General features: G+C 47.1%; 1 protein-coding gene across 1 annotated transcript; it reads right to left on the bottom strand.

The window, feature by feature from the left end:
- Positions 1–14,584: 14,584 nt before the first annotated feature.
- Positions 14,585–40,577, bottom strand: LOC120844101 (piggyBac transposable element-derived protein 4-like). Its single transcript, XM_040215727.1, has 6 exons — positions 40,490–40,577; positions 36,982–37,071; positions 36,836–36,892; positions 36,710–36,739; positions 36,187–36,261; positions 14,585–15,406 (listed from the first exon to the last, which is right to left on the bottom strand). Exons 1-6 carry the CDS (start codon positions 40,535–40,537, stop codon positions 14,585–14,587), a joined length of 1,122 nt encoding a protein of 373 aa, XP_040071661.1. The 5' UTR covers positions 40,538–40,577.
- Positions 40,578–72,089: the final 31,512 nt, after the last annotated feature.

The following is a 72,089-nucleotide window of genomic DNA, read 5'->3' as shown; positions in this document are numbered from 1 at the left end:
CTTGGAGGGTGGTGGGTCTGCGACGGTTCTGCCGGGACCGAAGCAACCGAAGCGATAAACGCAGAAGAGAGAAAATCTGAGGAGCAGAAAGGAATGGTCACAAAACTTCGGTACCACGTGCTCGGATTCACTCGGAACATTGGCTCGGAGCTGTCTCCAAAACAAACCCGCCGGGCCATTGTGGCCAGTCCAGCCTAAGGACCAGTCGGATGTTCTAACGAAAAGCTACTTTTTAGGTGAACATTGCAATAAAACAAACATTACAATTATTACTTAGTATTTTAACGCAATGTGTGACATTTAATAATCTAAAAATGTGCCTCATGACTGTTTAGACACGGAAATACATAGTGTTCTTTTGCCCTGCGGTTTACCCGGGCTATCCCCAATGCAGTAAACATTGACCGTAAAGACTCCGTTTATTTTCGTTCATTTACCATGCAATTCTGAATGTCCTTTACCCCAGGTACCTTTAGCAAAGGGACCTAAGTTATAGGTCCTTTAGGTGACCCGTGTGAACAGGGTATTACTATAGCAAAGTCCGTTGCTTGTATGCACACTATGAACAGCGCTGGTCGGCATACAGTGTGAACGTTTGTTTCGTTAAAGCACGTTTCTAACGCCGCAATGTTCTCCTCATTAATAAAAAAAAAGTTCACAAAATCTTGAAAAAAATTAACAAGATGCAACGAGCGAGTGAGAGAGCGCGCGGGCGAAAGGAGCGACGAAGAGCGATGCTAGGGAAGCAAGAAAGCCGGCGATCGTGTTGGCAAATACTTTGCCGTCGGGCCAAGTCGGGCGCCTTGTCAATCGCAAGCTCTTGCGCAACTTTCTTGTTTGGTGTATACTTGCGTGCACGGACATGCATGGTGTGCTATCAGCGCGGGTTAAGGCGGTGTTGTTGTGTGGCGTGGATGGGACCACGAACACGCAGAGCCGTGTATACAGAGACTTTCGTCAATGGGAGACGCGGGTAGAGCCAGGGCGTGCACGAGACGCAGAAAGTAGGCTTGGCATGCTCCCTTGGCCAACCAGAAGCCTAAAAGAAATCCCCTAGCGGTGGTAGCGAAAAACTGTTTTGGTCAAAGGTGTATGTTGGTAAATCGTTTTAATAAGAATGTAAGAAAGTGTAGTAACCCGTTATGGTTGAAAATAGGGTGCACATGTTGCTTTGATCATGATCATGCAGAAAGATGTAAGCAACGAATGCATCGCTCGAACTCTCTTTTGCTCGGACAAAGTGTGACCGCTCGGACGGCAGATTCCTGGCCCTCGGTGCTTGGTGTATGGATTATGTCGATTGTTCCGCTAGTCGCACTCTTCCACCATGATTTTGGATGACCGTGATTGAAACATCACGTGCACCATATTTTCAGTCACCGAGAGTTACTCCGACGCACTTATCAAGTTTGTTTCTCGCGACCACCGCCAGGGTATTATTTCCGGCTTCTGGTTGGCCACATTCGAATTTGTGAAGATGCCCTGGAACACGCCCAGCCTGCTTTTGGCTAATGACGCGTCTTCATTTGTCTTCTATACTTCCCAATTAATGGCCAAACTACATATACGGCTCTGCAAACACGGAGCTCGGAATGGAATGCTCTACAAACGTTTATTTGCGCCGTTTGTCTTTGTGCCAACTGTAGTAATCTTCGCTGCCACAAAGTTGTACCTTGAAAAGAAAACCCCATGAAAAGAGCGCAGGCCCACGCGGGCCTGCGGGAAGCAAAAACAATCTTACATGACGAGAGACGGCGGTAGCTGAGGGTCATGGCCGGCGCGTTAACGCTGGCAAGAAAGACACTCCGACACCGTTGGAAGTTCCAGCCACACTCATTTATTTAACAGTTCGCAAGCATGGAGCTGCACACCCTGGGGGTGAGGGTGTACGTGATGGTGAGTGGCGCCATCTGGGTACTGTATATTACTTATATGAAAAATTTTAAATACTACATCTTTCTTTCTTTAAAAAATCAATTCCTATATCTTGCCCTCTCTTAAACAAATTGACATATACTCTCTCTCACCCAAAAAACAATTGAGGGAAGGAACACCAAGAACACTTAACTGCATATCAGTTGGGAAAGTATTCTGCGAAAAATACATTAAAAACAACTTGTGATAGTGCTAACTAACTGATCACCACATACTGACTAAAATGATCACGTTAACAAGCTTTAGGCCAAAACATGGAAGAAAAAATATGCCTCGGGCAAACTGACTGTAGAAAATGTTGCGAAAAGAACATTTGCCAAAAAGACATTGGGAAGACTACTGCTCCGAGGCAATGTGGTAACCAACACTATGAAATAATAATAAAAAAAATTTGCTGGTTCACACACACGTTGAGCCCAGTTCAAAAGAGCTCATGGAATAGTCCTTCAGAAGATCAGGCAGCCGCCGAGACCGACACAGCTGACACTCTTTGCAGGGGAGTAGAGTCTGCACCCTGGGTCCCAGAAGCTCTGGCCTAAGCTTGGGCTTGGGCTTGGGCTTGGGCTTGGGCTTGGGCTTGGGCTTGGGCTTGGGCTGTGTTGTGATGGGTAGTGTCGACAACACTCGCACAGATAACGGCACAGGCACTGCACCAGGCACACTGTCAAATTTGGTGCTGGGCTGCAGGAACTCTTCGGTTGCCAGAGCATCTTGCTGCTCCGGCACAGCCCGAGCAGCACACATAGATAGTCCGCACAGCCAGAAATTTCAAGTTTTAAACATGTATAGTCCGTGGACTATAGCCCGAAAATAACATACTCTGTGTGGTCTCACGTGCTTGGCCTTTGCACTTGTTGCCTAGCTTTACACTTTGCTGATGCATTGAGTTCAGTGTTTTTTCTCGTGCAAACCAGTTTAGCCTGACTTTAGCAAACAGAGGAAACAAATCTTCATACACATTGTGGTTACACGCAGCAAGAGACTTTTGGACCTCCTGATGGAAAAGTTCACAGAGTATGCCCTCTGCCCTCCTTTGAAATGAGGTTGTTGATGTTCGCCTTAAAAACGGGCTCGCAAGCCTCAACGAATGATGTGAAAGAAGGGGAGAGAACCGACAGGTTTCCAAAGTCCGAGTCAGCAGCGCCTTTTACACTGAAATACAGTACCACCCTGTTTCTGTTAGAAAAACATGCATTTTCTTTCTTCAGCTCACATCTTTGAGATGTCCCGACACAAGAATGAACCTTCGAAAATCTTGTCGCAAGCCACCCAAGAAAATCAACCATGTTGTTCTCTACCATGGTCGAAGAGTGGTTTAAGGGCAAATCATCTGCCGCGCTAAGAAAAACTAAGCTTCCCAAGGGTAGAGGAACAGAGGATGCCGATAGGCGTACCGGAAGTGTAGCAAGTTGGGACATCATGTCCTCAGCACAGTTTGATTTTCAGTCAGCTTGAACAAGTTGCTGACCAAAAGATGCCTGAATGCAGTCTGAAACTGACGAGAAGTAGTTTGCGCTTGCGCCAGGTTTTGAACGTATAATAGCACATCCTGGGTCAAGTGGCAGGTTAAAAGGTAGGTAAAACCATAATTAACTGTGCGGTGGTCGCAGAGCATCATCGGAGACCTCATTGTCAAGCAAAAGACACGAGTCCAATTTGGCTACCTTCTGCATCTGAGTATTGCAGGTTTTTAAAATCTTCAGTGCATTTTTTAAAAAAACTCTTCATGGAGAGAGGCAAGGGCGTCTTGGCAAATTTGTGCGAGGTATTTAGGTTGTGAAAGAGATGTCGATTCTTTCAATGAATCTCGTGTGAATAGCAGCAGCTGGCGATTCCAGGAACGTTGCAAAGACATAATTGCATCAGCACAGTGGTTGCTAAACACTTGGGCCACTAGTTTCACCGACATCTTTGAATAGAATGTCAAATCAAAGTGCTTCTTGTTCAGCTTGGTCATAGAACGGATCTCAAGTTTCCGGTCCTTTTTTAAAAGCTTCCTTTGTGTACTAGATTTTCATTATGGGATTACAAACTTTGAAGTCACGCTTAAATAACATGTTTCTGAGGCACTTCAGCAGGTGCGGAGCATTAAAAAAAAAATAGAGGTTTGCCATTGATATCTAGGTAAGGCTTTTTGGCGGTTACAAGCCTTGAAAGAAGAGATGTTCTGGCTCCCCTGATCACATACCACAGCTACTGACTCCAGGCCAGCATCCACAAGGAAACTGTAGCACTGGAAACGAAGATCCTGTTGGACATTTTTAGGCGTGCCTTTATGAGCAAAACAAAAGTAGCCAAGTGGCTGCTTCCATGGTGTTCGGATTCCTTTTGCCGTAAACACGAGAGTCTTATGTACCGTCTGCATGTTTCTTCTCCTTCGTCCGTGTTTGTTTGCGCTTTCGATTTACATTATGATCAACGAATACCAACTAGCCCAACTCTCGACATTAATTCAGTTCTTATTTGACAGGTTCTCACCTTGCACACTATTACTAAGCTCTTCAAGTCTTCGCACCTGTCAGATGAGGGGTTGTATGAGAGCTCATTTTTAATGTGCATCTCATCAAAGACTATGCTGGAGGCCTGATCGGCTTGTGAAAAGGAAGTTGCTCGCCTCTTTACCAGCTCAAAACCTTTGGGGGTAAAATTCAACTCTTAATGGAACACGCCGAAGCCACAGCTTCACTGAGTGGACTGATGGCAACCTAAGCAGTCGCCTACAGTACAAGCCAAGGCCTTGTTTTGGCTGCACCATTGTTGACCAAAGCAGCTCACATCCGTCTTCCTAAGCTGGGCCTCAACAAGTGCAGCAATGGCTGGAGACTCATGAATGCAGACACAAATTAGTGAAACAGTAGTGGTTAAATTCCTCTCTGATTTGCTTATATTTTAACATCAGAAAAGGAAAATAACCTTCCAATGACAGCTTCCTTTCGGAAGGCTGGTTGTGAACGTGGATATTGTAGGTCTGTGGGCCCATCTTAAAGTCGCTTACGTCACCTGTGGTTAAAAATGTAGTGAATGGGTTCTGAAATGAAACTCAATCAATGCCCCCTACCAGGCTTCACCACATTTGTCTAAGCACACCTTATTCTTTAGCAAAATGCTCAAGTGATGAAGAACGTGAACCAACACAGTGGTGCTGGCATTGGCTGCCTCTTTACGATAGGTACAGCAAAAGAGCACCGTTCACCACTGTAGAAACTGTAGATCTTGTGCTTGAAACATCACCCTGTGTCGTCTTTGAGGTTATATAAAAATGTTATGAGTACACAAAAGCAAATTTTCGGCCCCATGTGCTATTTCCCTGGTGAGTGGGCCTTGGCATGGTATTCTCAAGGCAGATGGGAAGGTCTAGTGGTCTGGTTACCTTCAGGGGCAAGCACAGTCGACAATGCATTGACGTAGGTATCCAGGCTGCAGGAAAGCTGACTCATTGAAATGTAACGAGCAAACAACCATGTTTCGTAACTACGATGGATTCTTTCCCTTTAGGCCCCAGTTGTTGCAAAACTGAACCCATGCTTCACGCCTGCGGATGAAGCGCAACATGCGTGGTTGTAATATGCTTAATAGTTGCCTTTGATTTGCCTACACTACTTGTGCTGGTATGAACTATTTGCAATTGCAGTCTATTTGGGAACGCATAGAAAAGTACATTGCCATATGCTGGGTATACAGCTTCACAAGTGCAACTAAATCACGCATTCTCACGAGTCACTTCTGCTAACACCCTCAGCTCTTCCCTAACGCTCCCCTACGTAATTGAGGGAACTATGGATAGACCCAATTCGCACCGCCCACCTTTTGCAGGTGCAATCTATTTGCACCGGACATCTGTTGTTGATTGCTTCTGAATGTCGCACAGTGTAAAAAGCAGGCCAGCTATGTGCTGGCATGTCCTGCTCAACCTGCAGAATTTATATTTACACTTGAGATTCAATTAAATATTGAATAAAAAAATGTCCTACTTCAGAATTTTCTATCAATACGTCGTCTAGTTCGATAATTAAATCTTGGGCTTTTTTTTAGTTACATACTGAGTACCCCCAAAAGGACAAGGACGGCAGTCTTTTTTCTTTTTAGATCACCTATGGCGTCACATATAAAATGTGATCAAAGGACTGGCACACACAGATCTCGATTCAAATGTGCCGAAAGGCAAGCAACTAATGGAGCTTACGCCTTACAAATATTGACACATCTTGTAATCCTTAAGACAGATTATTAGATTACCACGGGTTTTGCCAAAGAATTAAACTCGCCCTGCTACGCAGTCGCAGTACGCTGGAGCGATATCGGCGCTCTTGTAAAGCGGTATCAGTTGCTTGTAACCCTTGTGCGACGAACTGCCCGAGGGTCTCCCCGTCCCGGCTGCTCCGGTTGTTGAAGCGGAACCGCTCCATAAGTGTGGACAGCACTGGGCTGAAGTGCGAGCGCCACGTGGCGAGCAGCTCACCCAGCGTTTTGACGTGCGGCGTGGCCGGCTTGAGGTGGTCGAGCAGGAGACTGAAGACGCGGGTCCCGCATCTGGCCAAGAAGATGTCCTGCTGTTTCGCCTCAGGTGTTGACGACCGGTACCGATGCAGCATCTTGAGAAGCGTACAGACAAATAAAGTCGGCAGTGTCGAAGACAGTTGCTTTACTCAATCCTCCGGGATCGTCATCAGCCATTTGTAGAGAATGACGGCTGGAAAACAGCAAAAAAAACTTTCCTTTTGCATTGGTGGGTGGAGAATGCTTGAAGTTGTACCTTTGTTTCTCGTGCCGATAAGCCCAAGCTTGTGCCACATGGCCTGGTTCAATGCACCCGTATCGCAAGTGACTGCCAGTACCTTCACTCCCACTTCATAGGACAACTTCACGAGGTCGAGAACGAAGTCTTTGGGAAGGGTGCCACCAAGTGACCTTCCTGTTAAGTGGTAGCGATCGCTTGATTCCAACGGAATATTAGACCTCCCAGCATAAATACTGGGGCACAATTAGCGTCTTAATTCTTTTTTTGTTGAGTCACCTACCCAAGGAAGCAGTCTTGAGACTGGTCATGCTCAGTGCCTTGTGCAATTTCCATCTCGTCTAAGAACAACACGCAGTCTCGTTCTGCCTCTTCCATGGCGTCGGCTTTTCTCCTTAGAATGTCAAGCACCTCTCCGAGGATTCCAGGCAAAAAGTGAAAGCTTTGCAATCTCCTCATCAGAGTTCTGGTGCTGGGCAGTGGATAGCCCAGTGTTCGGAGGAGTTCATAGCCCATTGTTCCACATGCAAACTTAATTTGTAGGACTTGTTTCTGGGCAGTGGATAGCCCAGTGTTCGGAGGAGTTCATAGCCCATTGTTCCACATGCAAACTTAATTTGTAGGACTTGTTTTACTGTCTGCAGAGACTATGTCATTCCCCTCCTGGTGTGCTTCAAATTATCTTCTTCTGGTCATCAGCCAGGAACGTCGTATCCCTGAGTGGCCAAAGTTGTTCTTGCACAATCTGCAGTTCATTCTTCAGAGTCTGAATTTTTTTCTTTGCATTTTCATGATGACATTGAAGATTGTTATACTTGTCACATCAGCTACAACTTTCTTTAGCTCAAGACAGCATAGGCTTTCTGTTTGTGTTGGCATGCTTGCTTGCTGCAGCTCATTGTCAGTTGGAGATAAAAGATTGCCTGCATCTTCTACCTCCACCTCTGTGCAAGAATGCACGGGGACAAAGTCGTCTTGCAGAGAAGTTGAGAAAGTGGCCATCAATGTGCCAAGTTGATGCCCTGTGCCATCCGATGCAGTGAAGGCGTCGTCACAGGTTTTATCATCAGGTATTACTTCCTCAGTTAAGGGGTGGATGGGTGCATCATTTGTGATCCCCGCAAATCCACTGGTGGAAACTTCGTTGATGGCTCTAGTTGGGCTCAATTTATGCAAGCAGAGCTTGTTGATCGGTGTCCTTTCAGCGGGGCCACCTTGTTTTTAGCTGTGCTGCTGCAGACAAAGAGGATGAGTTCATTGCCTCTTCGAGTTGTTCCTGTAGATTTTCTTTTGGGCTTGAACTTGCTGAATCACACTTATCTTCTGGGTCATTGTCAGGTGGACGTGTAGTTTTGGTAGCATTTTGTAGCACCAGGGAACGTGCAGTCATGCTCGGAGATGAATGAGCTTGTAGTGGAGTGGAGGGATCTTGAGGAAGTGGCTGCCGACATGTCCAGTCGACTTGCAGCGACATTTCATCTGGTCAATGTATCGGTAGGCTTATCAAGATTTGTGTCTTCATTCAAGGGATGGATGGGTGAGTCGGCAGTAGTCCCTGGCAATCCGTTAGAACTAGTTGCAGGCAGACTGAGTAAGCCCAGTGCTGCACTTTCAGGTGGCTGCACCGCTTTCTTAGGCTTGACCTTGATGGCACATACTTTTTTAGTAAAGCTGGAAAGAATTAGTGAAGGAACATATTAATTAAATTTGAGCACAAGTTACCTTACAAAAAAAGAATGTGTGAAAAGTCTAGCCAAGGCGCACTTAACAGCATTGCTTGGTCATTATTTGGGGGAGATTATCTGGTCACCCTGATGCCTTCTTCATCTGTTTTTAGGCAGGTTAGAACATATTAAAATTGTACAAAAATATGAAACCTCCTTGTTTTCTAAATTCTCATATTTGCTTTCAAGAGGTTTTACAAAATACTGCATACACAATTGGCTTTCTTTCAGGGACATCATTAGTGTTTTGTGTGTGCCATGACAACATTCACAACTGTGACACAGAAGGTGATGATACGTTTTGCCGTCCTCTCCCTGTATGCTGGAGTTTTGCTTGTTTCACTAGGTTGAAACTCTCACTTTGCTTACCTTAAGAGGAAAGCAATGTTGGCATCGCAGTCTTCTTGAGGCGTCGCCATCCATCTGCTCGCTTTTCCTCATAACAGGATTTTTCGCAGCGTTCCTGAAATGTCCACGAAGGTCACAGACGCAACATGATAATAAAAAGTCTTATATCCAGCATGACTATTCAGTTCTGACCCCACATCTGCGTTTGTAAGGAACTTATTCAAAAGAAGGTTAGCGTTAGCACAATTTTGCCACAAGGCTTCATTCATCATTTACTGACATCAACAAATTAAACATATTTGTAAATTGGGTAGTCTACCAATTGGATTTAGTTTGTCTTTTCTGCTATGCGCACACCGGCAGTCATATGAGGTATTCAGCAGCACCTGCTGCATAGCCCTGAACCACATTTTTTCATGGACAGATCACTTTGTAGACATCCGATGTTTCATCAACAGATCATTGCACGGATGTTTATTTCGTCAACAGCTTGCGCCACCTCTGGCACCCCGCATCTCGTTCGTTTTCCTTCGATGTGATTCCCTAGCTTGCCAAACCTTTGGCGGTTTTGATGAGGCTTGTTGCAAGCTCGAGCTTGAGGTCATGAACCATTTTTCGTGAACAGAACGGAGCAAAGCGGGGTGTGATCATGTTGTCTGTTTGGGACATAGCTTGCCCTGCCGCTGTTGGTTTATTCGCTAAAAGAGGTAAATTCAGTCTAATTTTTCTTTTCCGGTATTAGGCATATGAAAAAAAAATTGAAAAGAAATGATGAAGCTGACCATTAAATTTAATCTACCTGGCAAAAGAAAAAGTTTCTCGACGAAATGTTGCAAGGCCGAAAACGTTTCCATGAAACGTCAACAGTGTCAATGAAAGCGTGCATGCACGACAAGTTGTCAACAAAACGTTTTTTACTTAGTAACTTAGACAAAATGATATGGACCTGTTATTGCCATACTGAAAAAAACAAAAACAATGTGCATATAAGCAGGCACACTCATCCTATCAAAATCCAAATGTGAAAGTAGCGATTGCCAGAAATCGTTTTAAAAAAATACCTGGCTGTGGGCCTACTGTAAAAGTAGTGCTTGATGCTTAACTGATAACAGTCAGTGGGTAAAACAGTTAACCAAAAATGTTATATCTTTTTTTTTTGCAAGCAAAAGCAAACAGTTTTTGGGTAAATCTAGTCTGATGGAAAGAAAAAAAATAGTGTTGAGAAAGCCGAGCCAGCAAGGAGGCTTTACAAAATACAGTGAATGCAAGTATGTTCCCAGAAGCCTAGAAATCAATCACATGCCTTATAATTCAATTCAGGTACAACAAGGCGCAGATCTGAACAAGGAACTCCGTCGAGAGGGCCTCTGGGGTTTGGAAGAGACGTTTTCCGCGTTTGGAGGTGCGGCTTTAGCACAAGGCACGCCACTCATGTAGCATCATCACCGCGTGTGCAGCTTTTCATAATCTGGGGCATGCAAGGAATGAGTTCCTATCTGCTCCTCCACCCTCGCCGCCAAGCCCAGGGCGTGGAATGGCCGAAGGCGGTGACAGTTGCACCTGCCACCTATTCTCCCGGAGGACTCTCTTTTGGGTGTGCTTACCTGACAACATCATTCGGCTGAGCTTCACATGAGCTGCAAGTAGGCTCAAGAGGCCCATCATGCAGGCCATGCAGCTGAGAAGTCACTTCCAAGTGTGTGATACTTCAGTTTGACTCTCAAAGTGAACCATCAGTGAAGAGGGATAGCAGTTTGAACATGACTATTTCTCCAGCCTTCTGGCTCAGCTCCCACAGTAGTATCTTTTCTTTGATACTGAAGAGCTTCGTCTTCATTTCGTGAACTGCATTTCTCTTTTTCAACTGGTCCTCACGCAACTTCATTTCCATTTCATGAAGTGCGGCCCTCTTGCCGAGTGCGTCACGGTGGTCCTTCTCAAGAAAGTTGCAGTGCAGGGCATGTTCCTGCTGGACGAAGGCCATCCACACATCTGTTTCGTCTGCAAGGCTCCTTTCCAGGAGCGCCATGCGTCCTCCAACCTGGCGGGCCACACTGCCAACAGCTGCTGCCCACAGCTGCACCACTGTTGCACGCTGCAGCAGCCGCAGGTATAGAAGCTGGTGACTCTGCAGCACATGTCTGGCTACTCAGGCTTGCACAAGCTGCTGAGGCTGCTGTGGGTCTATCCGTGATACTGGCAGCAGCTTTTGACGGTGGTGTACTGACATCTGAGGCAGGCCCAGCTGGTGAACCTGCAAGCTGCAATGGCAAGGACATGTAAAAGTTATGAAGTGAGCAATGGGATATACCTAAAGAGTCGAAAGTGTTCCAAATGTTCCAAACCTCAATGAGGTTTGATTTCGCAAAGTAAAAAGCTTTCCAGGTTCCTGAAAGTTTGAGATTGTATTTTTGTTTTGCCTGCAGTTGCAATTTAAAATGTTTTTGCATTTTTTTTATTGCTGATCTTATGTGCAACAATATTTTCATCCATTTTGAACCTAAGGCATGAACTATGCCACTAGATCACTGAATGGCTTAGCCATTTCCACCTTTTGGAGTGCTTGCTATTATATTCCTTGACAGAAATCATGCTGTGATATTTTAATACCTTGTATTGTTTGTTTCTTTGTCAGGGGAGTATGGTCATTGTTAATCTGCAGCAGTTGCCATCTACTGTTTTGAAGCTGTGTGGAACCCAGCCCTGCGATGATGCATGTTACCTTGTAAAGAAATAATGTATATGCACTACACTACACTGACTGAAATCTTTCCTAATTTTTTAAAAGGAGAACACACATGTGCACTCGTCTCTATTTCTAAATGCCTATACGAAAGGTGTTATAAAATGTGTGGCCATTTATATTTTGCTGTGGATAACAGTCACCTAGAGTTCAGCAGATAGGTCACTCTTGCAACACATTCTTCTTGGAGCTGAATGCACTTGCACCACTGGTGTGGTAGCCTTCCTATGCCTGCCAAAACCACTTTCTGAAAGTTGATTACACCCATGCTTGGCTATCTGCATGAGCTTATCATTGACAGGAATTGGCATGTTCCCAGGGCCTGAGCAGTTTGGTTAGTGGGGCACAGGTCGAGGGGTTGCTGCAGATGTGGCAGCCAATGATGTAGCTCACCCGCACTGCACCCCAGTGTGGGTGAGCTTTTCCAGCAGAAGTTGAATGTTCAGGATGTCAAAACGCTGCTAAGGTCGAGTTGTATTAAGTCCGAAGTGCCTTCGTTGTTCATGTCGTCACTGATGAAATGTGTAATGGTTGAGAAGGCAGTTTCACAGCTATGGCCCTTACGAAAGCCATGTTGACTGTCCGGAAGGTGGTTTGATTCTTTGAGATAGTTTAAAAGTTGGGCGTTAACTACCCTCTTAAATGTCCGGCAGCAATTGAGGTGATTGAAATTGGACGGTAGTGCCTTGACTCATCCACTGGTCTCTCCTTTTCCTTGTGGAGTGAAGTGACCAGCACTTCTTGCCACCCTTCTGGAACGACCCCACTGTCTAGTAGACCATGAAGCAGCTTTGATGTGGTTGGTAGAACAGGTGAGCAAATCAACTTGAACCAAATGGGAACAATGCCATCTGCCCCAGGACTGCAAGAGTTATTGATTTTGGCGAGTGCCTTCTGCAATGTTTTGTCCGAAAACAGTACCCTGGAAAGTTCTGGTCGAACGTCATGTGCATACACAGGCAGGGGTTGTGGTGCAGATAGTTCAAGTCGACATACATTTGGCACTGTGATTCCCAAGGAACTCAGAGGCGGACTGTTGTTAATAGAAGCAAAGTTGTCAGCAAAGAGGTTGGATATCTCTTGTGGGGAGTTAGCTGCACGACCACTGATAAACTCGGTTGCTGTGACGTAAGACGCAGGTGACAAATGAAGGTCCAGAAGACCTTTGGATTGGCCTTGGCTCTTTCTGCAGTGTCGCAAACATGCTGCTAGTGGGAGACGTAGATAGCCGCCTTCAGTGACCACTGGTGCTCCTTTGCCAATCGTAGGGTGGCTGGGCAATGAGATCGGCGTGCCTTTCGAAACTATATCTGCTTGGTTCGTGCTGCCTTGATGTCGGGCATGATCCATGGCAGGTGTTTTCGTTTCGATGAGTGTGTGGAGCAGGGCACAGATTCCTTGTGGATAGAAAACATGAAGTCGCACCAGAGATTGTAATTCAATGACCAGTCTGAACCGGTGGTGGTCATGCACCATGGTGTCAGGTGGGCCAGCTGAGCCATGTGTCCAAAGTCGAGCTGCCGGAACCCCCACAGCTTACAAGCATAATGCCCAGTACAGGGCTGGGAGACTGCATAGCATAGCTCCACGGCCAGATGATCGCTGCCGTGGAGGCGTTCGGAAGTGTCCTCAGACTCTGTGCATGTTGTGTGGGATGTGAAGACAAGGTCAAGCAAACTCTATGCGCCCTCGCGGGATGTATACGACGGCTGCTGACTTGGACCAGGCCCGCAGCAGTCCTGGTCTTGAGAATATAGTCCGTGTTGTCACGGGGGACAGGAACATTGTGGGAGCACCAGTCCACGTGGGAGTTGAAGTCGCCAAAGATGAGGGTGTTCACGTAGGGGTTTGAAGCAGCAGCCTCAGGGACCTGTCGAGGAGTTGGTAGGCCTTTTCTCTTGAAGAGGGCGTGCAATGAATGCAACTCACAAGGATGATTCCGCGGGGGAGGAAGAACCCAACAGAGAGTGCCTCAAGGTCCTTGTGCTTGAGGTCGCACAGGTGATTAACGCGGAAACTGTGTATTTATGTTATCCTTTTTTTAATCAATTAGAATCTACAAGTTACGACGTTTTTATACTTTTTATCTTATGTCCGAGCTAGGATCATAGATGAAGCTATACACGCGTGAAGATCACCTGAAGAAATGAACGAGGTGTGCATTGCAAAAGAGGAACGCACTGTACAGAAGGTACAGAGCTCTGGGCTCGCGCGTCTAGCATTGCCTTTGCTCGTGCGAAAACCAAGTAATGACCAAAGGTGATAACAAATTTTTAACCATCAGGCTACTCAGCAAATGAAGTGTTTACAGCAGAGTGTTATTTTAATTGTCGATTTGAGTGATCGATTTGTGGCTGGCATCGTTCATGCAAGCATCTTTAATTACGTATGCGCAAGTCAGTCGTGAAGTTGAAAAACTGTTTTTTAAGAATTTTATATTTCAAGTGTAAGATCCATCTGCGCAGGACATTAGTGAACTTACAATATCATGACTTTTTGAAAGCACTAGGAGAAGCAGAACTGAACTTAAATAATGAGATACGCGTGCAAGCTCGTGTGATGTGACGGGCGGTTTTAAAGTAATTTCTTAAACTTTTCTTGGAAATATACCTTGTTTGTAACTTAACCCTTTGCTGCCTGACCCTACTTAACATTTGCCCAGAGTAGTAAAACTTTCAATAAATAATAGGAATGGCTCTATTTGAAGAAACCCATAAGCAAAAAAAATATTTATTGAACAGAACAGTTTTTGTGAGTTGGGACATGTGTGTCCCGTCAGTACTACTGGCCTATAAGAAACACGAGGTTGTTAGGAAATCTCGTGAAAAGCTGCAAAGCAATTCCTTTCTTTAGATATGCAGAGAAACACTCTGCAACAGGTGCATTTGCTGAAAGGCCGTGATTCTTGCTTGCGCTGTGCACAGACCTCGCACCTTCCATGTTTTTCTCCAAAAACAGGCCAATGTGAGCCGAGACTACTCCTTCGCACATCTGCACACACTGAGTAGGAGGATTTGCGCCGCTTGAGACACTGTCCACCGGCTTTGCTATCTGAATGTCTTTTTCGACTAGACGACTGTCCCATGGTGAGGAGTCCCATCACAACGGAGCGCAGTCCAGGTAGGGGATCTTTTCGTTGAACTCACAGTAGGCGACATAGCTGTTTACAAGACATATGTCCAGGAAACCAAAAAACAAACGGTGCCACCCTTTCTTCGATTTTCTGTCGGTTCCAAATATACTCCGTAGCATGTCCGCCTTGTCAATACCTCCCATGAACATGTTGTAGTCCGAGAGCGCAGTCGGGCACGAGACCGTTATTTTTGTGCCGTCTCGCTCCATTCTTTCTACAGTTCCCACTTCACAGCCATGGTAGTTCGAAATAATGTAGACTACCTTGTTATCTTTCCATTTGAAGAGAGTTATTCCTTCCTCGGTCGTTTTGAAGTCATACTTTCCCCGTGTCAAGCTCTTGTCAAAGCGAAGTTCTGGAAGCTGCCTTCGGTTGCTCTGTATTGTGGCACAGGCACATGTTTTTTCCATTTTCAACTTCGCCATCAGTGGCACGGAGGAGAAGTAGTTGTCGAAAAAAAGCGTGTAGCCCTTTCCTAGGATCGATGAAGAAAGGTCAAGAACCACACGTCCCCCCAACCCAAATTCAGACTGAAGTTCAGATGTTTCTACTTGCTTTCCTTGATACACCTGGAAGGTCTGGATGAAGCCCGACATGTCTCCCAAGCACCAAATCTTGTAGCCGCGTTTGATCGGTTTCATGAGGTTATACTGCTTCATTGATGACCTTCCTTTGAAGAGTATGATGGATTCGTCGACGCAGTCCTCTCGTCTCGGACCATAGGCTAGTTGAAACTGCCTATTCAGCCCATCTATCAGTGGCCTCAACTTGTAGAGCTTGTCGTTGCACTGACTGGATAACAGTGAATTATCATTTAGGTGCAAGTTCGAAAGTATCCTGGAGAACCTCTCTCTCGACATAGTTCTTAAAACCATTGGCACCCCAAGGTCTGGGGAACCTGACCAGTAGTCCCTCCAAGAGGGAAGTTGATGATATACCATCAAGAAATTGATGCCCAGGAAGCCAAGCAGCTCTGTAGTTGACAGCTGGAGGTCAATGCCCTTTTGCGTGGCATAGAGGTTGCTTTGAAAAGATATTTCCTCTTGCAGTGGCACGTGAAGCAGAGCTAGAAAAAATTCCACTGGTGTTGAGCAACCACAGAACACGTCTTTGGAAGCCCCTTCCTGTTCCTTGAACTCCGGTCTCTTAGTCACGTGCTGCCTTCGACGCCACTCGTAGCGTTTCTGACGAAAGGAAAACGCAGAGACAGCGGCTACTTCTTCTGGACTTACACACAAGTCTTCAGAGGCTGGGTTGTTAATGACTCCGCCTGTGCTGTGCGATTCTGCTTGGTTGTAGTCCGTCCCTGGCTCTGAGGCGTCGACCAGACCTACTTGGTCAAGCAACTCTTGCAGATCACGTGGGCAGTTAGTCTTTCCTAGTTCCCTATCCAGGTCATCAAAATCAGACTCGATATCCGTATCAGCTGAATAATCGCAAGGTAGGTCTTCAGATAGGAGCTTGTCGATTTCATCGCGGCTAAGTGAACTTCCACCTGCTGCCATGCTGAAAAAATAACGAGTAGTAGTATTTAGTAATAGCAATATTTATTCAAATATCCGTCAAACGTTGAACAAAGTAACATTAGCCTAATTTGAAGCCTAAACTAAGCAAACAAAACAAGCTTTTTCAGGGCGTGAAAAACGCTGCAGCGCGTTTCATTTTTGTCTTGTAGTACTGACGGGACATGAATGTCCCAGAGAACAAACATTTGCCTAATTGAAAAAATTTAGCCGGGCGGCGCTCTATATTTATACGTGCTGCCTCAGAAGCTATTAGTGAATGCACATATGGTCGCGCACTAATGTAGAATAAAAATGACTTACGTTTTGGATGACTTTCGTTTCAAGAATCAAAGAGCCCGCGCAAACACGCCTTCAGCCATCTTGAAAATTGTGTTCGCGCGATCGCGGCGCCAAAACGGTACGATTTGGAAATGCAGCCAATGCCACCAGTGTCCCGACAGGTTTTGGCCGGGATATGGAGCATGCAGGAGATAATAAAAAATCACAAACTTTTGGGACATATCTGTCTCGTCGGGCGGGAAAGGGTTAAACAGGGGTTATTGCCACATTTTCCAGAAACATTTAAAAATCGTAGCGCAACCTCAATAATTTCATTTTAGATTGCGATTGTGCGATAGTAAAATGTTTAATTTTGATCACACTGCAGCTCCTTGGCAGTTGGATTATATTACCATCAATCCCTTTTGGTCTTTGGGGGACGCACAGAAAATGCAATTCTTTGGACGAGCCTAACACCTAATAAAACAGGTAAGATTGGAATGAATTGCATTGGGACTTGATTGGAAATGACTAAATAGTCTTTAAGATTAGCGATAACCAATTTGTTTAAAATATAAATAGGGTAGCTTTTGCATGAAAATAGTTGCATGCATTCTTCGTGCCTGCTGTCGTCTATGGACATTGTAAGGAATCGAGCAGCTGTGGTCAAGAAACAATGCAAGGTTTCAAATGCAGCTGCTTGTAGGTACCACTTTGATGCCCTGCTTTTTGCCACTCTGTAGACAACTTGCTTTGTTTATTCAAAAATAAAACGGTGCACGGAGAAACTTTGCCCAAAAAATGGTGCTGAACTTCGAGACTGGCATGGTGCAATATCGGCATGGACGCCATCTGCTGAAACAACAGGTGAACCTATCTAGCCAATTTATCGACAGGTTGTCACCAGTGAGTGTGACGACGACAGCAGTGACTCTTACAGGTAACGTATTTACCGAGTGTGAAGCCATTCCGTTCCAAATCGAACACATTAACTAAAAGCGGTTGCAAGATGGCATCAATTCCATGGTCCATGACGAGTTTGTACTGTGCGATAAGTGTTACGTGGGTAGTGCGGAGTTGCAACTTGTATCGGGCATGAATATTCAGCACGCTGAAGTACACAACCAGCAGCCTGTGAACACCCTGGCTGGCAGAAAATTAAAGGATAAAATAGCTTTCAAAATGCGGGCTTTAAGATGGGCTGCTTTCTGTCGGCCACCCCCGCATTGAGACATGGAACGTGACTGGCACTCTCGCTATCGGCGTGCACGGAAAGAATAGCGCCGCGTGTTGCCATTTTGCCGCTCCGGCCGTCGGTCACTTGTGCTACTCTTTTTCCGTTGCAGCTGTACCTTATAGATGTATTTAACGTTATAAAATTTCAAGGCATAGCTTTGTTCCTGTGAAAAGCTAGGCTTAGTCTTGTTTCATGTAATCCTATGCATACAACAGTATTCGCCGGTGGCCAGCTTGATCGGCTATGGCGGCAACATCTTTGAAATTGTGACGAATGTTGTCCTAACTTATTCCAGGATCAGAAATATGCCTTGAAATTCCACAAGCTTAAATGCACCTGTGAATACACCTCTGATAAGGTCAAATGAGTGATCCATTGCGTCCTGCACTTTCTCCTGGTCCCAGAAAGCTTTCTTGGTCGAGTAATCATTGATGCTTTACTCGTCTTCATCAACTTTGAAATATGGTTTGGAGACGTGCACCATTTTGGCACAAGTTTAATTACAGAGGCTCTTTCACACTAATGAAAATACTTAACTAGTTATAATTTCTGTATCCACGTTTTACAGCAAATGAGGCTATGAAAGATGCCCTTCTCATATGCGTCTTTATTGTTTTTGTACTAGTAGCTACCCATCTGCCTAATCATCCAAGTTGAAGAACTTGTTCTCAAATATTCTAAACCTTACATTTAAGTGAAACTTGGGCGCCATTTCACAATCGCTGCACTTGCCATTCTTTCTGTGCGTTCCTCCCTCTGGTCCACGGCTTCAAGGGACCTCATTTCCTTTTGGATACGAGCTTCTTCTTGGGCCTTGTCTACTTCAACATTCCCAGGTGGCAACCTTCTTACATTCTTTCTCTTGTACCGTAGACTTGCCTGCCAGGTTTTCTGCGTAATAAGTAATTAAAAGAAAAAGATATAATGAATACATGCAATCCACGGTGCAGCCTCTAATATATTTGACGAATGGCGTTACTTTTAAAGTGATACTGAATCAAAATATCTCTTGTCATTTTGCAACAGTGCCAATGTATGTTTTATAAACAACCAATATTTAAGGACGAAGGGACAAAAAAAAAAAGAAGAAATAAAACAAAAAAAAGCTAAGTTTCATCTTTACACCGCACACACATTTTCATTTTAAAAGCTTTCTCCGTGATGTCACAGACCTCGGATGCTATTACACTGCCTAAATGTGGCATCTGCAACCGAAAAACTGCAGGTTGAATTTCATAAATATATTCCAGGGTTAATAATACTGCATGCAAGCAGCACCACTGTGCAAGTGCCTACTGAGCCCTAAAACTGAGCATAAAAACTGAGATAACGCAGGTAAGCGACCTCGGTCCGAGCTGATCGCACCCAAAAAAACATTTGTTGACAACAATCACTTGTTTTTATATCCTTTAGGAGTGACGTCACAGAGAGCCGTGTGCACTCATCTACTTGATAAGATGTTTGCACTAGGACACTCCTCCATACTTACATTTTTATAAATTTCGGGAGTCTTTGTGTTGAAACCGGTCCGGGGGACGTCGTTCATGCACACCACGTTGCAACACGATGTGAGGCTTGTCTTGAGTCCGGCTGCTGGGTGCCTCATCGTCAAGCATAGGGAACGCGTCGGACGTCGGGTGGATTGGTGATGACTGTGCTGATTCATCGTCTGGGGTAGGGGACGCGTTTGCATTTGCCGAGCAGTGCGCTGGTCTAGATTGTGGGATGGTCACGGGTGGTGGTAACCGAAGGGTTCCGCGGCGGTCTCTAATCGGGAGACGCCAAGCCTACTCCCACACCCCGCAGCTTTCTCTCGAGAACACCGCTACGGGCGAGTCCGAACGTCAGTCGCACAACTGATCACTTCTCTAAAAAGGAGGAGCACGTGCCACAATAGGACTGGGTCCAACAATGTTTATTGGAACACCAAAAGACACACTGTCCCCAAAACCCCCGCGCCGAGAAGGTCAGATGAAAGGCTCACCCTGTCGACACCGTCCCGAGAGCGCAGTCCAGAGCAGGCCAAGGAAGTCCTTTCCCCGCAGGGGGCACCTGTGAAAACAGGTGTTTGGAGAGTGGCGTCTCCACGGACCCCGAGCCATGCGGGTTCGCCCGCCCACGTCTGGCTGTGCGTGGCTTTCCCGTGTCCGGGGAAAAGGGCATCCTGGTGGTTGAGTCGAACCCGGGGTAGGTTTGGACCCTTCGGGGCCCCCCGGGTGAGGCAATACACCGCTTCGGCCCCCGCTTCCCGTAGACGGGTGTCCTGGCTTGGCCCGACCAGGATGATTCAGTCAGTCGCCACTTCTACTATCCCCTCCCTTCTTTTACCTTTGTCTTCTCCTTCTTTTCACTCTTCTCATTTTCTCTTCTTTCCTTTTTTCATTTCCTTTGGCGGCAAGGGCTAACCTTGGGTGGCGACAGACTCCTCGTCCAAAACCACACTTGGTTATAGTACCTGGGCAGTGCTAATAGTCTAACGGTTCCAGCAAAGCCCTTTTTGTTATGGTCCGTTAACTATTCCCTTGTTGGGCTCCGTGGTGGGCGGCACACCACAGGTTCTGAACACTTTCCGCCTCTTATGGCTCCCTCTCTCTCTAAACCCGGTTCCAGGCAGGCATCCAAACGGCCCTGTCCGGAACAAGTCATCGCCAAAGCACCAGAATCAGAACACTTTGTTAAGTTTTTTGTAGTTCACTCTGAAGACAATCAACGCCCTGCCGCCAAGCTGTCTCCGTTCATTGTTGCCAAGGTTCTTGAGCATTTGATCGGACACTCCTACCAAGCAAAAAAGTTGCATTCTGGGGACCTCCTGGTTGAGGTCACCACACAAGAGCAAAGTGTGGCCATTCAGAAGATGAAGAGCATCGTGGAGACCTCAGTCACGGTAACACCGCACAGGACTTTGAACACTGTGCGTGGTGTCATCTCCGAAGAGGACCTGCTAGATGTAAGTGAGGATGAGATCCTTGAAGGCCTACGAAACTCGGGTGTCATTGCAGTAAAGCGGATTATACTTCGCCGCGAGGGTCAGGAGATTCCCTCAAAACATCTTATTCTTTCTTTTGAACGGCACTGTTTCCCAGCAACAGTAAAGGCAGGCTATCTGAATTGCCGTGTCCGTCCTTATGTTCCGAACCCCCGAAGGTGTTTCAGGTGCCAAAGGTTGGGGCATGGGTCCAGGAGCTGCCGTGGAAGAGAGATCTGCGCCAAGTGTGGCAGCAACGAACATGTCGCAGACGTCTGTGAAAGCGCTGTGTGCTGCTCCAACTGCAAAGGCACCCATGCAGCGTACTCCCGTGCCTGTCCCCTGTGGAAGCAGGAAAAGGAGATACTGAGTTTAAAGGCTAAAGAGAACATTTCATACCTTGAGGCCAAGAAACGCTGGTCATTCCTTGCACAAGGCTCGTATGCCGACGTGGCGCGCCGGGGTCCTGCGCCGCGTATGGAGTCGAGGGCAACCCAGGTCTTGCTCGAAGACCTGGCTGCCGCCCTCAGGACCCCAAAGCCTACCCAGGGGCAGCAGGCTCCCTCTCTTCGCGGAGAGGGTTTGCGGGCTGCTCCCACATCCCAAGACAGGCCAGCGCCTGCTGCGCCTGTACAGTCTGCACGGTCTCCTACCAGGGAGAAAAAGCGAGGCCCTCGGCCTCACTCCCTGGAGAGACCGCCTGCAACCAAGGAGCTGCATGGCCCTCATGCAGCTTCTGTAACACAGAAGGAGGTGGAGAAGGTGGACGGGGTTGAATCCCTCCCCAGTACATCTGCCACCCTCCCGTCAGGTTCTGGTCGTGGCCGAAGGTTAGGATCTCGCAGCTCCGACCCTCCCAAGTCGGCAGGCAAGCCTGCTTGCGGAGCTCAGGAGAGCGGTGCTCCTGCCCTATCCACCTCCCCATCTACCCCTGAGTCTGACCAGGAGGAGATGGAGTGGCAGAATCCGAAAACCAAGCAAAAAACTAAAAAACCTGTGATACCTCCGAAGGGATGATCTTTTTTTACTGTTCATCCGTGTGCTCATAATTTCATATCTTAATAATGGTTTCAGTGCTAATGCAGTGGAACTGTCGAGGGCTACTACATAACCTGGATGATGTGGAGTTTTTGCTGGAGGAACACAAGCCACGTGTGCTTTGCTTACAGGAGACTCGTCTAAATCCCAGCCATACCAACTTCCTCAGACGGTACCAGGTATTCCGAAAGGATCGTCCGTGTTCTGTCAGTTCTTCTGGAGGAGTTGCGGTGGTTCTCCCGAGAGAAGTGCCCTGCGTACAGGTCCCACTGTCTACCTCACTGGAAGCAGTGGCTGTACGGTTCATGCTTCACAAAGCTCTGACAGTGTGCTCTTTGTATCTACCACCATCCTTTACTTTGAAATCCTCAGATTTTAATTCGTTTTTAGACCAGCTTCCTGAGCCATTCCTTTTGATGGGTGATTTTAATTGTCACAACCCTGTATGGGGGAGTACACGTCGTGACATCCGAGGAAAAATTATTGAGTCTGTGTTATTCTCTCGAACACTTTGTCTTTTTAACACTGGTGAGCCTACCTTTTTTAGCTGTCAACACCTTTCTTCATCATGCATTGATCTCTCCATTGGGACTGCCACACTTTTTCCTAACTTCTCATGGCATGTGCATCCTAACCCATATGGTAGCGACCATTTCCCCATTATTTTAAAGTGCACTGCTCCTTCATGCTCTCTCATGACACGTTCACCACGCTGGAAAGTAGACCAGGCAGACTGGGCCATGTTTGAAAGTGCATCTGAGATTAACCCTGAAACTTTAGTTGGCTTGGATGTAAATGATGCCTGCAAATGCCTTACTGCCTCTATAATTGAGGCAGCTCATAAAGCTATTCCGCAGTCTTCTACACGCCTTCCTGCTAAGCCAAAACCTTGGTGGACTAAGGAGTGCAGTGAGACTAGAAAAAAACAAAATTGTTCATGGGATGTGCTACGCCGGTACCCGACCCCTCCAAATGTTTTAGCCTTCAAACAGGCTCGGGCGAAGGCTCGATATGTCCGTCGTCAATCAAAAAAGACGACATGGAAGAAATACACCTCCTCCGTTAATAGTCACACCAGTGTAAAAGTTGTCTGGGAAAAAGTGCACAAGATTAATGGGGATTATCGAGCCTTCTCCATACCACTTTTTGTTCTGCCAGGTGGTGTACTGCCTAGTCTTGAGCAGCAGGCCAATATTCTAGGGGAGCACTTTGCATCAGTATCAGGTTCATCGCATTACTCGGCTGCATTTTTAAAGCATAAAAGTGTTATAGAGAAGAAGAGAATAAATTGCTCTGGAGGACTACGAGAACCCTATAATAGACCTTTTACTTTTCGAGAGTTACAGGCAGCATTAAATAAAAGTAAAAATACGTCCCCGGGACCAGATCGAATTCACTACTGTATGCTCAAGCATTTGCATTCCAATACCCTGCAGGCGCTTTTAAGCTTTTTTAACCAGATCTGGAGAGAAGGGGTCTTCCCAGATTCTTGGAAAAGAGCTGAGGTTATCCCGCTCCTCAAGCAAGGAAAAGATCCTTCATTACCCTCAAGTTACCGGCCCATAGCCCTCACAAGTTCCTTAGGGAAAACCTTTGAACGAATGGTAAACTCAAGATTGGTCCATTTTTTAGAGGAAAATAACCTCCTCGACAAGTTTCAGTGCGGTTTCCGTGCCCACAGATCAACGGTGGACCACCTCGTACGACTTGAGAAAACTATTCGTGAGGCTTTTGTTAATAGACAGCATTGTGTTTCTGTCTTCTTTGATATAGAGAAGGCTTATGACACAACATGGAGGTATGGAATTTTGAACGATCTTGTCTCGTACGGAATTCGTGGCCGAATGCTCTCACTCATCAAAAGCTTTTTGGAAGACAGATGCTTTCATGTCAAGCTTGGTACAACCTTCTCGTAGTTTCGTCCAAGAGAATGGAGTTCCACAAGGTGGTGTTCTTAGCGTAACACTATTTTTAATAAAAATGAACTCTATTGGAAAGTCTATCCCACAATCACTTTCCTATTCTCTTTACGTGGATGACTTGCAGATCTCTTGCTGTTCGTGTAACATTTCGGTCTGCGAGAGACAACTTCAGCTGGGAATTAATAGTCTGATGAGGTGGGCTGATGCCAATGGGTTTAGTTTTTCACCAGAGAAGTCAGTATGTGTCAACTTTTCTTTACGTAGGGGCATGATCCTAGAGCCTAGTCTGACCTTAAGGGGGCAGGCAATTCCTGTTCGTAATGAACACAAGTTTCTAGGAGTGATATTTGATAAAAAGTTGAATTTCCGTAGTCATGTAGTTTACCTGAAACAGAAAGGCTCAAGGTCAATGAACCTCCTAAAGGTGCTTTCACACAAGTCTTGGGGTAGCGATCGGGAATGTCTCCTTCGTCTCTATCGCTGCTTGGTTCTTTCAAAATTGGATTATGGATGCGTAGTGTATGGATCCGCACGTCAATCTACCCTTCAGGTGTTGGACCCGATCCACCATCAAGGTCTGAGGCTTTCCACTGGTGCTTTTCGGACGTCCCCTATTCCTAGCCTATATGCTGAGAGTAATGAATATTCACTTGAAAAAAGACGGTTTTATTTAGGCTTCCAGTATGCATTAAGAATTCACTCTGTCCCTTCTCATCCGATCCAGGAAGCAATTCAGGATTTTCGCTATGAAACTACATTCCAGAACAAGCCATCTGTCGTACCCCCTTTTACGCAGAGAATTAAAACAGATTCACAGGCCTACAACCTTGACAGTTTCAGCCCAGTTGCCCAACTTCCACTGGCAGTGGCTCCTTGGGAGTGCGTAGCACCCATAATCAATTTTACTCTGATCAAATACAATAAGCGGAAAACTCCTGTTGCTGCCCTGCAGCAGGAGTTTTCCCAGGTTGCTTATACGTTCAGTGACTGTAGGAGTTTCTTCACAGATGGTACTAAGAGTGACTCTGCTGTTGGTTGTGCTGTTATAAGCGAGACATGGAAGGTTGTTAGGCGTCTTGATGCCAGAGCCTCAATATTTACTGCAGAATTATATGCTTTAATTTTAGCTGTTGAATTCATTATAGAAAACGCTATCGAGCATTCTGTTATCTACTCTGATTCTCAGCGCTTTAAAGGCACTTGCTTCTTGGGAAGTACCAAAGAATACCTTCGTTACTAGGCTCCGGAACATTGTGCACACTGCAGCAAGATCAGATTTACACATCAATTTCTGTTGGGTGCCTAGTCATGTCGGTATTCAGGGAAATGAGGATGCTGATAGAGCTGCCAGTACGTGCATTGAGAGGCAAGTGGATATCAAGGACATTCCGTACACTGATTACAAACACAGTCTTAAAAAAGCAATCCAGAAAAAGTGGCAGTTAGAATGGGACACGGAAATACACAACAAGCTTCATTGTGTGAAACCTACCCTGCGGGAATGGGCAAGTTGCCGACACAGGGAGCGCTTCTTTGAGGTTGTGCTCTGTCGTCTGAGACTGGGACACACCCATCTCACGCATGGGTACCTCCTACGAGCAGAGGCAGCTCCGAAATGTGAACACTGTAACGAGTCTTTGAGTGTCTTGCATATTCTTATCGTATGTCCTAAGTACCATCACGAACGCACCACCTTTTTCTCTACCTTTTTCCGGAATCGCGTCCCGTTCCACTCGGCATTATTATTGGGTGACGAACCTCTTGTGCCGCACCGTCAAGTTTTTAAGTTTTTAGATCGCATTGGCATCCTACATCGGCTATGAAATTTAGTTTGTTTTCTTTTCTATTACGTTTACCTGAAAATTAGTGGTGGCAGAGAGCCGGCGATCTTGTATCGTCGGCACATTTTCCATACTTCCTTGCGTGAATGAAATTCCTTTAGAGTGCCTCTGGTTAGTGGAGCATTGGTTAAAATTTCTGGAGGCCTTAATAGGCCTGTATCTTGTAAGGTTTCAATCATTCATATTCTATAGTTTTAAGAAGGAACTACCTACTATAGGTCTTTTCAGTATTGCCTTTAACTTACCTTGTGTTTGGCACACTATGGCCTTAGTTGCCGCTGTGCCATTAAACACCTAAGTTTCTTCTTCAAGGAAGTCCTTCGCGACACGTCCAATCTCTATCGCATCCGCGGGAGGAGTCCCCACGTTCCCAAAGTCAGGAACGCGCGTCGACCTCCTCCCCCCGCGGGCGTCGTCCTCACCCAAAACAACTAGGTTCCCGGATGAGCGAGGGGATGGAAAAAGGTCCCCCCGGGAGAGAGTGAGGAGGAGAACCCCCCAAGCCAGGCAGCTCTCCTACGCTTCACGAACAGGTTCGAACTCATGGCAACGAGGCCGCGCATCCCGAACTACGGCCGTTGTACCGGCCATCAGGGAAGGGCGACCAACGGTCCCCACAAGATGCATTGTCCGATGAATGCGTTAGGGGCACCAGCAATGGCTGTTCGTCGCACGGCACACTTGTCTTTGTTGCCACGCACACTCACTGGTTCAGTTGCAACCGGTCGTGCGAAGGCATGGCGCATATGGTCTGCGTGCATAAATCGAATTTGACCACTCGCTACGCACACAAGATGGTTACTAAGCTGACAATCTGAGTCACCGTGCCTTCGTCCCAGGAGATTTTCTTGCCACTCACACACTTAGCAAACACTCTCTCCTTAACAGCGAATGTGTGCTTGGCGCCCCAATGTTTCTGCTGTTTGTGTTTTTATCGCGCATATTCCAAACAAAATTGGGCTTAAGAAAAAACAGCTTGACCCTCGGTTACCGATTCAAAAAGAGCTTGGCGGTTGTCTTCCCTGTTATGGAATGCAGTGTGTTGCGATAGCTCATGAAAAAGCTGTCCAATGCTTCCCGTAGCGTTCTTTAGTTAGGGATTTGAGTTGCGACAACAGTTGCTTTAGCAAGGCATTCTTTGTGGTCTGTTCTAAGCGTTTCGTGGCTCTGTTTTTCAATTCCAGTTTGGACTTCCCTTTACTTACAACCATTACAACTCCTTGTGAGGCTGTGAAATGGAACGAGGAAACAGTGCTTCAGTTGTTGGCACCAGCTGATTAAGATATAAACTAAGAAAGTTGTGCAAGCTTTGTCGGCCCTTGACCTTGAAACACGCGGGATAATTGCTGCAGGTACTACTCTCTTGTCAGTCATGAAGCCAACACTGCAAAGTCTGAAGTCGCTGTGGCACGCCTCCACGAGCTTCTGATAAGCCTCTGTGGCTTTGGGCTCCTCGATACCCCAGCAGATAGCCCCAGTGGTCAGTGGCGAGTTCTTAGCAGACCAAGGTCGAGGACGGCTTTGGTGACAAAGAGTTTCGCATTTTGCGCACCTGTAAAGGACACATGCTCGGCATACTGACACAAAAGTCAAGCCAGTGTCATTAGTTCACAAACCTTGTTCACGATGAAGGCTTTATCCTGCCATAGCAAACCTCCTGCCACATCAGTGTTGCGGTCTGCCGTCTCGTGCTCTTGTTTACCCTCCCAATTTCTTCCATGGGCACAAACATGTCGTGCAGGAGCGAAGTCCTCACTGATCTTGTTCACCTAACTTTCTTTTAAAATGCAATATTTACCAACATTATAACACTACGAAGATGGGTGACGTTTGTCACATTCTTGAGACAATATATTCATAACTTTATTTCTGCCCCTTGCATTTCTGAAGAAGCAATGATCATTCCTGTGTCAATGAACAAGGCTCGTGCAACCTAAATGTTCTGAACATGTTCTTGCCAGAAGGTGCACGACAGCAAAGGAGAAAGCACACTGACTTTTACTACTCATAGAAAGGTTGAAGAGAAGCCCATCGAAGTAACGGTGTGTACAGCTCCCACAGTCATATGCACCCAGTTCCGACAAGAGATTCCCGATGAAAGCACAATTGGGCCTCATTGGTAATCTGGTAGTCTCGTGCCTCACAATGATGATGATGATGCAAACTTTTATTATAATATGGAAATATCCGAAGGTGGGTGGCGCCCCTGGTCCAGGGCTCCAGTGCTGGCCGCTGCTGCCTTGGCCCGCTCAACCAGACTGCGCTGGTCTGGTCGTCCGGGTGCGAGCTGAGCAACGCAGCTTCCCAAGTCTCCGGGGAAGGGGAGGAGATGGGGGAAGGGATGGGTGGGATTGGCAGGCCCACGTGACGTGGTATAAGGAGGGGTACCCTGAGCAATGTGGGCAGCTAGCAGGGTACATAGTGGGATAAAGCTTGTGGAGGAGGGCGAGGTGTCTGTAGGTGTGGGATTGGAGTTGGCGCCAGATCACGGCCTCTTCCCGCGTCCCCCCGCAGGGGGCACCTGTGAAAGCAGGTGTTTGGAGAGTGGCGTCTCCACGGACCCCGAGCCATGCGGGTTCGCCCGCCCACGTCTGGCTGTGCGTGGCTTTCCCGTGTCCGAGGAAAAGGGCATCCTGGGGGTTGAGCCGAGCCCGGGGTAGGTTTGGACCCTTCGGGGCCCCCCGGGTGAGGCAATACACCACTTCGGCCCCTGCTTCTCATAGACGGGAGTCCTGGTAAGGCCCGGCCAGGATGATTCAGTCTAGTCGCCTTTTCTTCTACTATCCCCTCCGATCTTTCACTTTTACCTGTCCTGTTTCCTTCTTTTCCTTCTCATTTCTCTTGCTCCTTTTTCTTCCCTCTTTGGCGGCAAGGGCTAACCTTGGGTGGCAATGGACCTCTTGTCTGGACCCACACTAGGTTATAGTGTCTTGGTAGCACTGATAGCGTAATGTCGTCAGCAAAACCCTTATTGCTATGGCGCATTACCTATCCCCATGTTGGGCTCCGTGGTGGGTGGTGCGCTACAGATGCCGAACGCCTTCCCATTTCTTATGGGTTCGAAACTAAACCAAAAACCTGATCGGGCCCTGAAAAGGGTCCGGACCGAAGTACACGTCAGAGAAGCATTTGCACCCGTGGAGAAGTTTCCCCGATTTCTCGTCATGCATTCCGAAACGGAAAAACCTTTATCCAAGTTATCCCCGTTCCTGGTCTCTAAGACTCTTGAATCTGTAATCGGAAAAAATTTTAAAGCAAAAAAATGCCATCTGGAGATCTCCTCGTTGAAGTTGTAACCGCTCAACAAAGCTTAGACCTGCTGGCACTCAACGTGGTGTCTGACTACAGGGTTACTGTATCACCCCACCGCACTTTGAACACTATAAAAGGCGTAATATCAGAAGATGACCTGCTAGAATCCCCCGAAGATGAAATTGTCGATGGCCTTCGTGACCAAGGAGTCATTGCTGCCAAACGAATTTCTTTTCGACGGGACGGCCAAGAGGTGAAGACAAAGCATGTCATTCTGACTTTTGAGCTGAGGGCGCTTCCGGAATCAGTGAAAGCCGGATATCTAAACTGTAGAGTACGGCCATATGTGCCAAACCCTCAGCGTTGCTTTCATTGCCAGAGATATGGCCATAGCGCCCAGAGCTGCCGTGGGAAGACAACATGTGCCAAGTGTGGCAAAAATGATCACCCTGCAGAGAATTGCTCTAATGCACCTTGCTGTATCAACTGTGGTGAACCTCACCCTGCTTATTCCCGATCGTGCAAAAAATGGAAACAAGAAAAAGAAATTATAACACTCAAAGTGAAAGAACATCTCATTCCCCGAAGCCAGGAAGCGATTCTCCTTCCTGCAGAAGGGTTCTTACTCTTTGGTGGCACGTGCAGGGGGTGTGCCATCAAAGTCTTCGGTAGGAATCCAGGTCTGTCCTAATGACCTGGTGATTCCACCACCTCCCCCTGCCTCACAAAGATTCGCTCCACGACTCCGTTTGTCGTTGGAACCGAAGAAACCACAGGGGCCTCCAGATGGTGCAGAGGCAAGAGATGCCTCTGTGCCAATGGATGGGAGACAAGAGGAGAGGCGGCAACACCAGCCTCAGGGAGAAGGCACTAGTGCCTCTTCCATTCTAAAGGACGGGCCATCGAACGATGTGCCTGCCTTGGTCACTCGGACCCCTCCCAAGAAGAAGGAGGGTAGTTTTCGTTTTAAGGCTTTAGGAGAGGCCTCGACACGTAAGGAGGTGCCCGTACCAGCTGCTCCCTCAGCCGTTCCGCCTGAGGAGGAGCAGATGGAACTTGGTGAACCTCCTCCCCCTTGTTCGGTCCCACCTGATGACGCAAGGCTTATTAAAAAGTCATCCCAGAAAAAGCTCAATCCGCGAGTAACCCCACCCAAACCGCCCCAGGGCACTTAGGGCAGGTTTCCTTTTTTCTTGTGTTGTTACTTTAAACCGTTTTTAACATACTCATATAGTTTTATACAGTGGAACTGTAGAAGTCTTCTGCAAAATATTGATGACATTCATTTCTTTCTGGATGAGCTACAGCCCATTGCTGTGTGCTTGCAGGAGACATATCTTAAAGGGGAACTCCGCCGATTTCTTCATGGTCCCCGATTTGCTTGAAATTTCGCTAAACTCGCCAAACAACATCGCCAAAATAGTATCCCAAATATTAGGTCAAAATAATTTTTTTTCACGAAGTTATTGAATTTACAATTTTGGTCCTCACCGTGTTTTTCAAACTGAAAGTCTCTACTGGCAACAATGAAAAAGTGACGTCATTGGAAGTGCAGGGGTTCACTCTTTGGACTGTAGAATTTGTTCCCAACTGATTTGAAGCAGTTTCATGGTGTCAAATGAATGCTTTGGAAGCTCGCTCCAGTCCCCGCGCTCCATCACGGAACAAATGATTGACATATTCTATTTTTTTGACTGCTCGCCCGACTGGCAAGCTGACCTTCCAATGACGTCACGGCCCTGAAAAGGGCGGGTATATTTGAATGTTTGTTTTTGCATGATTTTCATTTGCCAATTTCGCAATAACTGTTATGAATTTCACGATACTAAATAGCATACCAGAAAGGGTAAAGGCCGGGGAGTCAGAAAATATAGTTAGTTGAGGTAGCTCCAAAATCGGCGGAGTACCCCTTTAAGAACACCCATACAAATGTTTTTAATCGTCACCGCGTTTTTAGAAAGGATCGGGATTCAGACCACTCTTCAGGTGGTGTTGCCATTGTTGTACGGAGTGGCATAGCATGTGTGGAAGTTCCTTTGCGTACATCACTAGAAGCTGTTGCAGTACGTGTTCTTGCTGATCGTCTCATTACGGTTGTGTCCTTGTATTTGCCACCTCATCGTCAACTGCATCTTCATGAACTTCAAGGATTGGTTCAGCAACTCCCAACGCCTTTTTTAATTTGTGGTGATTTTAATGCTCACAGTCCCATGTGGGGCAGTAAGTGCCTTGACTCTCGTGGCGCTGTTGTAGAAAGATTTTTATTGTCCTCAGACGTATGTCTTTTAAATAAGAAAGAACCAACTTTTTATAGTTGCTTCACATCCATCGTTGCTTCACATCCATAATTGCTTCACATCCATCGACCTCTCCATTTCATCACCTTCATTACTTCCCTGCTTTTCTTGGAAGGTTTTAAAGAACCCTTTTGGGAGTGATCATTTCCCGGTTGTAATTGAAAGCCTCGTTCCTCTGCCATCTATTTTAAAACGAACCCCTAGGTGGAAACTGGACAAAGCCGACTGGGCACTCTTTAAACTTGATGCAGTGCTTGACCCGTCAGTTCTAGCAAATTTGTCACCTGAAGAAGCGACAGTGTATGTTACGGAGCAAATCATAAGTGCCGCCCAAGACGCCATTCCTCGCACCTCCGAAAATTTACCCAAGAGGTGTAGGCCTTGGTGGAATGAAGACTGTGCCACCGCAAGGAAAAAGCAGCATAGGGCATGGGACACCTTTCGGAGGTACCCTACTCCTTCAAATAAGATAGAATTTAAAAGACTAAAAGCAAAGGCCCGATGGACTATGAGAAAAGCTAAGTGGAAGTCCTGGACCAGGTATATTTCCTCCCTAAATAGTTTTGTCTCAGAGAAGGAAGTTTGGGATAGGTACAAAAAAATCAAAGGGGATTACCGTTGCTTTGTTGTTCCTCTATTTAGCTCCCCTGCTAACTCGCTGAAAGATGTTGCTAATGTGCTTGGACAGCACTTCGAGAATGTTTCCAGCTCCCGAAATTATCGGACGGAATTTAAACGTTTTAAAGCAAATGCAGAATGTCACCGTATACCCATGTCCGGTTGTAGCTCTGAGCCATACAACACTCCTTTTACAATGCAAGAACTAGAGGTGGCTCTGGGCTCCAAGAAGAGGTCGGCTCCGGGCCCTGATGGAATCCACTATGAAATGCTCCGTCAACTGTCTCGAGAATCGCTCAACACACTACTAGATTTTTTTAACTATCTGTGGGAAGCAGGCTACTTTCCTCAAATGTGGAAACAGGCGCATGTAATTCCTTTGCTGAAAGCTGGGAAGGACCCTTCGGACCCCCGTAGTTATCGTCCAATCGCGTTAACGAGTTGCCTTGGCAAAACCTTTGAACGCCTCATTAATAGGCGGTTAATTTATATTTTGGAGCATAACCACTTCTTTGCTAATAACCAATGTGGTTTTCGAGAAGGGCGCTCTACTTTGGACCACATAGTCCGCCTGGAAACAACAATACGTGAAGCTTTCATAAAAAGGCAACATTGTGTCTCTGTTTTCTTCGACCTGGAGAAAGCATATGATACGACATGGCGGTATGGTATCCTTCATGATTTATATGCCTCTGGGGTGCGTGGTCGCATGTTGCGGTGTATAAGCAGTTTTCTGACAGGTCGCTCCTTTCAAGTTCGACTCGGCACCACACTATCCGACCAGTATGTCCAGGAAAATGGTGTTCCGCAAGGAGGTGTACTGAGTGTCTCCTTGTTTGCCGTAAAGATAAACTCGTTGTCAAAGGTAATTCCACCTTCCGTTTCATACTCCCTCTACGTGGATGATATTCACATCTCGGCCTCTTCTTGTAATTTGTCTAGCTGTGAGCGGCAACTGCAGCTTACCATCAACAGAATTAGCAAGTGGGCTGACGAAAATGGGTTTAAGTTTTCAGCTGGGAAGACTATCTGCGTGCCATTTTCTCTGCGTCGGGGGCTGTTTCTAGATCCAGAACTGACACTAAACAGGGTTCCTATTAGTGTAAAAACGGAGCATAAATTTTTGGGCATAACGTTTGATAAAAAGTTAAACTTCGTTTCCCACCTGAAGAACCTGAAGAAGTGCCTTAAATCAGCTAATATTCTTAAAGTCTTAGCGCACAAGTCATGGGGATCCGACAGAATATGTCTGCTACGCCTGTACAACTCCCTTATCCGGTCACGTCTAGACTATGGTGCTATAGTTTACGACTCAGGGAGGCCTTCTGCACTTAAAATGTTGGATCCTGTGCATCATCTCGGTTTAAGGCTCGCTACAGGCGCCTTCCGCACATCGCCCATTCCTAGCTTGTACGCTGAATCTAATCAGATGTCACTTAGGCACAGACGACGTTATCTTGCTGTGACTTATGCTTCCAGAATTTTGTCCTATCCAAATCACCCAACTTATGGTGCCTTGCAACATTCTCGGTTTGCTCGTCTTTTCGAACATAAGCCCAGGGTTGTACCGCCTTTAAGTCTTCGCCTTGAGGGCATTTGTACATCTCTTGACGTCACCCTTGACGAGACTGACCTTTTGCAGAAGGGTGAAAATGAAGCTCCGTGGAGTACGTTGCCCGTCTTTTGTGATTGGTATTTTACTAGATTTAATAAACATAACGTCCCCCCTGTGGTGATTCAACAAGAATTCCTTGAGGTGCAGAAGAAGTATGATAACTACTCCCAATTTTATACCGATGGTGCTAAATCATCGCATTTTGTAGGATCAGCAGTTTACTCTGAAGGATTCAGTAAGGTTCAGCGTCTCAAGGAATGTGCAAGTATTTACACGGCAGAGCTCTATGCAGTGTTGATGGCCTTGGAATATATCCTCATCAGCAAGACGATGAAATCTATTTTATTCGTGGACTCTCAAAGTGTGCTCACCACACTTTGCTCAATAAAGGGAAGTAAAAATAGACTGGCACAACTTGTCCGATCTAAGGTACAATGTGGTCTGCAGCTTGGCCGAGACATAAAATTCTGCTGGGTGCCTAGCCATGTGGGGATCCTAGGTAATGAAAGAGCAGACGAATTGGCCACGAGCTCTAAGCACCTACTGCCAACCACCTCACAGATTCCATTTCAAGACATGAAACCCTTGGTGAAATCATCAGTTTTCTGGCTATGGCAATCGGAGTGGAGTCTGGAATGCGAAAACAAACTTCACAGGATTAAACCAGCTCTTGGTATATGGGAGAGTGCATCCCACAAAACCCGCCGCCTTGAAGTTCTTTTGTGTCGTCTTAGAATTGGACATTCCTTCCTCACCCACAAACATCTGCTCAGGGGGGAAGCCCCACCCCTGTGTGATGAATGTGGGGAGCGTTTGACAATTTTACACATTTTGTGGCTGTGCCCAGGGCTTAAGCAAGAACGACGTACACATTTCCCCGAGTTTTTTTCCCACCAGATTCCTTTTCACCCAGCGCTACTAATTGGCGAGACTCCTATAGTACCATTTGATCGTATCATAAATTACTTAAGAAAAACCGGCTTCCTACTAGAGTTGTAATTTTAACTCTATGAAGTTTAACCTTGTCATATAAACCTCTTTTCGATAATTCATATAAAAAAGACCTGAGTATGTCCCAACTAAACAAGCTTGGCGCAGTATGGCCATAGTAGCTTTGCGCCATAAAGCCCGTAATCAATCAATCAATCAATCAATCAATCTTCCCGCGTTAGGCTCCGATGTGGAGGGGGGTATCTAAATCTCTCGCCTCGTTGATGAATTAGGATTTCAGAGTATTGGTTGGGTACGGGAATAAATTTGAGAATTGTGTTGTGGTCCTCTGTTTGTGGCACCCGGTGTGTACAGGCTCGGGCTAAGGCATGGGCTTGCCGATTTCCATCTACAGATTCATGGCCAGGAGTCCAGATGAGCGTCGTTTCTGGAAGCGGGGTTTTGAGGTCTGTTAAGATGCGCAGAGCGCATGGTGAGATCCTGCCCGCTCGGAATCGTCGCAGGGCGGTTTGGGAATCGGAGAGGATATTGAGGTATTCCTTGCCGGAGGCGATTGCCAGGGCGATGGCCGTTTCTTCTGCCTCCACTGGATTGATAGTGCGGATGGAGGCCGTAACTACCGTCTTTAGATCGTGGTCTATCACGCTGACTGCGGCCGCTGGTTGATCCGAGTACATGGCAGCGTCAGTAAAACGGGTGTCTGCCTTGCTGCTATATTTGTGTTGGAGGGCCCGAGCTCGGGCAATGCGGCGGCCGGAGTGAAGGATGGGATGCATGTTCTTGGGGATCGGGGCCACTTGAATGTGGTCTCGTATGGCCGTTGGTAGGCGAACCGTGTTCCACACCGAGCTGGGTATCGGGAAGTGTAAGTCATGGAGGACTGTGCGGCCGGTGGGGGTGAGGGCCAGCCGTTCTTGCTGGCTGGCTGGCTAGGTGTGCTTGTATGAGCTCTTGAAGGGTGTTATGTACGCCCATGGCTAGGAGCTTATCTGTGGCGGCGTAAAGTGGCAGGCCCAGAGCAATCTTGAAGGCTTTGCGGATAAGGATATTTATTCTGTTCTTCTCACCCTGGTTTAAGTTGAGGTATGGGATGGAATAGGTGATGCGGCTCGTGATGAGAGCCTGGGTGAGCTGGACCACGTCGGTCTCCTTGAGCCCGTGTTTGCGGTTTGTGATGCGTCCCACCATGCGCATGATTTGGGTGACTTACCGAGGTGGTGGAATTCATGAGTAATCGCATGAGGTTACGATAGAGCAGTTTGCAGTAAGTATATATGCAATTATTTTTATAAACAAAATAAAGTGTGCTATTTGAGGCATTCAGCAGTTCCAATGAACGCAACACTTTATGCTTGTTATATAATGAAGCACATAAAAAAATTTTCCGGGTTAGACTCTTACTGACCCATGAAAATTACAGTATGAATGTTACTGGATCTTATGATTAGGCCTGCGCTGTGCTCTATAAACCGCCTTGCCTGGCGGTGAAGTCTGATCTTTGAGTAGCACCAAGCTGTTAGCTTGACCGGTATCCAAGGATGCGAAGGCACAGAGATGCAGCACTTCGGCGTGCCAAGGAAGCTTTGATCACGTTGCGACACCGACAAGACTTGCACTTGGCGAGTTGTGCCTTTTTCCTGCAGTGCTGTACTTTCGTAAAACTTTCCACGCGTTCTTAAAGGTAATTGTCAACGGTTACACCAGGTTTTAAAAAAATTCTCCGGCAAATGATAACGAACGAGCAGAAACATATCTTCAGCACGCTACCGCCCAGCCTCGCTGCGCTCCAAAAGGTTGATTACCTGTGGCACGATGGCCAACCGGTGGCCGCATTCGAATAGCGGGGAAGCGCAATCCAGCAATTATCGTAGAGATCAGTGAGCGAAGCAGATTAATGCTAGCCACAGTTTGTTGAACATTTAAAAAATAGCTGATAACCTTGTATGTGATATCTCTAGAAATACAAACAAGCGGGTTAAATATACAACTTTCCTATGTCAGTCTAGATTATCTGTGAATCATTGGAAAGAGCCGACTGTGAAACTTACGAGATGTAGGAGCCCGATTTTCTTTGGACCACCCCTTACTGGATGGAGGGTCTGGGGCCCTGCGCTTGGGAGGGGCTGGAGAAAAGTATCACAATTTACTTTCCACATGGGCAATTATGGCTTGGCCAGAGTGCCCCTTTTCTTTCTAAAATCTTAGACAACTTTTATCTACTCGTTTAGAATGCAATGCAATGCAAAAGGCATGAACCCCCCCCCCCCCCCCCCCTTTTTTTCTTGCTGCCATACTGCCAAAATGGAACATCAGAAAGGTTTAGGCGTGATTTTAAAACAAACTCTCTTTAATTTCATAATATATTGTTTGCTTATATTCACATAAAAGAGGAATTTTGTATCCACGAGCATCTTTCAAATAACAAAATCTTAAAATCCCAATTCAAATTAACTGTTTTCTAAAGTCAAATGGAGGAATCACTTTTTACAGTTCTAGATAGGTTTGAACCTTCATGAATAACGTGTAGATTCTCATGTGTAAAACATGTGGAAATAAAGCAAGGACACTTACCCCTTGCACAGGCACCTCCCAGGCCAGTAGCTGCAAAATCAATGTCAAGTGTAAATACATTGTCAGTGTCTCTCGCAAGGTAAAAAAAAGATGAAATATATTTTTCTTTACTGTAGGCTAACTCACGTGGAATGGGCACTGAGAGACGCACAGGAGCGTCGGCCGTGTTGTCTCTCCCAGTGGCTAGAACAGACATATTATCAGAATAAAATTAGGTTAAACAAAGAACCATTTCTTCTGCTGAAAATGTTAAATTGCTATGATCAACATACCTCCATCATCGGGCTCCCCGACATCTGTGCTTTCCAAGCACGAGTTCTCCAGCCCCTCGGTGGCCTTCCTTTTGGCCTTCTTGTATGTTTCTTTAAGAGAAAGCAAATTGATACAGACCCACTAATTATTTAGCTCGTGCAAAACCTGGTTTACAATACTGCAATGCCAACCCATAACAGAGCAAAAAATCACTAAAACCAATTTACAATTTTCTAGATATGGTTCCTTTCACAGCTTACAATACCAAAAGGATATATTATTGTAGTGTTCTGCCGGGAAACCGGCATTTGGGGGCAATGCCTGATAGCAGCACTCTTTCAAGATCAGCATTTGTAAAGGCTTCAAATACTTTTTTTTTATGTACAGCACAGTGTGGTGTCTGCTGCTAGCATGAGAAGCGCACTGTTGCTTGCATCATTCTGAAATTTAATGCAAAGGCCCCATATGCAGTCATGGTCAGAAGAAATGCAAAACATCTGCAGCTGCACAATCAGTTGTCGCGATTCCACAAACATCTACACAGAGCAAAATTAACTTTGGCTCAAAAAGCAGCAATGCCGAGAGAATAAACACCCATGACTGAAGCACTTAGTAGTGTATTGGGGTTTATGTGTTGAGAAAATGACTGAGAGAATAAGACGAGAGCTCACAGGGACGTCGGAACACTGAACTCTGGTTGGAATGATTAGTGGTAGAAATAAAGCTAGCTGTTTTTATCTCCACTGCACTCATCAAACGTGTTTGAATTTGAAAGCCCAATGCCAGACGCTGGTATTCCCATTCTGATGTGTTCGACGAGTGCAGTTGAGACAAAGATAGCTAGCTTTAGACCTACGCATCAATCATTCCAACCAGAGTTCAGCGTTTTGACATCCCCATCCAACCTCGTCTTCTCCTCTCACTCAGGTTTTCGCCGCATAAGGTGACACTTTCATTTGTAGGGCGAGTGCAACTTTGAAATGGCGTGCACTAGGAGCAGCCGAAGCAACTTTAGCTGCTGCTTGCGAGCTTCAAATCTGTCCATTGTATGTAAAGCCCCATTCACGCACTTGCATTTGACTACGAATGAATGAGACACGATCAGCTTTTAGCCTCTTGCGACTGCCTACGACCGGCTGCCATTGCTGGACTGCCGGTCATAGGCCTTCGCAAGAAGCTTAAAAAATCAGTCTTGTCTCAGTCGGTCCTAGTCAAATGCATCTGTGTGTTAACGGGTTTTCATAAGACCTATAAGCCGGAACATGTAAACGTGTGTCACTCAATACAGACATGGCAACCTAGCAAGTGCTACGCTCCCTTTCATGCGTGTGCAGTGCAAGACTACGGCTTTTTGAAGAACAGAGATACTCCAGGCTCACGCTCGTTTCCTACACTGGCTGCTGACAGTGCTATGGCAACTGTGAGGGAAAACGTGCACGTAAAAGCTCTGCTCTATCGCCACATGATACATATTTTTGACTATGAAATTTCAATTGCAATCATACTCCCAGAGAGCTCGCATTTCATTACCAGTCAAGTTTCTGATGCTGCTTTCAGGTTCGATGGGCTAGCTCAACACCATCTAAAATAATCAAAGCACCTGCACTAGCATTTCGCAGTCATCACAGTGAGATCGAGCACTGAAACAGATCAAGTGCTGCATCTTTCATGTCATTGTGATAATGCTCCGAGCTACTCTTTCCTTTCTGTTATCACAAGTCATATGATTTGTTTCATCTGTCTATATTTATGGTTGCACCAATAAATGGGGGATTCTTGGTCACTCCCGAATGGCTCTCTGGTTGTCTGACCTGTCTGAGACGTCATCTTTGATTGTGTCTGCGGGTTTGTCGGGCTGTGAAGGCTCTGGTGCTGGACGAGGATTCCAGTCTACGTCCGGCAGTAAGACCAGGGACGTAGTCCCTGGTCTTACTGCCGGACGTAGACTGGAATCAGCAGTCATATGATCAATTAGTGAAAATTACTCAAAGCAGTCATATGATCAGTTAGTGAAAAGACGGTGAGAGAGCACGCGAGCTGGTGGTAGCTAATCATGTCGTATTGCACCTGAGACTGCGGTGGAAGAAATCGGAAGAACTTTCAGTAGAAGGAACGTTCTCTGTGTCTGTTTGAGACGTTCTCTCTGATTGAGACGTTCTCTGTGTCTGTTCCTTCTACTGAAAGTTCTTCCGATTTCTTCCACCGCAGTCTCAGGTGCAATACGACATGATATGATCAATACAAGCTTGCCGTCGTCTGTCAACAAACCATTGGAATGCTACGTTTTTGGCGTCGATGTGTGTCCCCATGCTCTTTTCTATGTTGCAATTTTTGCTTCTATGTCCTCCTGGCAGAGTCAGACTACTTTAGCAGCCTAAGCAAAATTAACTAGGCTTGTTTCACTGCATGTGGCGATTCATTCCGCGTAGACGCCGCAGAATGGACGCTAAAGCCTGATTCGCAGGATGAGATTCTGCTTGCTATTTTCAGTCATTATGTCGCTCCAGCTGCAAAAGCATGAACTGTAGCGGAGATGGTTGACGTTGATACGAAAAATTGCAAGCAGAATCAGTCCAAGTGAATGAGACATAACAAGTCGGTGATGGCAACTAGTAACAATTATCAACATCTTGTATCTACTGTTTACACTGAGCCTGCTTACCTTGACCAACCTTCAAAATTAAAGGTCTTTTGAAGGCCTGCGCTTACTCCATATTGCAATTACCAGGTCAATGTTTTCGCTACGGGCCGCTGTCGTTTGAACGAGCAGGAACGTTTGGAAGAGCAGACAACGGTTTGAACGATCAGGCAGCCGTCCGAACTTGAAGACACACTAAACATAGTCCGCGGGTGGTCCAAACAACTTGGCCGTTTTTTTCACATTCATGTTGGAACAAAACAAATGAATTCGATGGCCTTAAGTATCCGCGAATTCAACTCAAAGTGCTTTCTGTACAAGCAATCGTGGTCCAATGCCATCTGGTTTTCCTTTTCACTAGCCCTGTCCATGTTTTTGGATGAACCAAGCAGGCAGAAAACTCATGAATACTGATCTTCAAACCTTTCGCAACTGTTTTGGTACAGCCTCAGTTGCTGCATTTTGACGAGAAGGCAAGTTTTTGCCTGGTTTCTTCTAAAACAACACAGGCATGCACGCCCCGCATGGTGACTTCCACCCACAGCCCCAGACCGGAAGTGTGCCTGACGCACCACCACCGCACCATGACATAACAGAGCTGAATTTGTGTATATATGTAGACAAAGTTTTCGGGATCGAATTGGGTAAATGCTAGATAAACCTTTGTCTTATTAATGTGGCCAGCTTACATTATGGACAATCTTGGGAAGGAACGGAGGTGTCCATATTACCGAGGCATCCCTGTATATGCAAACTACACTCTCAGTTCAAATCTAAACATTGTTTACCTTTAGATATACTACATGATCATATCAATGACTAATGCCCCTAGGTATGTGCAAAGATTTCACAACTTGAAGCCACGAGGATATCATACAAACACCACTTACTGCAATAGGAGAACACCCGCACAGGGTGGAGGGGCCACTCCTCTTCATTCCCAGGTGGGGCCTGAGACTGGGCCAGTTTTATCACTGATGCCGGTGGCACGTTTTTTGGCCAGGAACACATCGTCCTGTCAGCACTGAGCCAGGCCGTCGGAACAGCGGCCACGCTGTCATCCCCGACAAACTCAACCGCACAAAAAGGGCGGTTTTCCTTTCTGTAATGAATATAACATTTTCGTTACTGCAAGGCAAAGCCACAGCTGATTAGCAGTGGGTAATAATTCAAGATTAGGGCCGTGCTGCTGAGAAAGGGAGGATGGGCCTAAGAGGACACGGAATAAGTTGATGAGGGCTCACTCGCGTGGAACTGAAGATGGACAGTTTCTGCGGCCCAGCAGACCCGCCAATAATGAAAGACGTCCGACTCCGTCAAAGGTTTGAGCATAACTGACCTATGATCACGGGCAAGAGCTCGCAATGCACGGGCTCAAGTGCAAGCCCGTGTAAGTGGCACACCGAGTTCGTGGTGTGCCGCACTATTTATTTTTAAATACTGCACAATGTACCTTGGGTTTAACAAAGCGACTAAGAATGAGATAGAGTTCCTGAGGGACGGCAATCAGAGCATTTTATTGGGGAAAAAAAATGAGAGAAAAATCAGATTTCATTTTTTACCTATGCCTGTTAAATGAAATGTCACAAATGTTTTTGTTTTTTTCCTAAATTCACACAAAAAGGTGTGCATACTGACCCAAAAAAAGAGAAGAGTTTCATATTTTTGTTGTAACTTACGATTAAATTAAGTTTGCTATTTGATATTAAAAAAAAAATGCATTAATTCACTGATCTCTATGACAATTGTTAGATCACGCTCTCCACTCCGCGAATGCAGCCACCAGACAGCCATCATGTACCAACGGGATGTTGACCAGTTAAAGCGTTTTAAAGGGATACTTCAACGAAATTTGAAATATACCCGTCGTGTTCACAAATAGGCTGAATATGATCCACAATATCCGTAAATGACAATAAAACGTCTGTATTTTGAGCCTGATGGCTGTGTTTTTCGTTATAAACGGCCCACTCTGGCAAGTGCTCGGAGAGCAGCCAGCGGAGAGCGCATGGCCTCCGCCGCAATCGTGATGTAGTTTGTCTCGAGATGAGCAAAGCTGCGTCAAGGCTGACATCGAGAAGATGTCCTAGACGTTCCAGCCACGGAGGCGGCTGCTTTTATATGAATTTTGAGCGACGGGTTAATCTTCTATAATCTTGTAGAGGAACAATAGCGGCATTTTGGGACACACAAAATATATTCTCGGGGAGGCGTTAGCAGCAGCCACCGGGTGCTCTTTGCTAATCGTTTAACTCGTTTTCAAATTCCTTTTGTGTCTTTTTCAACAAGAGATTGGTGCGTCTGATGTGATACTGCTCCCTTGAACACGAATAGACCAAGAAATAAGCGCCGAAATTTCGTTGTAGTATCCCTTTAAGAGGCTGGGCGGCAGTGTGCTAAAAGACACGTTTTCGGCTGAATAGCAATCATTCACTGAATTTTTTTTTTTTTCCTTGTGTACTTGGTTATAGGTGTTTTTGAGAACACATAGAAATCTTTATGAAAACATAGCACGGCATAAAAAAGTCACAACTCATTGAATGCATGTCTTGCAGCGGGATCAAAGAACATGCCTTGGAATGCTGAAGTGCTGCATCTCCACTCTTGCACACTTGGGTATACTGAACAAGCATTGAAATCGTGTAGATGATGATGAAGGTCTGTCGTGTATGAAGATTTATGTGCCTCTGAAGCAGCGTTTTACTTTACTCTGAAGACTGTATTTGTAACTTGCAGCACTCGTGGGCCAGCAATTAGTTGATTTTGTGCCGACAGAACACAGCGGCGGAGGAGATCGTTCTTTGCCTCCGGGACATTTCTAGCAACCAAATCTGTGGAAGGGAATAGAAATTTATCTTTCTCGATTCCCCCATCTCCCACTTCCGACACCCCTGATAGCATAGCTCAAAAGCGTCAATGTGATTTGTAACCCATACATAACTGTGCTGCTCTGTTTTCAGGTAATTCGGATCCATACGAGTACATTTTAAACACTGCCGATAGCGCATGATAGCAACCACTCATAGTGCAACCAAACAGAACTGCTGGACTATCCAGAGATCTGCGAGTGATATGTATGCGGCAAAGACATGTAAAAAGCGACACACCTTCAAAACCTTCCCGAATGGTTAACACATACACACGACGTCTACTTTTTATCAGTGTCCAAGCGTGCGAAGGCATGTCCTCTGCATTGTCCAAGTGTGCAGTGTCCAAGCGTGCGAAGGCATGTCCGCAGCATTTCGGCGTGCCAAGGCATGTCCTCTGATCATGTCATGAGACTTGCATTTGACGAGTTCTGCCTTTTTCCTGCAATGCTGCACTTTCGTAAAACTGTCCACATGCTCTTGAAGATAACATAGTAACCACAGGGTTTTAGAAAATTTTTTGTCGAATGATGGCAAACAAGAATGTGTTTTCCAGCACGGATGTCATCTAGCCTAATGCTCAAAAGGCTGACTTCCTGTGGGCACAAGATGGCAAATACAAAGCTTTCGGTGGCCTCACTCATGCTGCAGCGACCAAGCATTGTCTACTGGTGATAAGTGTACTGATCAGCACTGATCAGAGCACCAAGCACTGAACAGTGCGACCAAGTAGGGCATTACAGAGTCACATCTTCGCGCTAACTTACCACTTCAGAGCATGCAAAACTTATTCTTAATATTTATTTAGGCTGACAACTGTACGGATACTACCCATTCAGCCCGCTTCAGACGGGGCAACTTTTCAAGCACTTTCGGGGTTGCTGGCGGGTTGTTTCATAGCTTTCCCTAGATCGACACGAATTGCTGGTGACTGGGAGGGCTGTATATATTAAGTACGAAAAGACGGGGAATGCCTGCGCGTGGGGAGGAGTTCAACTAGAACGTGTCCAATTGAGGTCCCTGCAATGGTGTGTTGCTTAGCCGTGATGTGGTTAGCAATTAGCGTGGCCACCTGCGGATGGTCTGGGGAGTAAAGGCTTGGTAGCCTGCTAGGGTGGGGATGATACCAGTTTCCTGCAGGGCAAGTACTTCTGGAGGGAATTTCTGATGGGCAATGTGCTGCGCAAGAGCAGCGCGTTTCCTGCGGTACCCTCGACAGTTCCATTGCCACACCCGAGTTGGGTTACAACTCGGTGGGCGTCGTGCCGTCATCGTGAGGCAGGGATAGTGGGGGGTATGGTTGGCAGCGTGTTTCTATCCGCCTATTTTTGCGGGTGGTGTAGAAATCCCGGTTGGCTTCTTTTAAGTCATGAATGTCGGCCTGGATTTGGTCGAATTTTTGGTTGTGGGCGCGGATGTTATCTGTAACCTCTTTAAGGGTGTGGCAGATTGTTTCTGCGGAAGGGATACTCATAGTAACGGGGGCAGCAGGATCAGTGTCTCGCCGCTCCTGCGCAGTAATGCGCTCCTCCATGCGAGTGAGGCGCTCCATGGAGGAGATTTTCTACCCTCTCTTGCCGCGCATCAGTTAGGGGGATTGTTGTGAGTGCCGCGGGAAGGGGGGGTAATGGGTTGGTGGTTGGGGGCAAGGTCTGAGACCCGGTGAGCCGCGTCGCCCAGCTCACCTGCTGCGTGTCGGTGTAGGGCTCCGTTCGGGTGTCGTCCGATTGAAGAGCCTGGCCACTGGTGGCTTCCTGCTTGGCGGATGCTCCCGCCGGTGTCTGTTTGGGCCCGGGCAGGTTTCCCCGAGGTTGCTGGCCAGGACGGGAATTTGTGCGAGAGGCCGGGCGGGATTGGGAGCGGGTCTGGTTCTGTTGTCGCCTGCTGTTGCTGCGGTCACGGCCTGTGTTGCCGTGTCCTCCCCTCCTACTTGGGCGGCTGACGCGCTGAGTTGCTCGGGGTTTGGCAAACCGCTGCGGACAGCTTGTATCATTGGTGGGATGGTCGCCGTGGCACTGGGTGCACTTCGGGGCGCACACATGGTCGGTTGGGGGGTTGGGTACAGCACACTTGAGGCATATTTTTATGTGCGGCGTGGGGCAGACGTCGGCCCGATGCCCCGCCACCAGACATTTAGTGCAAACCTGTCTGATGGGCCGGTAGGGGAAGCAGCGCTGAAGCGCGCTCTGGTACTGGACGTACGGGGGGATTTTGCGTCCCTCAAACGTGACGAGGGCCGTGCCAGTGTTGCCCAGTAGACGGGCATGCAGGATCCTGTATCCTGGGGCCTCTAGGTGATGGAGGAGTTTTTCGGGGCTGGACCCCGGTTCGATGTCGTGGACTACCCCTTTGATGGAGTTGTCCGGGGAGGCCACGTACGTGTATGTTGGGTAGTCCTTCCCGCCAAGTCGTAGGTGGTGGATCTGGGTGATGGCTTGAACGACCTCTATGTGGGCCGTGCTTACTATCACGATGTTGCGGTCGTGATTGAGTTGGAGTTTGGTTGCAGCGTGTAGTTCCTCGATGGTGATCTTAGCCTCCGTGCTGATGTGTTGGGCAACCTGGTACGGTTTCCAATTGGAGAGGTTGAGGCCGTCTCACGGGCGCATGACGACTTTGAATTCTCCCCTCGGCAGCGGGGGTAGGCGCTGAGGTTTTTTCTGTGGACGGGGTATCAGTGGGCTGGGCTGTAGGGGATTGCCGGTGGTGAGATCCACTTCAGCGGTTGGAATCGCTCTCAACTTGTGCCCGCGGTAGTAGGCTGTGAACCAGCCGTCGCTACGGGTATTGGTGGAATCTTCTGCCGTGGTAGTTTCCATGTCAGTTAGGGAGGTTTCTGGCGTTGACGAAGCCATCGTGGTTGTAGTTCAGGCCGGGACGCTCGCTGCGGCGCTGCGAAAATGGAGCGCTGCCGGCGCGGAGGTGGCTCTCATTCCCCCTCACAATGCATTGCCATAACTTTGATTTGTTTAAAAAATTCAGGGCTGATTTATAGCTTAGCCCCATGTTATGAATTAAAACTTGTTGCTGAAGCAACACAAATCTTGATCTTTGTGTATAAAGCACGTCACACTATTAGGCCCTGAAGAAAACCAGCCCTCGACTTTAAGTCCTTATTGGAACACTTTTTGCTTGTGTTCTGCCCATTGAAGTGGGTGGTCTCGCCCCCTCGGTGACCACGCCGCCGGTACATCCTCCGGAATAATTATGGAGCTACCGAGGTCCGGGCTAACCTACGACCAGCCACCCTGGCTGCATCCATTTGCCTCAGGCTACTTAAGCCAGTCCAAACCAGTAAACGGTGGCTCTTGTAGGGGGAGGCTCTGGCTGAGCAGAGACTTTACTTTCTTTTTGTAGCAACTCCCCTCCCACGAATCTGCCTCATACGGCAGCGTGAGCCCCACAGGCGGTTCTGTCAAATATGGCAGTGCCAACCATTTATTTTGTTTCTTGGCCGACAGGGCAAAGCGTTCGGCGTTTTGTAGTGCCAATAAACATGTCGTTTATGAATTCAATGTGCTGCTGCTGTCTCCTCTCCATAGGAGCCTTATGGCAGTCTTCGGATGAACTGGATCGTAGCCGTTCTAAATAGCAAGCTATGGAGTGGGATTAAGTTCGCAGTGTCCAGCAGGTAAAGTAGAAACCCACGCGGAAAAGTGCCAATGTGCCAAATTTAGTAACAGGAATGATCATTAGCTTGCCTCAAGAGTGTACGACTTTTTGTCTTCTGAGGCCGAATCAATGTCCTCATCGTCCATCTTTGTGACGGACCTCAAGACGACTGCTTAAGAGTTCAGCCGGTGAATTTCTTGGAAGAGGGCTTTGTCGGTGAGCCGGAAGTCCTTGGACACAAGGTTTGGCTTTTCGAGAAGGGTTCGGCTTGGCATTCTGGGCTTGCTGAGGTCCAGTTGGTGCACAGGGACCATGTTTTCGTGTGGTGTAGACATTCACATTTACATTGCCCTTTCTTTTTAAAGGCATGCATCTGAAGTTGTCAAACTATGATAAAAGATTGTATGAGTGCACATTGATTTTACACGCTTTGCTCCTACTGAACTTGTGTTTTATCTAGAAACTTATCGCAGCACACGGATCAAAAGGAATAAACTAGTATCACAATTATTAAGTACAGCCCTTCATATCCACCATTTATGCATGGATATGCACTGATGATGAAGGGTTCATGGCGCTACAACAGCAAAGAAAACTACAGCGGCAATCTAAACGGGCGACTAGGTGGAATGAAGTTGAGCAATAGGGTTAAAGGTTCATTGCAATATAATGGATAACAGATTTTGAGTCGGGGCTCTTGCAAAAAATTTAAGAAAAACTTGTCCCCTGCCCGCTCCCGCTTTCGCACCGCAGGCTTAACCCAATTCCAATAAAAATGAATAGGATCATGTGATCAAGTGAAAATTTCAGGAAAAAGCCAATTGGAATTAAGGGGTTATAAATGAAACCAACTATAGTATTTTACAGCCAGTGGAACGGCCCGGGAAAACCAGTGGTACTAAAAGTACCCACTTGCTCGACTCACTGTCCGGCTCCGCTACTAAGACATGAGTGCGTCTCACAGCGGGTCCGACGGTCACTGAATGGCAACCATGAACCATCCAGCCCCGCCGATCAGTGATCACTTTTATATCCCTCGGCTCCCCTGGAGATCACCCCTGCCACCATGCGGGGGCACCTCCCTACGTGGGAAGTTACGAGGGGCACCACCTTTATGATAGCTTCCCCTGGTATGGACCCCGCCTCAGGGGCTCCGCTTCCATGGGGTAAGCTAGGGTTCCCAGGCCCTTTTTGTCCCCCCCGTCCACATGCGGAACCCCAGTGCTAGGGTTCCCCATCCCAGGTGGGGTGGGGAATAATGGATAACAGATTGAACACAGACATGCTGTAGTGTGATCGCCACAGCTCGTTCGTTGCGTTGATACATTTGATCGGGAGACAGTCAATGCTGTCGCCAAAAAGCACAAGCATAATTTTGGTCCAGTTATTTTTGTCACAAATCTGAAAAGCTTTCTAAATTATGCCTCTCGGACACTCAAGACTGTTTGCCCTGGGCAAAGGGAATGTGGTCCACTGACAAGAATTAAAATGCTGACATTTTGTTGAGATGTTGAGTTGGCCTATGTAGTAAATAAAAGCGGTCACTCGTGAAATAAAAGGGGATCAGTGCCCACGCGGGCCTGCAGAAAAGACGAGGGGTCTCGCATGACAAGGTGGTGAGGCGAGGATCAGTGGAGCCCAAGGGTGGAAACGCCAGACACGTCAGGCGGGGTCAAGTTTCAAACACATACTTCTTTATTCATGGTCAAACAACCCGGGGGTCAAGCGCCCCTGGGGAACCCGCTTGAGAGCACAGGCCCGATGGGTGGACAATAGCGCCACCTGGCTACGGTAGATCTGTGGCAGTTCGTGGTGCCACCTAGGTAGTGTGGTAAATGAAAAAATTAAATTACAACAGCCTACATGATAATTCTCATAGCAAAGTACCTCTAATCTTAGCATGACTGAGCACACATTTTATGCATGCAAATGCAGGATTCACGAATACAGGTTGAATGTGGATATGAAGGTCCCTTTCCGTGCATGGCTTTACTTATGGAGGTATCCAAAAGAAGTGATAGTCAGCTGTAATTTAGTTACACAACCTGTCTCATAGGGTTCCGGACAGCAGTATGTGGAATGGTTAAAAATATGTGACAAGAGTTCATATCTACGAAATGCATGAGTACTGTAACAGACCTTTCTTGCGACAGTCCTGGAGCATGCACAAGGCTAGAAGGTTCATGAGTCTTCTTGTAACATTCTGGCAGTGTATTCCTCACTGAACAAAAGTGCTGCCACGTGACTACAGACTTCACCTAGACTGCAAGGAAAGGGGTAAACATTGTTTAATTAAATCAGCTTGCATCTATGCAAACAAATAATGCTTCTGGAAGATGCTGTGTTGCAGGTGCAGCTATGAGCAAACTTACTCCACTTTACATGAGCAGTGGCCACAGTACACCTGACCTGCTTTGTGATCCAGGCATACCCATGAGTCATGGGGTGGGCTGGTTGCCCTCTGCGACTGCTTGACATTCGTACGTGGCCTGGACAAGAGTACAAAACCAATACACTAGTTTATGGTTTGTGAAATGGTGACAACTCTCAACCAAATACCCTATTAGTTTTGACACCATGGCAGAGGTTTTACAATGACCATCCTGTCCATGACATCCTATGTTTGAGAATAATATCAAGAGATCAGCCTCAGACTTGCAAGTAAGTGGAAGGAATGTGACACATGAATTTAAATGTGCATGCATGTGGCACAACAGAACAAATATGCGACATGAAATAAATCTTGTCTTTTATTTTACATCAGTGGTTCTCAGCCATGGATGTGTCGGGGATCCTTTGCGGACCGCTGGCAGTGATGGGAGACCCCTTCCAGCGGGCGGGGGGCAGGGGCGTAAGTTAGCAAAGCCAAACTTCAGATAACTTTCTTTGTAGCCACGTAACTTGGACATGATTACGCGGCTCAGACAAACACGTAACTTTGCGTCCTAGGCCAACCGGGTGAGACTCCACGGCACAGCCACCGATGCCAGTCGAAAATCAGGATATGTAATATGATATCCCGCCGCGGGGCACCCGAGACAGGTTGTTCGGGAAGCTGTGGGGAAGAGGGAAAGGAGGTGACCGACATGACCTTGTGCGGATTGCTGCCGTAGTTCCGGAAGCAGGTTGCAAATCAGTCACGGCCGGATTGAACTACAAAAAAAGTGCCACCTAAAAAAAAAAAAAAAAGATTACCACTGCTTTACATGTTAGTGTTGAACATCAAATTCTACTAATATGGTGGATGTCCCAGGCGAGTACACCGCACCAGCTACTAGCCTCGATCAGAGCCCATCAGTTATCGGCATAAAATGGGAGATGCCTGCAATCGCACGTTTTGCTACTCACTGTACAGTACACAGCACAGCTCTGCGATGCGCAGTCAAGAAGGCTGTATTCCTGAGAACGAGACATTCTGCACGAGCAGTTAGACGTGTTTCATAACAACTAGGCGTCCTTGCTGACTGGATTTCTACTGTGCACTTCTGAATGAGGATTGTTCCTGCTAGGCGTGGATGGAATACACACAGATGGGATGAACAGAAACATGGCAGGCATCGGGCATGTAATACTCATGATTTAAGACAACCCTGAGACTGGGGAAAACAAGGACAAACACGACGAAATCTCAAAGCACAGCTTTGAATTAATTTTTCCAACTCGTCCTTTTTATAGGACGCCTCCACCATCACAAGAACTTCCTACTGTCAACCCCACAATACTCGCCAAATGGGCAAGACCCAATGACCCCGATTCGAAGAACCGAACAAACTTCCACAACAATAGAGCAATAGAACATCATCCACCTTTACCCCCACACTCACCGAAAGGCAACCCTAACATAGCAATTCAAATAAAGAAAAAAAGCACAGAAAGACAACACTTCACATCACTTGCACAAAACATCATCGAGAATTCTCACGAGATAAGAACGTACGCAACTCCTTGTCTAACACAATGGACGGAACACTTATGCATTTTCCAGCACTTGTCATCCGAACAGTCTCTTTCATTTTGAATGAATACACCAATAGCTGGATGTCTTGTTATCTGAACCCAATAATTTTGGCTTCAAAGCGGGACAAAATTGTTAGGCAAAACAGGACGCGATCATTACATGTAAAGTGGTACCACGTCGCTCACTTTTTACTCTCTCCTATTCTGTTGATATAATTAAATCACATATTAATTGGGCATTGGCACAAATAAATTGTTAACATGAATATGTTAACAATTTAGTTACATGCTGCGTAAATTTTATGCACGTTTATAACTACGCAGCGTGCCGAAATTGTTTTTATTTTTGAATGTTTCAGTTGTATTCTCAAGTAATCTCTCTAAAAAACAAAACAGTCGTGATAAATTAAAGAACAAAACAAAACATCGACAATGCTTAGGTGCTAGAAAGTTTTATACATAATTCAATTATTGCGCAGTATTTGGTAACTGACAAAACTGACTAAAGCTGGGACCAGTGTCCCAGCTTCAAGCTAGGTTAATGCTCCATCATGCCCAGTTTGTGATACTGGTCAAGCTGGTGATGCTGGACCAAGTTGGTGAAGCTGGGCCAAGCTGGTGAAGCTGGGCCAAGCTGGTGAAGCTGGGGGAATGCTAAATCATGCTGGGGGAACTGTTTAGATGGCAAACAGCCTAGTAGTGTAGCCATCTTATCAGATCAAATAGATACACAGAATAAGCAAGCACATTATAAATAGCCTACTTGACTAGAAATTTATTCCTTGGGTGGTCGGGGTGCCCTGTTTCTTTGCCCTTGCTTGGTATTGTCGGGTAGAAAGCTTTTCAGGAGTTTCCTTACTAAACCGTGCAGTGCAGGAGCCTCGTGCCGACTGGCCACTGGTGTCCTTGTTCTCTCATAATACACGAGACCGCCTGGAGAAATTGTGAACAGATCTTTGCTATATAGGCAATAAAACATACTCTGCGAGCTTTCATTCTCATTGTGATTTGTGAACATAACATTTTAGATGTGATTGCGATATAAATATAAATATCTTAGCATTCTTCTAACATGTTACCTTTCATAAAAGTCTGTCATCTATCATATAGTGGCAAACCATACTCTCGGCTTTTTGCACCGAAACCTGAACCTGCCAGCACCGGGGATAAAACAACTTGCATACTCCATTAGTTTGCTGTAAGCTTGGTTTTGCTTCTGTGTGGTGCCGTTGGCAATCTTACCTAGTTAACAAACTTGAATCCATCTAAAACAGCTTGCATTTTATTTTTTTCTGATTACTCACCTTTCACTAGCATATCTGGATTGCGCGAAGCTGCTAACCTTCACAAGCTTTCATTAAGGTGCCGAATATCTTGTCTCTCTCCTTCACCGTATCTTTCACATAACATGCCTCTTTGTGAAATGCTGCTTTTACCTCCTGGCAGTTTTCCCCCGCGTTTTGACCACTCCTGTAAGTCATAACCAATTTTTGCATCAACTACTTCGTACAGTAATTAAAATTTACCCTTGGCAATCAACGATTGGAACATACTCTCAAACAAAATTGTTACCATAACTGGCACATATAAATTTGCTGCCTCTTTAACCACTTTCATTTCTGCAATATCCGACTAATTCCTTCTACTGCGTTAAATTGCATGCCAAAATGTTTGGTTGAAAAACAAAACAAAAAACATCAACAAATGTACCACTTCTTCAATGCCTGTATGGGCCTTCAAGTATAATAAATGATGTTGATGATGGTTAGTGGCTGATCACTCGGGCATTAAAACTAGCTTTGTTGGCTTGACGCCCGCACAAAGTATCTACTTGCTTGCAAGGGCTGCAAGTTTGGTTGGGGTGACCGGCAGCTTCCCTGTTGCTTCATCCTTCAAAAGACTTCGGCACGGTGCACCCGTCACGCTCCGCATGGAGCGTGACGGGTGCACCGTGCCGAAGTCTTCGTGGGTGTAGATACTCCGACACAGGTCTTTGATGAACCTCTTCTCAGGTAACTTCCTCAGCAAGTCATCCAGCTTTGCCTTTGGTGCCCTTATGTTGTCACCAAGGTGTAACTGCATTGAATAAGAAAGCATTTGCTTACAGACAGGAAACACAAACTTCCAAACTCATAAACCTCACTTAGTTCAAACTTAACTTCGAACTGCCTCGAACGGTGGCAGCCCGTGTCATAAATCACCCTTGACGTGCCCTTGCCTCATACTTCTCGAAAAGTTGGAGATACCGTGGTAGCTTTGCAAAGTGACACTGTAAGGAGCGTCGCGTCTATTGAGATTCGTTCCCGCACTCTCCTATTTCGATAGAATATACCGAGCAGTGTGCTTAAACTCAGCCCTAATGGTGAGAAACCGATCCAGTGGCACGACACGGCGGCAGTAAGGCCGCTGAATCGGAGCAGCTAGGAATTGTTTACAATGAATTGACTAGGCTGTGTTGAAGGCTTCACGTTTGGCTGCAGCGGGAAACTGCAAGCTGCATTCCTTTCTCCAGTTTCTACATCAATATTCTTTGCTACGTTTGGTTCTTTTCTTTTACTTTTCTTCCTATTAAACTTTGCATTGACTGCAGGCAATGTCGAATATTTGAGTTTTCAGAGCAAGGGGCCCCAAGGCCAGTACGTAAATCTGCTTGCAATGACTTCAAATGACGTGTAGCCAAACGACTTTTAGACTTGTGAGTGAGAGATTATTTCATTGCATCCACTTTGTGTTTTGTGGTAGCAAGGCTTAGATGTCATAAACAAGCTTCCAATGATAAAACACAGAATGCTTAGATTAAAACAATCTTGGTCACCTACCATGCCACCTTCGTTAGCAAGCACAATTGGTGCAGGGTGTGCACCTGGCAAGGCCGGCACTGGCAGCAGGACTCATATAATCAAAATATTATTTTTAATTGGACAAGATACCATTATCATCAGACATGACTGTTATCTTCAGTTGCATTAGAGGACCCACTCAAGTGGAAAACAGGGTATTCTCAAAACTGTACCCACATCTTGTTTTTAGATTTTCATCTGTTTAATTCTAGCTTAATTTAACGAAAATTTCGACACCAAATAAAATGGGTTAAACTCCTGCCTCTCATTGATGTACATTACAACACTCTCCAAACTGCCATACCTGGAATTCACACTATCCTATCTTCTTTTTTTTTCCTGCAGTTACCCATTTGTTGGTTAACTTGCTAGGCACCAAACACTGGTGGTAGTGCTGCAGGTGCAGGCTGCACAATCTGACCTTAAGCATCTGGCAGTACTTTGTGTACTGGCAGTGCACAAAACAAGAAGGAAAGAAACTTGCAATGACTGCATGTGCAGATAAAACACCATGTTTTACAAAGCCTGCGCCAAATAGAAAGCCTCAAAGGAATGCTCAACTGAATCGTACACTCTAAGCCCGGTCCCACTTAGTAAGAAGGACATTTCTTCGATTTCTTCCCACTTACTTTAAGGGGGCGACATACCTCTTAATATTACATGGGGATGCTCCCTCTTAATTAAATAAGGCACCACACCTCTTAAAGTAAGTGATACGGCATGTCCCTTAAAGTCGAGGTTAGTCCCCCTTAGTAAAAGGGACATTTTTAAGATATTTTCTCTCTAAAATTTGGAGGGATGGTGGCCCGCTTAGGGGTCACACTTAAGGGGTATAGTCCCCCTTAAGTCGGGGTCACACTGCTTGTACATCATACAAAATACAGTAAAAGCTCGATAATTCACACTTTATTAATTCGAAATTACCGATAATTCGAATCAGCCGCCATGGTCCGGCCACGCTGCATTGAGTTCTATGTGTAAATATTCCTCTAATTGGTTGGCAAATTTGTTCCGCCACCGATAATTCGAACCAAGCGCCACCGTGCGGAGGTATAGTAAACCGCAGTGAAGAGCTTTCCAAGCCAAGCGATAGATGGCGCGTCCGGCGCAGCGGCCGACCGAGCAACCCAGCTCGCCGGGCTGTCCTTGAGCTAGCATCTCCGTCGTCTCCGGCTAGGCCTTTCCGCCTCTCGCTTATTTTGTTTTTTTGCCGTTTCGCGATGTCGACGTCGGTTCGCGGAAAGTACCGCGCCAAAACACTGAAGGAAAAAGTTGAAATTCTTCGGGAGGTCGACGCCAAGAATGCAAGCAAGCAAGATATCGCAAAGAAGTTCGGAATTCCTCGAAGCACGTTGTCTACATACATCCGGAATAAGAAGGCTATCGTGGATGCCTACGAGGTCGAAGCCTTCAGTGGCGACCGCAAAAGACTTCGCCCTGCCAAGTACCCGGATTTAGAGAAAGCTTTGGTGACTTGGATCAAAGATATGAGAAGTTTGAACCTTCCGCTAAGCGGCTTCGTCATAATGGCGAAGGCAGCCGACTTTGCACTGCGCCTGGAATACGACGACTTCGCCGCCTCCGAAGGGTGGTTTCACCGTTTTCGCGAGAGGCACGACCTTGTTTTTCGTGCAGTGTCTGGGGAAGGGCAAGATACCAACATGGAAACGTGCGCAACGTGGAAGAGTGGAGCGCTGCAAGACTACCTGCGCAGCTACTTGCCGTGTGACATTTTTAATGCGGACGAGACTGCCTTGTTTTTCAAACTCCTGCCAAACAAGACCATCACCTACAAGGGGGATAACTGCGCTGGCGGTAAGCGAAGCAAGGAACGCGTAACTGTCATGCTTGCAGCCAACATGACGGGGACGGAGAAGCTGCCTATCTTTGTGATAGGCAAATCGGCAAAGCCTCGCTGCTTTAAAAACATACGCTCTCTGCCCACCGACTATGCGGCAAACAAGAAGGCGTGGATGACCGGCGCGTTGTTTGAGCAGTGGCTCAGGAAACTGGACAAAAAGTTTGAGCTGCGCAATCGGCAAGTGTTGCTCCTTGTCGATAACTGTTCGGCACACAATGTGGACATTGAGCTGAAGGCCATTTAGTTAGCTTTCCTACCACCCAACACGACCAGCATGCTGCAGCCCATGGACCAGGGCGTGATTAAAAACATGAAGACATTTTATAGACTCCACTTGCTCGAGCGCATGATTTTGTGCTCGGGAAACGAGAGCCCCTACAACATCACGCTCCTTACTGCGATGCACATGCTTGTGCATGCCTGGGATCAGGTGACAGCGGCAACGATCGCAAACTGCTTCCGTCACTACGGTTTCGATATTGCAAGCTCAGAGGCGACAGCCGATTCGACGGCCACGGCCGATTCCGGACAGGACGGGGAAGACATTCCGGCGAGTGTACGCCAGGCGCTGCAAGACGTCGATTTCACGGATTACGTCGATGCAGACAAAAGCGCGATGGTGTGTGGTGCCTTGACCGACGAGGAGATAATCGCGCATGTCAGGGGCGGAGAACCCGCCATGGAGGATGATGATGGTGAAGAAGAAAACGAAAAAGCGCCTGTGCGTCCATGCGCGTCGGAAGTCATGGAGGCTCTCGACGTTGTCCATCGCTTCTTTAGCTTTGAAGAAGACGGAGAAGATGCTTTCCGCCACGTTCAAGCTCTTGAAGGAAAAGTTATGACAGCTGTTTTCTTTAAAAAAAAGCAGAAAAAGATAAGCGACTTCTTTGCTCAATAAAGATGGCGGCCCCGAGCGGTTATGCGGCCTCTAGATTCCAAACGTGACCGCAATTCTTTGACTTTCGTTAGTTCGAATTTCTTTTAATTCGAATTTGTTTTGCGTCCCCGTGAAATTCGAATTAACGAGCTTTTACTGTACATTCTGTAGACTTGTTCTGAAACGAGTCACCGCGACACCCGTGCCTGGTACACCACGAGGCAACCAATTCAAGAGGTAGCTTTGTCACATGGCATACAAAGCACGGATGTCGCAGTGACTTGTTTCGGAGGGTCCATATCACATGAGGAAATGACGTTTTAGTGAACAGCGACGTTTGAGCGAATCGACGTTTTAGCGAATAACGGGGGCGCGCGTTAACCCATCTGCCGCGCTGCGCTTACGCCTCTTCGCAGCGACAGTCTGCGGCGGCTCATTACAAAAATGTGAACCCAGTTGGCCCACCCGAAAACGCCGCTTTGCAGCGTCTGACTATTCGCTAAAGTGTCATTTGGTGAAACGTAGGCGTTCGCTAAAACGTCATTCAATCAATTTTGTGCCTCCCCATTTCAGAACATGTCTGCGCAGTGTATTTTGCATGTTGTATAAGCAGTGTGACCCCTGCTTTAGGTTACCTCTCTTATTGTATCGTAGAATTTCTGCTTCTTTGTGTTTTGACTGTCAGTTGACATGCTGCATTGTAGTGATGCAGTTCTCGCAATTTCACTGATATTGTTTAGCCAGAGTTTTTTGGTGCTGCATAACAGAATTGAAAATTGATCTGTATATTACGTTTGATAAACAAAATCAATATGACAAATAAAACAGTAACAATCTTTAAAAGCCAACATGTGTTTGATTTGCTGTGGCACAAGAAAATATGGGAACGCGACAGAACAGCACGCGACAAAACAGCACGGTCAAAACAGCACGCGTCAAAACAGCACAGCGTCAAAACAGCACGGCGACAAAACAGCACGCGTCAAAATAGCACATGACAAAACAGCACGGCGCCAGAACGGCACAGCGACAGAAGAGCACGTACCAAAACAGCACAGCGTCAAAACAGCACGACGTCAAAACAGCACGCATGTAAAAAGGCTGTCATAGGTAGCGTTATATGAAAACAAAACAGAACGCAAAGAAAAAGGGTTGGACATTGCATGGCATTATTTAGCAGCTAGTGGAGAAACAATAAAAAAAAAAGTACGCTGGCTTCGACGGGATCGCACTCAAGTCAGTGTCCCGAGTGCTGCTGCTGTGTGATTGCTAAAAACAAAAAAGGTAGCAGTAGTTACTACTACTTAACTTCGCTAATCTCTGAAGAGATTGGGTAGTTAGAGGGGATACCTTCGCGTCGATGTTGGCTGCGTTGTCTGTTTTTTTTTTGAAGTATCAGGGAAAGAGGAAAAGTTACTGGGAAAACGATATCCATAAGTTCAAGTTATGAACCGCCATTGTTTGTGGCGGTCCGGTGAGGTTCCGTAGCACTCCTCGTTTCGTAATTACCACCTAAGCGTAAAACGTCCCCCCCCCCCCCCCCCCCCCCCAGAAAAAAAAAGCGGGAGATGCGCCGATTACAGATTCATTGATAGAAACGGTAAGATAAGGTGACTTTAATGTGGAGCGTATTCAAGGTGTACCATGGGCACCGATTCTGCGGGCTACATTTGCCGTGAATAAAATCTCCTCGAAACACGTGGCTGGAGCTTGCAGGCGAGAAGTTGTACGTTTTGATTTAAATTCACAGATTATTGCCGACGAAGGGCCTTGATCAAGTGGAAGCCGGTGAAGCAGTAAAATGCCGCAGCCTCAATGCTGTGGCCTTACACTGCAGCATGGGCTGAACACACCGTTGCCGCGCACGCTTTCTGTTTTTCCTTTTCACAACTAACGACAGCACATTGCCGTGCGATTGAATTATTTATTGTAGGCGATATCACCAGCAAACTTGCGCGTCAAAACGAGCAAAACTGCTCGAAAAAATTGCGGTGGCTTAGCTCGGCTATGCCAGGATATACGTAGTGTGACCTTATGCGCACAAAATGAGAGGCGCTATCAACCGGCTTCGGTGCAGCGTCACACTTGGCTACTGCGCAACGGAGGCGCACAGCTGGGCACGCGGTGGCGCCAGTGCGTCTGCCGCGGCTATGACGTCACTCCTCTGGAATGCGCAAACCGGCGAGGCGGGCGCGGCGGCTCCGGCGCGCCAGCTGTGCACCGTGTGACGTCCCTGCTCCTCACGCATGCGCAGCACGGAGCACGGTTCATTATGCGAGCCACGCGAAACTGCTCAACCTCGGCCAGTGCAGCTCACGCTACAAACTAGCCGGAATAAGCACCAGCGGGGGCTTCGGTACTGCCCAGGGAACCCTCATGCGCGCATCGAGTATTCTCCCCTTTCCGAACTTGCTTCCAAAAGAACAGATTCGAAAAATCGGCCGTCGACGAGTTGGCTTTCGACGAATTGGCCTAGAACCTCAATTCCTTTACAGTGCCTTATTTGAGACATGCATTTTTTAACTTCAAACGCTATGTTTAGGGTTCAAAGTTTTCGGGTTAAACCGAATATAACCGGTAAAAGTACGCCGAATTCATTTGTCCAAATTCGGTCTTAACTGAAAACGTTCAGTATTTTCGAGGGCGTTTGGAGTGTTGTGTGTGTGTGTGGGGGGGGGGGGGGGGGGGGGAGGGGAGGAGAGGAGGCGGGAGAATGTGACTCATACCTAGGGTTTGGTGTTACCCGCCGGTAAAAGTTTCGTCTATTCGGATTTATCCGATAAACTCTGAATATCGATGTGCCAATCCCCCCCCCACACACACACACACACATATATATATTACAATTAATGCTTTAATCAGCGCATAGAGTAAATGGTCCTGGGAAAATGCCACCACACATATCCTTCCAATTTCGGTCAGAACAACAGGTCACTGTACTAACGGGTCAAGACAAAAGTCACTGTTTATGTTTCCGGTTTGGGTCATACTATTTGTGCCTGAGAGGAAGGAGAGGTTGTGTTTCTGTAACCGTGAAAGCTATAGACTATAGAAATTACATAAAGTGGGGAAGAGAACAGTTGAAACGTCTCTATTTCATCCTTTTCCACTCTGCCTCTCGCGGCCGCGAGTTAGGTTGATGGAATAGCATAGAATGAGTACAGGCTTCCCAGCAACTACCTCCAGTAGGATATTGATTTTAAGGTATCAACCTTTATCGAAATAACACTTGTGTGCCACTTTTGTTCTAGGACAAATTAGTATTGCCAGTAGTACGTAATGGCACCAACGCCAAATCCATGTGAAGAAAATATTAATTGATACAATCGCGTTTTTTTTTTCTTTTTTGTCCAGCATGCGTTTACATTTGGATATTATTTGTTTATTTTTAATAAGAAACACTGCTCAATTGAGCTCCGAATTTCAGAGAATTCGGAATCAAACAAAAAGAAACTCCGATAAACTACAAATTTTTGGCAAAAAATAAGCTCAGAAAAACACCCTCCGAACTTGACGAAAACTAAACTCCAAAAACACGGAACCCTACTCGTTACTGTCCTTATTACCACTTCCTTTCGAAGTTTTCAGCTTGTCTGCGAGATCGGTTCAACTTTCAACCGGGGGCGCAGGGGTCTTCAGGAAGAAATCTGGTTTTTCACCTGATAGGTATTTGTACCGAAGTTTTTGTTAAAAGAAGAGAGTTTAATCGTGAAATCAAACAACGGAAATCAAGAGCGTCCGTAAATGCCGCGCATTTTTTAACATCCCTAGCTTCCCGGTCTACTAGAGGAGGGCATAAATACGAGTGTTTTAATGTCATTCTCGCCGTCGGCGCGAGGTTATCACCTCTCGCAGTCGTGAAAATGGGGGAAAACGCACTGAGTACAATGCTTGCTAATTTCTCCATCTTGATATTTGCCTCTCCGACCGAAGTGGCACTGAAGCTCATGCTCGTCCTGCGTACAAATACGATCACACGACAATAATGTCAGTTCACGATAAGGCCCCAGTGCGTGTTACAGAACTGGTCGCGTCGGCTGCTAAAGACGGCAACAAATAAGAAGACCAGTACCTGGTACTCAATATACATTTTACACAAACGCTTTTAATTATTGCATTTTCGTTAGTATACCGGTTTTTGTCAATAAACCTACTATAACTGAGAAGTTTATGAGTCTAAAAATATTCCCCGCAATAAACCGAAAACTTTTGTTTGGAATAAAAACCCCCCAAAAAAAAGTGCACGGAATGTCAAATAATAAAAACCGAAAACGCCGAACCCTAGCTATATTGTCAATGTCATGTTTTGACGCTGTGCTATTTTGTCGCTGTGCTGTTTTGACGTCGTGCTGTCTTGACGCAGTTCTGTTTTGGCACGTGCTCTTCTGTCGCTGTGCCGTTTTGACGCTGTGCTGTTTTGTCGCGTGCTATTTTGACGCGTGCTGTTTTGTCGCCGTGCTGTTTTGACGCTGTGCTGTTTTGACGCGTGCTGTTTTGACCGTGCTGTTTTGTCGCGTGCTGTTATGTCGTGTGCTGTTCTGTCATGGTGCCGAAAATATATTGCAATCTCTGTATCAAAATAGCAATTTTATAGCGAAGTTCTGTTAGCTTATACAGATTAAAAAGATGTTAGAACGGCTTCAGAAATTGGCATTACTTGAACTATCCCAAAAGTTTCATGCTGCAAAGTGACACCTTCTGACCATCATAAGCAATAGCAATACAACCATGCTGAATATTGTGTTTTTTCAGTGGATATCACAAGAAAAAAAAAACAATACATTCTTAAAAAAGCCCGTTTATTCACTTTCCCGCACAACACTTGAAGGCAGCTTGGCGAATGTCGATGCTGAAACATAGCAATACAAGCGTGACGTTTTACATTGCTTAATGTCACAACTCGGGCTGCATTTTTCGGTCTGTTCATATGTTTCGACATGATTCGCTGAGCTGCCTCCATGATTTACGGTGAAATGCTATCCAAGTGTTGTTCGGGAAAGTAGGTTTATGGGCTTCGAGTGCAGTTACCTGCTTTATAGCATTAAAGACAAATTACTCGTTTCTTGCCATCAGCAGAAGCTCAGAATTTCTGTGGTTTTTGAACGGCTATAAGCAATGTTTTGAGCTTTTTCGACATGAACTGAATTGCAAACTCATCATTTTCAACGAGCATTCACTGGAGGATTCGAAGGGTTTGTCCATATGCCGCAGGGTAGGAGAGTCCCCTTATGTTATACACGCATGAGCACGACTTGTGTCTCCTCTAGATTCATGTTAGCGGAGAGTTTCACTGACTGGTTTCCAGAAACGATCTGTTTCTCCGAACCGAAGAAATTCTTGGGCCCTGGAACTCTTTCATTAGTGGTACGGTCGTCCTGCAAGCAGCAATTCAAAAATTGCGGCTGCGTCAAAATTACATTTCTATTTTTGCATCCGCTTTTTCATGTACCATTGTCAAGTCAGCGTTCGCCTTGGCGACAGGGAGGCTATCCTTCCCCTTTATTTAACCAAGGGGTCGTCGCCGACGCTGCTGGGCCTGAACTGGATTCACTCGCTGGGTGTTCGGCTGCCGGAGTACCAAGAAGCTGCGCTGCACGTGGTGGAAGACGTCCCGAGCCTCCTGACCGACTTCCAGTCTCTGTTCCAGCCGGGGGTGGGCACCTTTGCCGGCACGACGGTCGACATCCATGTACCCGAGGGAGCCCGGCCTCGGTTCTTCAAGCCGCGTCCGCTGCCGTTCGCCCTGAAGGACGGGGTCACCCAGGAGCTGCAACGGCTGCAGCAAGAGGGTATCCTGGTGTGCCCATCAAGCCTCCGAGTGGGCTGCACCGATTGTTCCAGTCCTCAAGCGAGACGGCCGTGTCAGGATCTGCGGGGACTTCAAGGTCACCATCAACCCCGTTGCTACCGTCGAGAAGTACCCGCTGCCTCAGGTAGAAGATCTCTGGTCGGCTCTGTCCGGGGGACAGAAGTTCACCAAGCTCGACCCTCAAGATGCCTACCAGCAGCTGGTGCTCCAGGATGCCGCCCGGAAGTATGTCACCATTTCAACAACCATGGGACTCTTCCAGTACTCCGTTCGGCGTGGCCTCAGCCCCAGCCATCTTCCAGAGAGAGATGGATAACCTCTTCAGGGGCATGAGGCACGTGGTGGTGTACTTGGACGACATCCTGGTTACCGGTACCGACGACGGGGACCACCTGCAGAACCTGCGCAAAGTCCTGACATGACTACAGGACACCGGTCTCAAGCTGAGGCTGGACAAGTGCGTGTTCCTGACCCACAGCGTGGAGTACCTGGAACACATCATCTCCCAGGCTGGCCTGGCCCCGACACCCCGTAAAATTGAGGCCGTGCTCAAGGCGCCGAAGCCCAAGAGCAAGAAGGAGCTTCAGAGCTACCTCGGCCTCATCAACTTCGACAGGAAGTTCCTGTCCAACCTGTCGACGCATCTAGAGCCGCTGCATCGCCTGCTTCGTGACGGTCAGCAGTGGGCCTGGAAGAAGGAGCAGGACTTGGCCTTCCAGCGCAGCAAGGAGCTGGTCGTTAAGGCTCCAGTGCTGGTGCACTTCGATCCTGCCAAGCCTGTAGTCCTCACCGTAGATGCGTCGCCGTACAGGGTAGGAGCCGTCCTGTCGCACCGGGGTCAGGATGGTCAGGAATGCCCTGTGGCGTTTGCTTCTCGTCGACTACATGCGGCAGAGCAACGCTACAGCCAGCTCGACAAGGAAGGCCTGGCGCTCACCTTCGGGGTCCAGCGCTTCCATCAGTACCTGTGGGGCCGGCAATTCGAGGCAGTCACGGACCACAAGCCGCTGCTGGGGCTGCTGGGACCTGACAAGGCAGTTCTAGTGCAAGCCTCGCCTTGAGTGGTACGCTGGGCATTGACGCTGGCGGCCTACAGCTACAAGCTAGTCTACCGCCCTGGGAAGGACCTCGGACCTGCCGACGCCCTGAGCCGCCTGCCCCTGCCGGAGGTGCCTGCTGCTGTTCCAGAGCCAGCTGATGTGTTCCTGCTGGAGCGGGCCTACCCGGGGGTGCTTACCAGGACTGCGGTGGCGCAGGCGACCAGCCGGGACCCGGTCCTGTCTCAGGTGGTCAAGGCGGTTGCCCGAGGGGAGGACCTGCATCACCAGGCGTACAGCCACAGGACCGCCGAGCTGAGCTTGGAGCAGGGCTGCCTGCTGTGGGGTTCCAGGGTGGTGATTCCACAGAGTCTCCTGGCCAAGGTCCTGCAGTTGCTGCATGCGGGGCATCCTGGCGTGGAAAAGACCAAGATGGTGGCACGGTCGCACGTTTGGTGGCCTGGCCTGGACCAGGACATCGCGCACCAGGTGCAAGGCTGCCAGGTCTGCCAGGAGAACCAGCGAGCCTCGCGCCACGTGGAGATCACCCCCTGCCCGTTCCCACAGAGGCCCTGGTCCCGGCTGCACGTGGATTTTGCGGGACCCTTTAAGGGCCACTACTTCCTGGCAGTAGTGGACGCCTTCTCCATGTGGGTGGAGGTACTGCCAGTCACCAGTCCATCGGCAAGCGCGACCATTGCGGCGCTGCGGCAAGTCTTTGCGGCGCAGGGATTGCCGGACATTATTGTGTCCGACGATGATCCCGCTTTTGCCAGCACCGAATACCTGGACTGGCTGCAGAAGAATGGAATCCGCCGGATGCTGGTTCCGCCGTACCACCGTGCTTCCAATGGTGCAGCCGAGCGGGTGGTTCAGACCATCAAGGACAAGCTCAAGAAGAGCCAGCCCGGGGATTTCCGGACGCAGGTGGCCCGGGTACTGTTCCAGTATCGGACCACACCCCATGAGGTCACTGGCCGTGCCCCCTGCGAGCTTCTGCTGGGCCGAATGGTCAAGACCCCCCTGGACGTCTTGCATCCAGACCTCTGGTCCACGGCGCTCCTGAAGCAGCTGAAGCAGAAGCTGGCTGCTGACCGAGGGTGCCGTCCCGGGCCTTTGCCGGAGCCCGGAGCGTCGGTCTACGCCAGGAACTTTCATCCTGGCCCACGCTGGTCTGCCGGACATGTGGTTTCTCCAGCAAGTGCCTCGTTACTACTCGTCCGCATGCCCGACGGGACCACCGGCATACCAACCATGTCAGGCCTCGCTCCGAGACCTGGCTTGCACCCTCGGCCGTCGCTTCAGAGGACCAGCCCGCAGGGGGACCAACGACAGCACCAGTTGCGGCCAGTGGAGCACCAACCAGCACGGAGGCGACCAGCGTCGCCACTCCTGTGGCACCAGTTGAACCGGTGCCACACCCAAATCCGGTCCCTGCAGCTCCACCGGGTGGAGTGCGACCGGTTCAGGCAGCGCCCGGCGTTGCCACACCTGGCCCGTCGACACCAGTACCCAGGCGGAGTACGAGGCAGCGAAGGCCACCTGACCGCTACTCGCCGAGGTGACCTTCATCATCGACCGGCCCGGACTTTGCATGACCAGACGCCGAGTTGGTGTCGGCCGTGCGCGTTGTGTGTTTAGTTATTTTTTTTTAGAAAAAGCAAACTGGGGGGAGGAATGTGACAAGTATGTTGCGCCCCTCCAGTCCGCCCGTCTGTGGCAGTCTGGCTCGGCGGGCAACATTGGTCACCGCACCAATAAACGCCGTGGAGCGCACGCCGCTCCGGTCAGTCATCGTCCATTATCACAACCGGGCTGCGTGTTGTCTCTTCTCGGCGGGTGCTTTGGCCCCCTTCGTCCACGTTCTAGAAGGATCGTGACACGTTTGAACGGCTGGTCAACAGTAGACTGGTCTACGTGCTAGAACGAAAGAACCTTCTAAGTAATTTCCAGTGTGGTTTCCGCACTTCCAGGTCTACTGTTGACCATCTGGTGCGCCTCGAGACGACCGGCCGGGAGGCTTTTGTAAATGGCAGTTTTGTCTTTCGGTGTTTTTTGACCTTGAAAAGGCCTACGACACCGCCTGGCGCTATGGCATACTTCAGGACCTCATCTTGATGGGCATAAAAGGGAGAATGTTTAGCTGCATTTCCGACTTTCTGCAGGATTGTGGCTTTGAGGTACGCCTTGGGGCTACGGTCTCTGACCCTTTCCTCCAGGAGAATGGCGTACCGCAGGGCTGTGTTTTGAGCATCATTTTGTTTATTATAAAAATGAATTCTCTGTCTCAGGTGATTCCACCCATGGTCTCCCATTCTCTTTACGTCGACGATGTTCAAGTTTGCTTTTCTTCGTGTAATTTAGCTATCTGTGAGCGCCAAGTTCCACTGACGGTGAACAAGATGAGTAGGTGGGCTGATCAGGACGGTTTTCGGTTTTCTGCCGAGAAGACTGTGGCGGTCTGTTTCTCTCAAAGGCGGGGAGTATTTTCTGTTCCATCGTTGTCCATCAAAGGTGCGCCTATTTCTGTTAGGTCAGAACATAAGTTCCTCGGCTTAGTTTTTGACAGCAAGCTAACCTTTGGCTCACAGGTAAAGGCTCTAAGAAATAAATGTCAGCGGAAATTAAACATTCTTAAAGTCCTGGCACACTGTTCTTGGGGTTTAGACCGTCTCTGCCTTTTACGACTTTGTAGGGCAGGTGTTCATTCTGTGTTGGATTATGGCAGCATTGTCTGCGGTTCTGCTAAGCCCTCTACGCTTAAGATGTTTGACCCGGTTCATAATCAAGGCGTTCGACTAGCAATCGGGGCCTTTCGAACATCGCCTGTGCTTAGCTTGTATGCCGAGTCAAATGAGTGGTCGCTTGATAAACGGAGGTTTTATCTTAGCGCGGACTCTCCCTCAACGTTCAAATTTTTCTTTGACTATTGACATAAATTATGAACAGACCTTTCAAAACAAGCCGTCTGTAACACGTCCCTTTGCGCTCCGCGTGAAAGATGCCGCAGAGAAGTACAGCTTTGATATATCCTCTCCTGTTATGGAAACTCCGCACAGATTTGCTCTTTGGGATGATATAGCCATAACATGCAACCTCTCGTTAACAAAGTACAACAAGAGAGTTGTCAACTCCAGTGTTATAAAACAGGAATTCTTCGAGATAGCAAGTCATTACGAGCCCGGCAAGAGTTTCTTCACCAATGGGACGAAGGGCATTGGTTATGTTGGATGTGCTGTGGTGGGGCAGTCCTTTCAACGTGTTAGACGAATTAACCCCGATGCATCTGTTTTCACTGCTGAGCTTCTAGGGCTGATATTAGCTGTCAAAGAAATAATTAAACAAAAGTTTGGGAAATCCATAGTATTTTCAGACTCCCTTGGTTGCCTCCTTGCCCTTAACTCTGCAACATCCTGGAATCACCCCCTCATTTCTCTACTCCGTGCACTCTAAGAAAAAATGGAGGAAAAAAGTAGCAACGGCGCGTCTTCCTCCCTCCTACCGACGCGCCCCCAAACGGACACGAGAAAAGGGGACGAACGAAACGTTTTTCTCCCTCTCCAGGCAGACGGGAGAAAGCTTTCGCCCTCCCGACTCATCGTCTTTCAGTTTCGTTTTTCGAGCAGGTCGCGCACGTTGCTTAATAAATAGCTGTTGAGTTGATTGAGCTTCAGCGGCAGCGAAGGCCGCCTGTAATTCCGTCTTCTAGTCTAAACGTGCAGAACATTTCGGTTGCATTGACGTTTTTATCACTAATTTTATCAAACGAGGGAACGAAGCCGCTAGAAACAGCAAAGTTCCGGAGCAGTGCCAGCAGCGCCACGTACACTGGGGGATGGCCGCCTCCGGATTGCGGGACTTGCGCGGCACGGAACTACCGTGCTGCAGTAGCGAAACCACGCGGAATTGTGTCGACGTTTTCGACGTTATGGAAACCGCAGGAACTGCGTCCAAGACAGGCAGGTTTTGCTGCCGGCTGCCTGGGTGCCTTCCCCACTGAATTCTGTTCTGTTTTCCGATGCCGAGTGCAACCGGCGTTCAACGTGGTTCCGTGTTTGTGCGTTTCAGCAACAAAGCTGCAACATCATGATGGCAGTGTTGTGGGTTGTGAACAGAAGACTGTAATTATCGCCGATGTGACCGTGTGTTCGCGTATCAGTGGTGTAACAAGAAGATGAGATCGTAAAGTGTTGGGCATTGATGCCGCTGGTCGGGCCGTAATCGGAGGGGGCGGGGTGTCGGAGGTTGACGTTCCGCTTTACATTAAAAAGTTTAATACCACTTGAGGGATTACGTGCAATCGATCACCGTGTGGATAGTCATGTTGGAACGCTGGTCTGAACAGTAGAAGCTCCTATCGTACAGTGGCCAATGTGACTGTCGGAATTGTCTCATTCCCGAGAGTGATTGCGCTCTGGGGCAAGGACTGAGCAGTACGAAATCGTGACGGAAAGTATGTATATTTACAGTATGGAATTTCGGCATTAAGAAACAATAGTAAGTAAAATCGAAAAAAAAAAGCTGCGAGCTGAGTGAATATCCGGCTGAGTGAATATCCGATCTACAGAGATTAATTCAAGACGGCAGTTGCAGCTTTGCGCGAACAGCACAAATAGAAAAACCAATAGAAATACAGGCTACGACGTGCCGTGTGGGGAAACAAACTCATGGCTTCGAACACTACGAACCGCATTCGAGTGGCTTGATTTATTGGCTTTCAAATAATTACGGCATGATCGAGCGTTTACTTTTTAATAAGAGATTCATCCCCTGAGCCATTCAAAATACGCTCAGAGGTATGACATTGCTGGGAAAAAATCAACATGCTGGGAATATTTTTTATTGCTTAGGGAGTCACCGAAAAGTTCCGCACGTTCAAAACGACCAGTATAAAAGACGGAAACGCAGAGCACGGGAGTAGTGTTCGGGTTAGTGTGGTGTTCGGATATATTGATATTTGTGTGTGTCGCGTTTGTGCTCAATGTATGTTCACCTGATGCTTGAAATAAGCGTAATGTATGTATAGTAGAGGATCCTCTCAGGTTGCTACTCCCCAAGGGCAGTAGCAACCTGAGAGAAGCAAACTTTTTTTTTTTTTTTAGAACATGAATTGGGCGGTATTTAGCGCCACCTAGCCTAGCTACTTGCAATTACTCTGCGTGACTCCGCCATCTGGTGGCTAGCGATTTAATCTTCTTTCACGCTACGCGATAAACAGCGGCTTCGAGTTTTCTTTTTCGAGAGCGGCTTTTGGTTTTGCGGATTGAGTTTGCCCTTCCCCGTGATGTGCGGTTGACGAAGGAATTGTAACTCGAGGAAGACCAAAGGTAAGACGCCAAGTGCTCGAAGCAACTGGGTATCGGTTGTCTCCGTTTAACATCGCAGTGCTGTCGACGAGAAGACTGAGTAACTGCTTTCGAAGCGCAAGTTTCTGTACCTGTGGGGGAATCTGGCTTCGGAAATAAACACAGTTTGCGGAAAGCTCGTGTTACGCTTTCATTTGCTGCTGCTCTGGTCCCGTACAAGAGACGTAGCTTCCTCGTCAAGCCTTATTGGGCTCGATATCCTCGATTCGGGGCCGCCATATTGAGATGCAAGCGACGGAGGAGCTTTGCTCCCCTGTTTCAGGGACGAAAGTTTCTCCCTTTCTAAAGGAACACAGGTTACAAGACCGTTTCTCCCCTAAGGGAGGACTATCCATACCCTTTTTTCTAAGAGTGTGGTAAAATAATAAATAATAAATGCCCGCAAGCAAAATATTGATACTCAGTTCTGCTGGGTACCCAGTCATATAGGAATACACGGCAATGAGGAGGCTGACCGAGCTGCAAGTACATGTATAAACAGGTCCATTGAAACCCACGCCATTCCAGCGACTGACTATAGAACCACTCTGCGAAACAAAACGTTTCTGGCAAGTGGAGTGGAGCTCTGACTGTTACAATAAGCTCCATAGTGTTAAGCTTACTTTGAGTGAATGGCGCAGTGCCCGACATCGGGAAAGGTTTTATGAAGTTATTCTGTGCCGGCTGCGAATAGGATACACACGCCTAACCCACCGGTACCTCTTAAAAAGCGAAGATCCTCCAGTGTGCGATTACTGCTCTGAAACCTTGTGTACTCCACATCCTTCTAGTATGCCCACAATTTCATAATGAACGCTGCACCTACTTCCCAATCTTTTTTAGAGAGCATATTCTGTTCCACCTGGCACTTTTGCTCGGAGACGAGCCTCTTGTCCCACATACACAAGTGTATAACTTCTTAAAAAATATTGGTATTTTAAACCGCCTCTAGCAGATTTTAGTAAAGCGAAATTTAGCAATGTGTAATTTAGGCGCTGAGTCTTGTGATATCTACTCACCACGTGTTTGGCGCACTATGGCCAGAGTTCCTGCTGCGCCAGAAAACCCCAAATTCATTCATCCATGCATCATTACCTAAAAGATGTGAATAGCTAACTCGCTTAAGCCTCCATCTTAAAGAATGAGTTTTTAATTATTACTTGCCACTAATAAAGTTACATCTTTGCATTTGTCACTCCCAGCAAGATTTCTTGTTAGTACATGTACTCTTTGAGATTGCTTCTGGCATTAATGGAAGCAATCATTATAATAGCCAACAGTCGACTGTGCACTTAGGTTTAGAAATATTAAGGCAAGCTGGATGTGCTCAATTGATCAGTATTACTGATTATACTCGTCTTCAGCTCAAGAACCATAATAAAAAGTATTTGGCTCCTCAAAAAGTATTCCCAATTTTCCCCTTTATAAAGTAACTTTGGGTACTTATATATGCATTTAAGATTGTTGGTTGTTATTTTGTGAAAACATGTTTTAAATGTGAAAAGCATCCTGTTTTGCTGACAACCTAACCTTGTACGAGCTTCTTTCTGGTGTGCCTGAATTACGTGCAAAACAAGCTTTTTTTTCTTAAACTAACGAGCATCCACACCTCCAGACCAGCAAACGGCACCAAGCGTTCTAATTTTGAAGGTGCCAAGTGAGGCTCTCGGGGCTAATTAATCCTTGCATCAAAATTGTTCATCATGTGGTGGATAAGGTCCAAAGCTCTCGAGTGAGGGCCTGAAATCATGTTCTTGATCACGCAGATAGCTTCGGGTGGTGGAAGAAACCATGGGTCAGTTCAATTTGCACCCAATATGGTGACCAAATGTGAAGCAATAGGTTGAAGGGAACGTTCCCTTCAACTGATTCAGCAAGTGCGACCAACACTCACAGTGGTCGCAGAAACTTCAGTCTTACTTCTACATTGCTTTGCTGTGAGTCGATAAGGGCAAAAATGAAATGATTATTTTATTATCTGTTCTGCATTTTGTGATGTTGCAGAATGAAGAACCACAATGAGCATAAACAAACAAGAAACAAACAAAATGAGCAGAATGTTCAAACTACGACGATATTCGTCTTACTAAATCCCCCAGAGCTTGCTTGGTATGAAGGTAAACGGGCAAGCGCCGACTGCTCGGTAAAGCCAGCGTCGTGCAGCGGCGGCCACAGCTGCTTACTCATAGTCGAACGCCTCGCGAACCAAGCGCGGCGATGCATGCGATTACAAGAGAAGCCACTGCGTGACACTGCTATACAACGCTGTCAGTACCGAGCGGTCGACGCTCGCCCGTTCACCTTCATGTGGATCACGACTGCATCTTGTGAAGTCGATGCTGCAAGATGACTGGGGGAAGAAAGGAGATGTCCTAACAGCATATTAAACACTTATGGCCACCCGGCTGTCAGTATCTTTCCAATCTCGTATATGCCGAGGACGCACCCTGCATGATGGTCACAATTTAGCGCACCAGCACTATTCATGCTGCAATGTCCAGCCAGCAGATTAACACAGAGTGAAGGAATCTTCATTGTGTGTGAAGCACACAAATACTAGCACTCATATGCTGGCGCTCGGAAAAAAGAAAGTCATGCACAAATGACTCTCCTGTGGGCAGATTTGAATACTGGCTGAAGTACTCGCAATATAACGAATGTCTAACGTTATTATACCGTGTACCTAAGGTGTTCGCTGCCCATCAAAAGAACCCAGATGGTTGATAATAATCCTAGAAATTTGCTTGAGTGTGTCAGATATGTGTTGCATTGGTTTGGCATGATTGAATTGAGGCAAAATCAACAAAAGAGACTCCTCACAAGCTCAATCCTAAAAAAAACAGGGATCACTCATAAACTCAATTACTTCCTGAAAAGGCTCAACAGTCTGTTCAAAGGTACAAATGTTGATATTGGAAACAAAACAATCTCACACGCAAAAAAAAGAAGTTAGCATGGGTTAGTAACAAACTCAATAAAAAAAAAAAAACTTCACAGTATGGTTCAAATGTTGGTATTAAGAATAACAGTAATGCATGAAGAACAAAAGAGGAGCTGCCAATCGTAACTCACAAACTCTATAAAAACAAAGCTCAACAGTATATGTACAAAGGTTCAAATACTAGTGCTGGAAATAACACGCACACAGAGAACAAAAATACTGGGCGCACTCAAAGCAAGACAGAACCTGAATCCATCTGTGGGCATTAGGAGATGCAAAAGCGGGATGATGACATGCCCAGTTTTGTAAGCGATCTTTAGGCACTGTACAGACTTTTTTGCTTAAAGCAGCGGCCACTTGCTGCTTGTCGTGAACCGATCACCTCTCCAAATACCAAGTAAAGAAGACTTTTTGCCTCTGACAGTCTTCTGCTAATCTGGGCCAGAGGTTTACTTGTGGTACGAAGCTTCTTTTTCAGCCTGCCTAAGCAGCTCTCAAAACTGAAAGCGCTGAAGCCATCGAGAGGGCCATGTTTAAGGCACTGTTTGGCCAGATGACTAAGAGTATGTACATTATAGACAAGTTGGTTCTGTCCATAGATTTTTCCAAACTGCTGAACAAAATACTTCAGCAGATTCTTTGCATAGTCATTGAACTCAATGTGCAGTTTAGGGGAAGCCAGTGTACGAATCGCAGTGTGGAGCACGAGAAAATGCTCACACAATGTGTCGGGAAGTAATTCAAGAAGTACAACTGGGCCGCCATACAGGAGGAAGGTATGAAACTGTAACCTTCCACCTATCTAGCTCGTCCATTCCCGTAGGTCGCCTTTGGAACTGGAGAGGAAAGGTTATAGCACAGGCTCGTAGGCTGTCATCAAGGCGGCTGCGTTGCTGACGTCCAAGTATCGTCGTATGTCCTGTGCCAACCGAGTTTCGTAGCAGACGGCACATTACTCCGAGGCACACAAGATGCATGTAATCCATTGGGAAGAATGCCACAAGATCCACGTCCAGGCAGGTGAAGGGAGAGGTCCCCTTGTGGTGATGTTCGTCCTCCTGTGCACGGAATGATGAGTCCGTACGAAGTTGTGAAGCCAGGCATGGATATGTCACTTTCCCATCCATCAAGACACCTTTCAACGTGCAGAGCTCACAGGCATAGTAACCCGCGTGGCCAATAGTCCGCTTAACAAAACTTCTAGCTGGGGCATTGCAGATCATAGCCGAGGGGGTGACAGGAACATTGTTACCTTTAAAGATAAGGCCATCTTTTGTGAGCGCTTGTACCCCCACCAGAAAGGGGTGCAGATAGGATTCCAAGCACGGGGGCTTTCCTTTGCCG

The sequence above is a fragment of the Ixodes scapularis genome, unplaced genomic scaffold (assembly GCF_016920785.2).
Source record: "Ixodes scapularis isolate PalLabHiFi unplaced genomic scaffold, ASM1692078v2 PGA_scaffold4__175_contigs__length_147842914, whole genome shotgun sequence".
NCBI classification, from domain to species: Eukaryota; Metazoa; Arthropoda; class Arachnida; order Ixodida; family Ixodidae; genus Ixodes; species Ixodes scapularis.
Note: the sequence above shows the minus strand (reverse complement) of the source record. Positions and strands in the feature narration are given on the sequence as shown.

Excerpts from the sequence above, each read along its gene's own strand:
- LOC120844101 (XM_040215727.1), bottom strand. The coding sequence starts at position 40,537 with ATGAAGAGGAGTGGCCCCTCCACCCTGTGCGGGTGTTCTCCTATTGCA. Across the intron at positions 37,072-40,489 it reads GCGGGTGTTCTCCTATTGCA|AAACATACAAGAAGGCCAAA; the intron begins GTAAGTGGTGTT and ends TTTCTCTTAAAG. Across the intron at positions 15,407-36,186 it reads AAATCGGGCTCCTACATCTC|TGCAACGACAAGCTCTACAA; the intron begins GTAAGTTTCACA and ends TTATCCAGTCAG.